This window comes from Lytechinus variegatus, chromosome 8 (genome assembly GCF_018143015.1).
Source record: "Lytechinus variegatus isolate NC3 chromosome 8, Lvar_3.0, whole genome shotgun sequence".
In the NCBI taxonomy this organism is placed as follows: Eukaryota; Metazoa; Echinodermata; class Echinoidea; order Temnopleuroida; family Toxopneustidae; genus Lytechinus; species Lytechinus variegatus.
Window position 1 is genome coordinate 2,111,384 of NC_054747.1, and position 62,704 is coordinate 2,174,087.

Below are 62,704 nucleotides of genomic sequence, written 5' to 3' on the forward strand. Positions count from 1 at the left end.
ATTAGTTGCTGCGGTAGGTCACACTAATTATAGACATTGCAGCTTAACGAAAGAGAACAGGACGTTTATACTCCTCTTTAAAATGTAACAATTAATATCATTCTACACTCTAAAAAATATTGGGCAAAATTTTAACCAGCACGAGGGTAGTTATGTATCCAACCAATTTTGGGCGGTATTTTACCCAATGCGGGAAGCATATTGTCCAGTAAGGTTAAAAAATAAGCAGAAATTACTTAAGAATGAGCAAAATTTTCATCACACTGGATAAATAATAATGCCCAAAAGAAATGCCCAATGTTGGTTGGATACATAATTACCATCATGGAGCATTTTTACCCAATATTTTAAGAGTGTAGGAAACGTTCAGAGCAAAAATATGTTGTTTTTTTTCTTTCTTTTTGAATTGGGATGCTGTCAGGAAAGAAATTTAATTATACATTTGAAGAGTTCAAACATGTGTTTAAAAATTTACTGTTTTGAATGTTTTAAAAGCAAGCATTGGAAACGCTTGATTCCCCCCCCCCCCCCTTTGTACCAGGTTGATGTCATATTTTATGCTATGTAAGAATTTTCATACAGGTGTCATACATAGCAAAAAGTGCTCTAGCATTGAATGTATAGAATGCACAGGAAGTCTTTTTAAGAATGTGTTGCTTTATGCACTCATCTGCTATTGAAATTCCTTGGATTACTCTTTAGAAATTGTACAGTTATTCCTAGTAACCATGGTAACGGTAGTGTATATTAGGAGGTCAATTTTAGTAATTCAGAGAGAACCACCTAAGCCAGAATAGACTACAGATGTTCGTATAGGCAGTCTAAGTTATAACTGAGGGACTACGTCGGTGACGAGATAACGACCCCAGCTGCCGCCGGTTCTCCACCGACATGACTGGTCAAAATTCATGTCATCATTGGGGGCTCGATCTCGTCCACTAATTCGTTGAAGCCACATCTATCTTATCTGGGGGCTATACTCATCGAGGGGTAACACAGTCTGCGGAGGCCGAGGCCGAGTGGAGAAGAGACATCGCAACCTGCGGAGGCCAGGAACTGGACCGACCACCAGGGCCAAGTGGGGCGTGTCAGACCAGATATGATGATGGGGGCTCACATCAACGATATTACCGTTTAAGTTAAGTTATATTTTGTTATCCATAATCCATATCCATGTATATTTTCATGTAACTCATTGTAAAAGAAATCAAAGGAAACCACAGAATGATTTAAGAGCTTTGATTAAATCTTTCATAACTGTAAACCTCAGTTTTTACGTGTTCATTATTTTGGTGTCGAGCAGCAGTAGTTAAATAATAAAAAAAAAAAAGTCACTTCCCACGTGACAATTTGGAGGTCCCACCGAGATACTGCTGCTTGAAATATTTAAAATTATTCTGGAAAAGAATTAATTACTGCTATGGTTCCCTTTCCATGTTTAGGAAATAATTAATGAAGTAGTCTATTGACATTGATACAATGTTTAGTGGTTTCTCCCCAAGGTTACGTCCTTGGTAATGCCCGGTGTTTAGGCAATTTGTGATTGTTGGTGCAAGTTTACGTGCTTGAATAGATTCCGGTGTTGAATTTGACTAGGCTTTGAATCCTCTTGTGTGAAGTGGATTAGTGTGGTTCCGCATGGTTTAATTGTATGCTCATTGGGAGATACATTCTAGTGTGCTTGTTGAAAGGCACTAGGGGTTTGGCATTTGTTGCCAGGTGTTAAAGCTTTTGCTTTGTTTATGCGGATGGTTAAAGCCTGTTAGGATATTTGAATTTGTTGGAATCTATAGTTAATAGTCGCTATGGCTAGCATTGAACAAATGAAAGAATTTTCCACGTTAGGTAGGGAAATGGGCCTTAGTGGGGGCGAGTTGAGTAGGTTTGTGTCTGAGCGTTGCCAGGCGATAGAACGAGAGAAAGAAATTGAAGCTCGAGAAAAGGAGCGTGAGCATGAACTGAAGTTAGCGCATATGCGTAAGGAAGAGGTGAATGATGTACCTCAGTTAGGTGGGATAAAGCTTGAAGTAGGTCGTTTTGACGATGCCCACGATAAGTTCGATGCTTACATAACCAAATTTGAGATGTTAATGAAAAGCCAAAAAGTTTTTGATAACTTGTGGGTAATATATCTAATCTCTAATCTGACAGGGAAAGCGTTAGATGTAGTGAATAGGATGAATGTAGATGATCGCCAGAAATATACCGCGGTAAAAGATGAGCTGATGCAATACTATCATCTCACTGAGGAAGGGTATAGGCGAAATTTCAGATTAAGTAGGCCGTTAAACTCTGAACGTCCCAAACAATTTGCTACTAGGATGAAGGCTCATTTTGATAAGTGGGTAGAGGCGGCTAAGATAGATAGTAGTAGAGGGGCTCTTGAGGATCTGATATTGCGAGAGCAATTTTTGACTGATTGTCCAAAGGAGGTTGCTAGGTTCATTAAGGAACGAAAATGCATGAATTTTGAAGAGGCGGTTAATTGTGCGGAAGTTTATGTTAGTGCGCATGGGCCTCACGTGTTCTCTAGTGGGCAGAAATCCGAACGGTTCCGATCAGATCCGAAGTCGGGTAGTAAGAATCCTATGTCAAAACCATTTGGAAGGACTAATCAGAAATCAAATGAAATTCAGTCTAGAATAAGGAAGAATGAAGGTAATAAGCCTTTTCAAGCGAGAGGGTGTTACATGTGTGGGAATCCTAATCACATAAGGAGGGCGTGTCCCATGTTGTCCCGGCCTGCGGCGGCTCAGGGTATGATGTTTGTAGGGGAAGGAGGCCCTAAGTCAGACATGGGTGAGGGGAGTCCTCAGGTAAATGAAATAGAGTCTGAAGTTGTAGACATGACGGCTTGTTGTGTGTCTGTCGGGTCTGTGGTCGATGATTTCAGTAGTGAAGACGAAGTCGTTGAAAAGGTTGGAGTGGCTTATGATGATATAGATTCAATGGACGATGGTTTGCCTGTCGATTCTGGGAGATTGATGCCTGGGAATGTTCCCGTATCAGTGTTGCGTGACACAGGTTGCACTACCTGTGTAGTAAAGGAAGCTTTGGTTATGAAAGATCAGTTTATAGGTAAATGTCGAGCAGTCAGGTTAATAGATACTACAATCAGGCGTTTTCCATTGGCTAGGATAGTTGTAGATTCGCCGTATTTCGAAGGAGAGATTGTGGCTGTGTGTATGCCCAATTGCTTGTATGATCTAGTCATTGGTAATGTAAAAGGGGCTCGTAAAGCGAGTGACCCCAATTTACATTGGGTCCCAAAGAATGATGTTGAGGTCATTGATGTGGTAAGACAAAAGGAAGAAATAGATAAGGAGTGTTCAAGTGACTTGAAGTCTGAAGCTGAGAGCGTGATTTCGGAGGAAGTCGATGTTGAATTACAGGCGGTTCAGACTCGTTCACAAAAATTGAGAGACTCTAAGCCAACTAAAGGCTTGACTGTAGCTGATCCCGTAGTTAACATAGAATCCAATGAGTTTTTGAAAGAACAGAAAGATGATGTATCGTTAGGCCCTCTATGGCAGAAAGTTGATAAGGTTAACAATTCACGGTACTTGTATTTGTGTGAGCGTGAGTTTCTGTTCCAACAGAAAAAGGATGGAAATAATCAAGGTGTAGGTCCTAAATTCCTTGTAGTTCCCAAGACTCGTAGAGAAGAGATAATGCGAGTTGCGCATGAATCATTACTTAGTGGACATTTAGGAATCAATAATACTTTGGCTAAGATTAAGGCGCAGTTTTATTGGCCTGGGATGTGTGAAGATGTCGCGAATTTCTGTAGGTCATGCGATATATGTCAGAAAACTGTCGATAAAGGTCGTGTGCCGAAGGCTAGTCTTGGTCAAATCCCACTTATTGGTGTTCCTTTTCAGCGTATCGCTATCGATCTTATGGGTCCATTCATGCCTTCAGCTCGTAAACACACACACATATTAACCATTGTTGATTATGCTACGAGATATGTGGAGGCGATACCTCTTAAGTCGATATCGACTGTTGATGTGGCAGAGGCCCTTGTTTCAGTATATAGCAGAGTTGGTATTCCCACGGAAGTTATGTCGGACTTGGGTACTCAGTTTGTATCGGATTTGATGCATGAAGTATGTAGGTTGTTGTCGGTCAGACAACTGACAAGTTCTCGGTACCATCCCATGTGTAACGGGTTAGTCGAGCGTTACAATGCGGTTGTGAAATCGGCTTTGAAACGGTTATGCTCCGAAGAACCGTCTCAGTGGGATAGATACCTCCCGGCTCTATTGTTTGCTTTACGAGAAGCGCCGAGTTCGAGCTTGGGGTTTTCCCCGTTTGAACTATTATATGGGAGATATGTTCGTGGCCCATTGGACTGCCTGAAAGAATTGTGGACGGCAGATAAGTTAGAGCCTGAACTTAAGAGTGAATATGAATATGTCATAGAATTGAGAGATAGGTTAATCAAGTCTTGGCAAATTGCGCAAGAAACACTGAAGTCTTCTGCGAAACGGTACAAGGGGTACTATGATAGGAAAGCTAGGACTAGAAAGTTGAATGTAGGTGACGACGTGCTCATTCTCCTTCCGACTGAGCACAATAAATTGTTGGTGAGATGGCAAGGTCCCTACAAAATCAGAGGAGTCAAATTTGACTATGATTATATAGTAGATGTTGAGGGTGTAGCTAAGACGTATCACATCAATTTATTGAAGAAATATCATAGTCGTCCAGTGAACACACCCGTTGTTGGTTGCTTTGAAGTTGATGATGATGATGATGATGATGAGGTCATTCAGCTCATGGATGAGGTCATGGAAGTTGAAGAGATGACCGAACTTAATTCTGAGTTGGGTAATGAAATGCCTAAAATGCCTAGTTCAACTCAAAAGGAGTTTGTAGATAGAGTTGAGATAGATTCAGCTTTGGGTGAAAATGAGAAGATGCAAGTTCAAAAGATCCTTTGTGAATATCAAGACGTATTCACTGATATCCCTAAAAAGACAAACGTATCTAGTTGTGAAATCTTGCTAACCACCAATCAACCCATACGATCTCCACCTCACAGAGTACCCCAATCAATGGAGAAGGAGATTGATAATGAAATTGATTCCATGCTTGAGTTAGGAATAATTGAACCATCTAACTCCCCGTATGGTAATCCGATAGTGATAGTTAAGAAACCAGACGGTTCAAATCGCTTCTGCGTCGATTTTAGGCGTTTGAATAAAGTAACAGTCTTCGATCCAGAACCAATGACAAACCCACAAGAATTGTTTGCGTCACTGACCAAGAGTAGATATTTCACAAAACTAGACCTAACAAAAGGCTACTGGCAAATTCCAATGCGTGATGAGGATAAGGCAAAAACTGCTTTTCTTACTCCCAAGGGACAATATCAGTTCAAATACATGCCGTTTGGGCTTGTAACCGCCAGTGCCCAATTCACAAGAATGATGAGAAAAGTACTAGAGGGAATGTCACATGTCGTGAATTACATAGATGACATTTTAATTCACACAAGTACCTGGGCAGAACATGTAGATGTGCTGAATGAGGTCTTGATTAGATTGCGCAAAGCCAATCTGGCTGCTAAGCCATCCAAGTGCACCATAGGTTCTCGAAACATAGAATTTCTCGGTCATAGGATAGGCGATGGGGCAATCCTTACTAGTGATAGGTTAACTGACAAAGTGCTTAAAGCTCCAAGACCCCAAACTAAGAAGCAGGTTAGGTCATTTCTTGGGCTCTGTGGCTACTATCGGGACTATATACCCAATTATGCAAACGTGGCCCTGCCTTTAACTAATCTGACTCGTAAAGGTACTCCTAATAATGTTGAATGGGGAACAAGAGAGGAAGATGCTTTTGTCAGTTTGAAAGAGTCAATTGCTAAACCTCCTGTGTTGAGATTGCCAGACTTTGAAAAGACTTTCATGTTAAAGGTTGATGCGTCTGATGTTGGTATCGGGGCGGTGCTCATGCAAGAGCATGGTGGGGAAGAATTTCCCTTGGCTTATGCAAGCAAGAAACTCCTCCCTAGAGAACAGAGATATTCTACAGTAGAGAAAGAGTGTCTTGCCATTGTCTGGGCGGTCAAGAAATTTGACTATTATCTGTTTGGAGAGTATTTGAAATTCATACTGACCATAAGCCCCTCACGTATCTCCAAACAATGAAAATGACAAACAAGCGAATTATGAGATGGTGTATGTGCCTACAAGAATACAGGTTTCGCATGATCTCAATAAAAGGATCAGAAAACAAAGCTGCTGATTTAATGAGCAGATTATTGTAAATATTATAATAAGTCTTAAAGTTTCATTTATTTAATGATGTATTTAATGTCAAATGAATTGTTTCATATTATATTTTTATGATTATTACATGACAGATACTTCATGAAGGTTTTCTCATTTCTTTCAGGAACCCTGGAACCAGCACACAGCGTTCACGTTTCAAAAGGCTCTGCAGTGTTCTGTTTTAGGTTAAGGAAACTTTGTTTGGTAGGGCTTAGTTATACATAGTATAGGTTAGTTTAGGACAGAGGTTTTATTAAGTTGATTAAGATTGTAATCGTAGTTTTAAGAAAAGAGAAATCTTGTTATTTTACCAAATTAAGCCATTTTTTTAATCACTCTAAAAGAAAGCAAAATCTTCAGTCATTTTAAATGACACTATTGTGAAATGTTTTTATGATTCATGTCAGTAAAAAGAAAAAGAAAGGAATAATTAAATCTTATTCATTGTCGATTTTGAAATAATGTTGAATATAGAGTTGAAATTTGAATTGACACTTTTCGAAATTATACACTGCATTTAACTGAACCAGTCAGAACTAACATAAAATTTTCAATCAATGATGTATTTCAAAATAAATCATTATATTGAACCAGGATTTGAAAAATATAAAACTTATCTTGCATTTCGTATTATACATACACCAGTATCAAAGGTATTTTCTCTCAGTATTAAGACATCTTGTTTTCATATATTAAGTGTCATTTTGAATTTTCAATCTTAAAAGAAAAAGAAGTGATTTCTCAGTAATTTCTGATAAGATAATTGATTTTCAATTAGCAAAGCAATGTGTAAAATCGTAAAAAGACTTCATTTTTGAAGCAGTTTGGAAGGTATATCGCCGTATTCGTAAAGTGGAATTTTTAACCATAACAATGATACAAATACCTTTACTTTGTTAAGAAAATACAACTTTAGGACAGTTTAATGATTTTTGATTAATATCAATGCAGTTTTATAGCACTGTATTTAAAAAAAGTGCATTCAAGAAGTTTGCTGAATTCGATAATTCTTATTGGTCTTTTACAAGACTTTCATATATTGTAGAATTCAACGCAGTTTGCAAAACACATTGATATAGACAGTAAAGGTTACATTGTTATCTAAAAATATATATATATATTGTTTAAACTGAGATGGCTAATTGAAAATGAGCTCTTGTAAATGTCTTTGCATTTATACATATACCACTGTATATAGTTAATGAAATATTCGTTTTATGATATATTAACGTTTTCATGGAAAATGATAGAGATTTGACCTTATTAAAGAAGACTCTGTTTTAAATTTCTTTTAATGGATATAATTCAGGTTCCCTTAATTTTATCTTAAGGTGGGGGATATTGTCAGGAAAGAAATTTAATTATACATTTGAAGAGTTCAAACATGTGTTTAAAATATTTACTGTTTTGAATGTTTTAAAAGCAAGCATTGGAAACGCTTGATGCCCCCCCCCCCCCCTTTGTACCAGGTTGATGTCATATTTTATGCTATGTAAGAATTTTCATACAGGTGTCATACATAGCAAAAAGTGCTCTAGCATTGAATGTATAGAATGCACAGGAAGTCTTTTTAAGAATGTGTTGCTTTATGCACTCATCTGCTATTGAAATTCCTTGGATTACTCTTTAGAAATTGTACAGTTATTCCTAGTAACGGTAGTGTATATTAGGAGGTCAATTTTAGTAATTCAGAGAGAACCACCTAAGCCAGAATAGACTACAGATGTTCGTATAGGCAGTCTAAGTTATAACTGAGGGACTACGTCGGTGACGAGATAACGACCCCAGCTGCCGCCGGTTCTCCACCGACATGACTGGTCAAAATTCATGTCATCATTGGGGGCTCGATCTCGTCCACTAATTCGTTGAAGCCACATCTATCTTATCTGGGGGCTATACTCATCGAGGGGTAACACAGTCTGCGGAGGCCGAGGCCGAGTGGAGAAGAGACATCGCAACCTGCGGAGGCCAGGAACTGGACCGACCACCAGGGCCAAGTGGGGCGTGTCAGACCAGATATGATGATGGGGGCTCACATCAACGATATTACCGTTTAAGTTAAGTTATATTTTGTTATCCATAATCCATATCCATGTATATTTTCATGTAACTCATTGTAAAAGAAATCAAAGGAAACCACAGAATGATTTAAGAGCTTTGATTAAATCTTTCATAACTGTAAACCTCAGTTTTTACGTGTTCATTATTTTGGTGTCGAGCAGCAGTAGTTAAATAATAAAAAAAAAAGTCACTTCCCACGTGACAGATGCTGATGTAAATTTGAGAAGTAAAAAAATCACTACAAAATGAAGGAAATTTTGGTTACATTTCTCCATTTTCCACACCTTCCACACTCTTGAAAAAGGTATGAAAAATGACTATAGTTAATAGTATCGGCTGGGTGCAACTGTTATTCTAGTTACAGATGACTATTTCCAGTCGTGTTTTACTAGAAAATAGTTATTTCTGACTAGACTATACGTCAGAAATGTGACTAGACAATTAGTTGCACACAACTGTCTACTGATCTGGTCAATTTGACTGATTTGTTTATTGAGTGCAGAATTCCAGGGGGGTCACTATAGACACCAATTGGTCTTACCTTATGGATTTTGGATTCAATTTATTATGAAACGTTTAGCCCTTCATAGCCGGCATGTTTCGTAATTTCCAATGCTTTGTTGAGAAATTCATTTCATAACCGGTGCCACGCAGCTGGTGATATCATAGCCGAAATTAGTAAAACGTTGCAAACTATGAAATTTAAGACCGTGTTTACATTTCAAGGATCAAAACAAAAATACAGTATCTTATTTAAAAAGTGTCTGTTGTGGGGCGTTTTAATTGCACTTGATCCTGCGAAGTGGTGTACCTGCATCTTTGCTGGAGAAGTTTCGGAAGGAAAAATAAAAGGACGTCCTTCCATATACATTACACGCAGGAGGTCACGAATAAGGCGGTGATACACTTTTAACAACTTTTTTCCCCAGGGACACTTTTAACGCTATCCACACAAAACTACATTTCATTAATTTGATTTTCTCCATCTACATGATGGAAGATGGGTTCTCAAATCTTGTGCATTCGTTTTTATCTTTTAATCACGCATTGTAGACTGCTATGAAAGGATTTAAACATATTCAGAAAGCGTGCCAAATATGTTTTATTCTCTTTTCTTGACCTTTTTCGAGAGTGTTACGTCCCCGGCATCATATTTCATCATAGCAGCAAAACATCAAAAAGTGCATTTTTTTCTTATCAACATCATCCTCGCCCCACCCCCATAATGGGTTGTCTTTAAAGCATTATTCTATCCCGTCCGGATCCGCCCACAATATTCTATAATTAGGAAGACATGACGTCAGGATGTAGTCCAGCCTTATTTTCAATAAATAATCATTACAAAATTTACTCTATTATTTGTTTATATTAAAACGGGAACGACGGAATAGAACAGATAAACTTGTACAATTTTGCGTGAAATCGCTTCATAATTTACGAACAACTTGGATGGCAGAAAAACCGAAGTTGTGATTGGTGTTTTGGGTACACCCACATGCCCCCCCCCCCCCTGAAAACACTCCCTCCTATGATGAAATTCACCTTCAAGTCTACGGACCCAAGAAAGATATACATTATTGGTGAAGATAATGATGATATCCATGCAAGCCTGCATGGTTAGTATAAGAAAAAAATTTAAGCCCCTAAATCCACCCCTCTAGTGATATGATTTACCCCTAATGATTTACCCCAACCCAAAGTCGAAGAAGAGAGTTAATACAAAAGTGATCTATGTCTGGTACGCATCCGGCAAATCTCCCCATTGCCTTTTGTTTTAAAATCAAAGAATTTACATTAATAGGCCTAATTATGAACAGGTTTGTCAATTATTTTTTCTAGTTGCTTCCTATACGTTCGCAGTTTAAGCGTTGCCGATTGTTAATCTGTTGTTTCCTTCCTGTTTTGTTTCGATTTGAATTGAAAAGAAACTGATTTAAATTGTGTGTGAGCTTGTGTTGGTGAGGATGCCCGTGTGTATGTGTGTGTGTGGTCAAGAAGGATGTGTGTGTGTGTGTGTGTGTGTGAGTGAGGGTGGCAGGTTGCGTGTGTTTAATGGGTATAGCTGCGTGCATGTCGATGAGGGTGTGCGTGTGTGTGTGAGTGAGTGCGAGAGTGGAGGGTGTGTGCGAGTTTGAGGGTGGGAGGGTTGGATCGGTGCATGAGGGTGATTCGGTGTGAGTGAGTGTGTGATAACGGAAGAGACAGGTTTGCAACCAGTACATTCCCCGGGCAGTAAAAAGAGCATATCATATATCAATGTTCAACGTATTGTGATCAGAGGGTATAAAGAAGATTAAAGTGGTTTATTGAAAAGGACTTTCACCTTTCTCCTAGAATTTAGGTGATCTGCTTTACTTTATTATTTGTATCGCTCATCACTAGCGTATTAGGGCCCCCCCAAAATAATAATAAAAATAGTATATAAAAAATAAATGAAAAAAAATAAATTTAAATAAATCGTTACACTATATATGTTACCCCTGACCGATGATAGAACAAAAAAAAAGTTGAAATAAAAGTGATGTCTTGTACACATCCAGTATTAACGTGTTTGTATTTATCGTTCAAATTCACTTTCGCAAATTAAAAAAACGTGTGACAAGCTCTGAAGGGTCGCTCTAGCTCGTTTAGTGAGCTTCTTATTATTTTGGGGAAAAGATAATTCGAGATGGGGGGGGGGGCAGAATCTACAATTAGAAATATGCATTTTAATATTACGCCGAGAATTTTAATTCAAATTTTATGATAAAATTACAAGAATAATGAAATTAATCATATTTCATGTAGGTCTTAGGAGACACAAAATAAATAGCGAGTGCGTGACGTCATCGGCTCCTCATTTATTAACCGACAATTATATTGCTGTTCAAAGAGTCTAGGCAAAAGTATAAGAAAAAAATCCTAACCCGTTTTCCTATCGTGCATTAATTTTAATAGCCGTGGTGATAAAAACACTATCATGGTATGCTGGGCCCGCAGGAAGAAATGTTTTCAGAACTGAAGTGGCTACCCTGGATAAAAAATGACGTTATTGCTATCATCATCATTGGTATTATTTTTATTTTCTTTTTCATCACCATCACCATCATTATTATTATTACCATTATGATCATTCATTTTCATTATTATTATCATTATTTTCAGTAGTAACACCTTTTTCTTAATTATTCTCCGTTTGATCAAATGAGGGATGGACATCCTCTCTGCGTAAATCAGGGGAACTTTTCATGAAAGGACGTGTCGGAATTTTCATCCAACTATTCTCATTTTATCTGACAGTGATAGTGTGTGTCTAGTGTTTTCGGCAAAGCAGAGTCGAGGAAAGATCTCAGATCTGACATCTTGGCAGACAAAAAATGTTGATATAATGGTCCCTTTTACTATCTATTTGAATGGAGGTAAGGGGAGCATGGGCACTGATTTAAAATGATAATATATACATATATGCCTCCCTTTTGTCCCCCCCCCCCCCTCTCTCTCTCTCTCTCTCTCTCGATTTTATAACAAAATCATGCATTATTATATATGAAGCATTGGTTGCGATGTTCTTATTATTGCTGTCATTTCCCTACAAATGACCCTTATCCAACCTATGTGGACATACAACTTGTTAGAATTGGTTATCACTTTCCGAATTTTATACATCATTGTGTGTTATAATCAAGAAGTGCATGGACACTCATCTGTTGGGTAATGCTAAATGAGTATTATCTTGGCACGTTTAATCCGAATCGGAATTATATCCATCGGCCTAGATATTACTTTCAGGGAAGGGAGGAAAAGAGAAATATCTTTCCTTTATGAATTTATAGATCGTGATAGATTTCTGAAATTTCAGAAATACTTCCGCTGAATCGTCATGGGGGGGGGGGGGTGTTTGAAGTCTTCTGACCTACATTTTGTTGGGTTTATGATAATATTGTGCAAAAAATGTAGGCAATGTGAGCTCTGTAACGAAACAGGAGGTGTGTTTTTTTCAGGCCTGGGCGAAAATGAAATAATTCGGAAGCATTGGAAAATGGGCGATTCGGTCGTCGGGTGGTTTTTCAACTTGTTTGCATGTTAAAGGGGTAGTGTTCTCTGACAGGAAATTGGTTTCAGTAAAGGGAGATCAACAAAATAAGCATATTGTTAATGAAGATCCATCAAAATATTAAAGATGTATATCCATGAACTGACTTCTTGCCTTCTTGTTAGGCACTCAGCCTTTAGGTTGGTAAAGGGTAATATTACTTTGTAATATTACTAATATGAAGGGCCCGCTGCAAAAACAGCTTAAAGGGAAAGTTCACCCTGAAGAAAACTTTGAAGGTTTGAGGAAAATCTGTTAAAGAGTAAGAAAGTTATTAGAGTTCAAAATTTTGGATTTGTGACGTCATAAACGAGCAGCTGCCCCATGTGTTATGTAATATAAAATGTATGAATTTCAAATTTTGTATGGTTCCTGATGACTTAATTTTGTTTTCTTTTCATGATCTGGTGTGAAATCATTTGTCTATTGATATACAAAAGTTACAGTAAAAACCATTTTCAATTTTCTGAGAAAATGACATTTCATTGATTTTTTACCGTTCGCTATGTAGGAATGCTGCTCGCATATGACTTCACAAATCAAATAATTGAAATTTTAATAACTTTTTAATTATTAAGTGATTTTTTCTCAAATCTTCGGCAATATTTTTTTTTATTTTTTCTGCTATTTTTACAATAAACTTTTTGTCAGGGTGAACTTCCCCTTTAAGGCTGATGTGGCTACCCTGGGTAAATATTCTAATTGTCACTTGTGGTGACGATTTTAAAATGAGTTCTTACCAGATTAGATAAAATGAACTCTCAAAAATTGTATATATGATTAAAATTTATATGCCAAATAATTTGGTATTAAATAAATTATTCAATTGCTGAGAAAAACTATAAAAACAAGCATGGAATTCGAGCAGGATGGTCGGGTCTCTAACAGTGGCGTACCTAGGATTTTCCACGGGGGGGGGGTAAACCGTCCGCCAAAAAAAATGACAAGCAAAAAAAAGGGTCTTCAAGCTCGGGCAGGGATACTCATTTGCATGGGTTGTGAATGGGTACGGTAGTGGTCTCTAAGTAATATCACTAAACTGTTCCACGTTTATTTTTTTCGTTTTTTTTCGTTTTTTTTAATTGAAAAGAGTGATGGATTCTAAAACTGTAGTTTAGTGACGTAACAAGTGTTTTTTCTTCGATACTATATCAATCAATCAACCAATCAATCAACCAATCAATCTAGCAATCAATCAATCAATCAATCAATCAATCAACCATTCAATCAATTAGTTCAAAAACCGAAAAAAGCCAATCAATAACTTATCAATCATAATAAAATCAACATATAAGTCAGGATCAGGCTCATAACCAATCAATCAGTAAACACTTTGTGAAAGTTCAAGACCACCTGAAAATTTGTATGTTTAGCACATATTTATAATTGCAGAGGCCGAAGAAAAAAAAATTAAAGGAAGGCCGAGCCAAAAATAGTGGGAGCTGACCATAAAAAAAACTTACAACCAGATGGTCATTTTTGCGTTTTCCCACACGGTTTTGTAAAAAAGTTTTTGGGAGGGGGCTGAAACACACCCCCCCCCATCCTTCCTTGTATCAGCTGCCCTAAAGTTTAATATACTTATATACTAGTTTCATTACAAGCCGGCCTATTATGATGTGTTGGAATGGATTTGTATATGATTTGAATGGATAAAGGAAAACTAGTTTTAAAAATTGTCCAATAGCTAGACTTATTAATTTGTTTTCAAAAGTATCTTTACTTCAAAATGTGGTTTAAGAAAACCCAAAAAGATTAGTCAAGGTACTTGATAATTTCTTTTAACAAATGATAAACATGTGCAACCCCAATTTTTTTTCAGGTGGTTATAATAAGCTTTCGCCCATGATGGTATTATTGAATCAAGTATGTATTTCTATCATTAAATCAATCCACGCTTCCAATCATATCAGGGGTCAGTTTCCCCCCCAAAAATTGGTAGCTTTGCAATTATGACAAATAGCATGGTAATATAGCAAACATTCACAATTAAAGTATTAATATTATAAATAGTTATAAATGTTTATGAAACGGACCCCTCATCAAATGCGCTGGTACCCCCCAAAAAGCATGCGTTCTCTGCGTCCGTACTTAGCATAATATCATAAAATATTTTATTCATAAATAAACACAGAATGATCTGCTTCCTGGCCTTTGCGTCTACCCATTCTTCTTGAGGTGTCATTGCCAGTGGCGTACCTAGGATTTTCTACAGGGGGAGAGGGCAAAACCGTCCGCCCTAAAATTTGACAAGTAAAAAAAAAAGGTCTTCAGTCACAAATAAAGGATTTCGTACCACCAAAAAAAATTGGCAAGCTAAAAAAAAAGTTTTCAAGCTCGTCAGGGGGGCAATAAAGGTCTTCAAGCTCGTCAGGGGAGGGAGGGGGGCAAAAAAAAGGTCTTTCAGGTTCGTCTGCGGGGCAGGGATATGTCCTTTGCATGGGTTGTGGCTCGACAGGGGGGGCAGAGCCCCCCCGTAGGTACGCTTGTGGTCACTGCTGACATGTAAACATCACTGTTGTTATATTACTTCTGCGTCTCTAGGCCCTGTTACCATGGTAACACACGTTATTCCCGTTTATGAATTGAGAATATTCAATAATTGCAGGAAGGAATCTAAATGTCTAATATTTGATTTGAACAGCAATTTTTAAGTGCTTGGGTGCTGAACCTAGCATGTATTTTTCGCGTTACGTTATTCAAGCATCTTACATATCATATCCAACAATGTCCTACACTTTTTGAATACGTTAATTACATCTGATTTTAAAAGAGGAAACCGTTTTTTTTAAACTAGAATCACTGATTGAAATATTTTGGCGATATCTTTTGAGAAAGTAATATTACTAATAGACGATGCTGAAATCAGACCATGTGAGTATTATACCAATAATACTCACATGTCCTGTGAGTAGAGTGCACCAAACAACAATTAGACAAGACCTATCTGTGAAGCGGCCCATCTGATGGAAAGAAAATAGACCATTAAAAAAACCAATTCGACTCCCCAAAAAATTTCGAATCAATAGAAAAAAAATTAAACAAAAATAACGCTGAAAATTTCCTAAAAATCGGATATAGGATAAGAAAATAATGGCATTTTAAAATTTCGCTTATTGTTTGATGAATTATACAATGATTATGTTTTTTTATTGATTTGACAACAGGGTCCAGCTTGCCTGAAACATGAAATTATAAAACAATGGTAATTTCACATGTTCAGTGAGGAAGAAAACTTTGTTTCACAGTGAATGAGGAGACTATTAGAAATAATATAATTTAATACAAAATAATTAGTGAGTGGATGACCTCATCTGTCCCCTCATTTGCATTCCGAATATAATGTGCATTTAACTGTTTTTTGTAAAATTTTCTGAAAGTTAGAAATGTCATATATGTAACTTTCTTATTTATATACGATTGATATGAAATTTTGCAGTGTTGTGTTAGATTTTTCTCTTTTTATTAAAATCCACTTTTAGTGGGCTTGTCCTTAAGAAAACCCAAATATAGAGCTTGTTTTGGAACCATTTACCATTTTTACGAATCGATAACAGAATCTACTGACACACAAACTTTATTTTCTAGAGTTTAATGAAATCAACCTGTTTGAAACTAAGAGGACGATTGTATTTAACAACATTTAGGAAAATACCTACGGTTGGAGTTCGAATAGTAAAAAGAGGATTTTAAATAAATTTATATGCTATCATTGTATCTCATACACAGCAAGAACTGTGGTGTTTAACCGGTGTACATAGAGGACCACACCACTTACTTTACACCGGTGTTAAATTGGTGTGTGTTAGTTTGACACCTATAGGTGTTATTACAACACCTTTTGTTGTTACATTGACACTCTTTGGTGTTATGTATAATCTCTAGGGTGTAATTTTAACACCTCATGGCGTGGTCCTCTATTAACACCAAAACACCGCAGTTATACGGCAGTGTGTTAAGACTTATAAGCGTGTAAAGCCCCCTATCCTATCTGAAACTGTAACTTATGTGGGTTAAAATGATTGAACTGAATATAGCCATATTTCCGTCTACAGAAAAGTAAATGTCAGAATGAAATCCTTAGAATTGTAATGGGTTTTATACCGAAAGGATGAGAGTAAAATTACTCCTCGAAATTTCTGACTTAATGAGCGAAATATACATGAACACACAACCAGTTTACACAGCTAAGAAGAGCAACTTCTCCCAAATAATGTGATACCCTTTGTACATAGGCCTTGTATAATTATCATCACGCCTGGATAATCAGGAGTATTGTTTGCTGTGATGAAACAAAAATATGCCAAAGTAATTTCTGACTGTGGAGAATAATTGGACTTGTCAGTTTGTGATATTTCCCTACAAGAATTGCAGTCACAGTTTATTGAAAGATATCTTTGCTTTGTCCCATTATCGTACAGAATTCTATTTTATTATTTCGTTTTCATCGATACTATTCAATATCAACTCAATCTAATAGTAGTTCTTCCTCTCGCAGATGAAAGGTTTAGTTACTGTAGTACAAGATGCGGTCTTCCATTTCATCTTTTCTTCGTCAGTAGCGCCCTCATTGGCCACATACGCACAGTTGTCGGATGGCTCTCCTTCTTGCCAGTCTTGGCGATTGTTCCTCACCCTTGAGTAGTCTGTCCACCTCCCAGTTTGTCCGGTGATGTCGCCTCGATTTAGACCAATCCAATAGCCCTATTGAGATGAAATTTACCAGAAAAATCATATACTGCAGATGATAAAATAAACAAGAACAAAAGAGAAATTACAGTAGTTGCAGTAAACACTGATTTCATGAGAAAGTCTGTAAAACGAGGCTTAATTGTCAGTATATCATCGAGGATCTACATCTGGTACAGTTACATAAACTGAACTTTGTGAAATCTTGAAATCTACGCTGAAAAGTGTATATAAGAACATGTCTATAGGAGCAAAGGTACAACAAGGGAAAGATCGGACACTTCTGCTATTTTTTTGAAACGCTCCCAAACGCCAATAAATGCTCATGTGAAAGGACACCCACTAGCGTTGAGTAAGTAAACCTTCGCACATCGCTGCTGTGTATAAAACATATTGGGAAGATGAGAGAGGGTAATAAGGAGAGGGCTCAAGGGTGGTGCATGGGAATAATTCTGCCATTTATTACCCAGAAACCTTTGAAATATATTCATCTTCAATTAAGGAAAAGAAAAATAATCTAAAAAAAATCAAAATGTAAAAATCGTTTAGTCCTTTACCCCTTCAACATTTATGCCATATGTTTTGTACACAATCATCTGGCGATAAGCAAAGTTGAAAAAAATAAAAAGTTGCTACTTACTCAACGCTGTGTGGCGCTCTTCCCGATCGTTTCATTACGCGCTTTATAATTATGTAGGGGAAGGCGGGGTAAGTTGCGACACTTTTGCATTTTGCATGTTAGAATTGATATGACTAGTAATATTGTAGAAATAAGTACCTTGCCTTTAAATTTGATTCTTGGGAAATCTTTTTCACCTATAGATAACTTTCTACCCCCACACTGAAAGTCATCGTGACCTTTGAAAAAAAACGATGTCAAATGGCTCAACTTGCCCCATCTATGGGGTAGGTTGTGCCACCGTCTGGGGTAAGTTGAGCCACAAAAATTATGTACAAAATGTATGCAGGAAGAACCAGGATTTCAATTTTTCATTTAAAGTCTTTTCACTTGCTGGTTCTCTATAAATACTACATCTTCTAAAAGTAAAAGAACTTTCATGTGAATTTGCCCCTTTCTGCCTGCATATCAATGGCTTTTTACATTTTTTAACATTTTTTTTATACATCACCATAAGAATTACTATGGCTCAACTTGCCCCATGTTGATTTGGCTTAAATTACCCCAGTCCAAACTTATTGCGATATTTTCAAATCCACACATTTCTCATGTATTCATCGTGTAAAAGACTATGACAAAAATGAGAATCCATACCTCGACTAACAATATTGTTCATATTTCTATGATATATTTAAAGACGTGTGTGGGTAAAAAACACTTTTACACCTTTTTTTTAACTTTTTTGGCTGAAATTTGTATTTTTCCTTCTAAAAAAGCACTTTTAAGGGAAACAAAATGGTGGGGTTAAGGGTTATGCTATGGGTCATCAATACATGACACCACCATAATGTCTGACTCATTCATTATTTGCCTGGAGGTGGTGGCTCAACTTGTCCCTATGCTCAACCCCCCCCCCCCCCCCTTCCTCTACTGTCCGACCTCCCCATTGTAATAGGAGCCACATGCCTACAGTGAGTTCTCAAACCTATTCCCATAGGGACAGACTGCATGTATAAGAATCTTTCTAAAGCAGCCACCTGCGTATCGTGACCACTTACAAATTGAAAGAAAATTATTGTACATGTATCATGTTTATACGGGTTAAAAAAATAAGCAAATGTAATAACAATTTAATAATGAGGAAATCAAGAATCAAACATCCTAAACGCCTTGACTTGTAAATATGTTATCTCTTATTTTCACATGTACATTTTTTTATACAAGCCTACAATTGCACCCCTCCCCCATTTGTTTAAACGCCATCTGCTTGATCAGCCCGTCTCTGTTGCACATGCTAATGGCTACGGGTTTGGCGGTGGCCACGATAGGATCAAAGATTTAAAAAAAAAAGCTTCAGTTTCGTATTATTATGCAACTGTGTCCAAAAAATGACAGGGAGAATCAAAAGCACTTGACATATGCAAAAAATACCTGCTGCGAGAATTAGGTTCCATACATAGAAAGACAAGTCACGGACCGATAGCACCAGTTAGCATCTCTCTGCTAAGAGCTGCTGACTACCATGGGTGATATCAAAATAAATAACAACAGGAACAACAGCAACAAAAAATGATAATTATAATAACAATAATTATGATGATAATAATAATAATTATTATTACTATTGCTACTATTATTATTTTAATTTCTAATAGATAATATTTGTGATGATTATTCGTATATCTTTATTATTATTACTATTTTTATAAGTATGTGGGAAATGTTTTAATTTCCTCTATTTCCTGAAAAAATACTATACACTTGTTAATAGGCACCATCTTCCCTCAAATGGCGTTTGACCACCCCCCCCCCCCCTGCTCCTCCGTTAGATATGTGTGTATATATATATATATATATATATATATAGTAAAGAAATGGATGAAGAGAACAAAGGTAGGCGTAGCTTAAATCAAGGTTCCCCAGAGCTATCTACTCTTTGGAAAAAATGTCTCTGCCGGGAATCGAACCCGGGCCCCCAGCTTTGAACGCCGGTGCCTTAACCACTAGACCACAGAGACGGGTTAATGGCTAAGGCAACCCTGATTCAATTGACCGTCAGAAAGACAGATTTTCGACACCATATCAATTATAATTTCCTTTGTTGGGTGAAGGTGAGTTTCGAACAATGACAAGCCGCCATGCCTCAGCTGGATCAAAGCTATTGCTTTGATACAGTACACGTATGGGAGAAGAAATACAAATGTGTAAAGCTTTACATGTACAACAGCTTTTTGGCAACTCTTTTTAATTTAAATATTGTAAAGAAATGGATGAAGAGAACAAAGGTAGGCGTAGCTTAAATCAAGGTTCCCCAGAGCTATCTACCCTTTGGAAAAATTGGTGATGCCGAAAAAATGTCTCTGCCGGGAATCGAACCCGGGCCAAAAGCTGTTGTACATGTATAACTTTACACATTTGTATTTCTTCTCCCATATGTGTACTGTATCGAAGCAATAGCTTTGATCCAGCTGAGGCATGGCGGCTTGTCATTGTTCAAAACTCACCTTCACCCGACAAAGGAATTGGTATAGTGTCGAAAATCTGTCTATCTGACGGTCAATCGGATCGGGCTCGCCCTAGCTACTAACCGTCTCTGTGGTCTAGTGGTTAAGGCACCGGCGTTCAAAGCTGGGGGCCCGGGTTCGATTCCCGGCAGAGACATTTTTTCGGCATCACCAATTTTTCCAAAGGGTATAGCTCTGGGGAACCTTGATTTAAGCTACGCCTACCATTGTTCTCTTCATCCATTCCTTTACAATATATATACAGTATATATATTAGAACGCTCGCTGCTTCTCAGCCCTTGAGAGAAGTATTTCCACACCAGACGCAAGTACTCTCCATCAGTCTCTATACGTTATTTGATTAAACAACGAATAGCCTGGAAAAAAACCCGAACCTTGATTTCGTTGGTTTCGTTTTGGCTTTTTTGTCCCTATAGAATTACCATATTGCTTTCCTGACTCCCATCAATCATTGTGGAATGGGTAAAAAAGTTTATCTTACCGATTCTAGATTGGTTCCCGCACTGCTCCAATAGTTGAATATGGCAGATGCTTCTTCGTTATTGTCCAGTGATGTCAGATCACCTTCTTCATTACCCGGACTACTAAGACTCTTACAGAGCTGATTGGCCTCCTCCCAAGTGGAAGGTGTACTGCCATAAGAATAGCAGAATCTGCTTACACCGGGTATGGTAACCCACGGGTTGGTCCCCTCGACACGGATGTCCTCGCATCGTCTGGCGTTGGTAGAGACTGCCATCAGGGATATCAGACCAACCTGGCCTAAGATGAGGGAGTGGAGCAAAAGCTTCATCATGGTGATGTCGGGTTTATTGTCGACTTGCGTTCGGTGAGCAAACTCTCGTTAGATGGCTAGTTAGATGTGATCGGATGACCAGAGTACACGGGCATTTATACATTAGGTTTATCAAAGATAAGTTAAGTTTTCGTGTCAGCTTATTTACTATTTCATAAAGTCACGGTATGGAATAATACTTGTATATAGTGACGTGTTAGTTTTTGATTTGCTGCATGCCGCCAGTTCATAAGCATTGTCATTGGAGCATCAATAAGCATAAGGAGGATTTGCTCGTGCAGAATCGAGGTTCGTTCATAATTCTAAGTGGAATTTGATATATTTTTTAAATGGTAATAACCATATGGCGCCGCATAATTTATATATTATTTGATTAAGGATATTTCCATATCTATGTTCATATTCATTTATCTAGTTTAATACCCATTAAACTTCTCTCCATGAAGAAGTTTTGTAGTAAATTATGCACGAACGATGTATAATGGATTTAAAATCACTGAGCAGAACTTATTACAAATTATTACATATACTGGTACTTTTTCCCCAGTAAATTGTTAATGCATTTCTTCAAAGCCGTTGAGGACGTTGATGTAACTAAATAGTTGATTGACAACTTGGTTAGATCTGCCGTGGGTAATTCAAATTCTCTTAGTTCACATCTCTTTAAAAAAACAGGATACATTCCATTGTGAATTAATGCAATAAAATAAAAACAACAAAAACAGTTGTGCAAATTAGACACAAAGAAACAAAGTAATATTGGATTTGAGGGAGTAACAAAAAGCCAGTTGCCTGCACTATCTATGCTACTCCCTTTTTGCATTCATTGCTGATGACAAAACAAAACAATGTCTTCCAATCATTTGAAAAAGAGATCGCAAAATCAAACCAAATCAGCAAACTGGTAGAACAAAACACCAATGATGATTAAAAGCATTAATTATTTGAGCACCATATTCGAATAACTAAAGACTTGTCCACAGATTTAATCAATTGATTTTTGTTTTCATGTCATGGTCTTTCATTTGTTGCTATTGTTATAATTACCATCTGGTGTCGCGTCATTTTGGAGAAAGACGCCAGGTTACAGATTTTAATAATTCATTATACCAGCTTCATAAATCTAAACGGCAATCATCTGAATCACACTCCTTAATTAAGTGAGAAAACATGTGACCATTGCAACCACCCACAACCAACAATAAATCGCCCAGAATTAATTTTGAGAATTTTCATTAAGATTGGAAAACAGATCCAATACTTTAAGGCGATATATACCTTGTCAAAATTGATGAAAAAACATAATCCAAAACCCAAGTCATTCAATTGATATAATCATATACCTGTGTACCGTGCGAGTAAAAAACTTGACATCCCACAAATCCCCAATTTAAAGAAAAAAATGATATCATGAAACACATAATTACTATCCATTGCCTGAAAGAGTACATTCTCACAAATAATTTGAGATCATATCTACATGGTATGTGTTAATGCTAAGATGATCAGCAGGTATTCTTGGCAGTGATTAAAGTTTGTGTTCTGTCAAGGTAAGACATGACTGCATGACATGACTGGAATGAATCCAGATGTCATTGAAATAATAATCCCACAACGGTTGCATTAAAATCTATTTCATACATTCGGTTCGATAATTTACATCACAATTGTTTAATAAACAATTTTAGCAGCAATTCTCGACTTAGTTTCATTGGAAAGGGATTTGAAAATATGTTTACTAACTAATGCAGGATTATGACATCGTTAGCATCTGGGGTTCGTGTCTTATTTTGGCGCAAATTAAAATTGACACCACTGCAAAGAATGCATACTGATTATCCAAAGGTCGAGGGTTCAGATCCCAACGCAGCACTCGCGTCCTTTGGCAAGACGTTTATCTACATTTGCCACTATCCATCCATGTGTAATAAATGGGTACCCGGTTGAAAGGAATTCCTTGATTGCTCGAGCGTCCGATCGGGGTAGCCGTGATAAAGCCGGGGAATGTTGGGCTATGCAGGGCTTAGAAACATTGGTATTAAGCGCTATATTTTAATGTTGCATGTCATTATTATTGTTGTTATTAGAGGGAGGTAAAATTAGCTTATATTAACATCCAGTGGCGTCATGAGCCGAAAATGCTGACGGGGGCAGATATGGCGTATCGGGCAAAATCTATTTCAAAGTTGCGAGCGAGCAACGATGTATGCATTTTGATTTTCTTGGATAGATTTTGATACAATAGTCAGAAAAGAACATATATAACGTCTCACCATCTAGTCTTTCCCTTTCTTCCCTTTTCTGATTTTTCTTGGTCGTAACATTCTCAAGTTCAAGTTCAAGTTCATTTATTTCTTTCCACAACCAAAATACAATGCATACATGTACGATATCAATAAGGTTAAAAAAAAAAACACAACAGGAATAAAAGCTTATGGACAATGAGCTAAAAAAAGATATCGAAAATATGGGAAAGAGGTGGTCTGTATAGAAGCAACGCTTGTTAAGCACAGATCAGAGTACGTGAAACAGTAGGGGGGGGGGGGGTTACAATAAACGTGAACAAAAGCGTTAGAATCATTTGAGTATGATTTTATATGTGGTTAGCACACCCAATCACCCCCCCCCCCACACACACACTCACATATACTCACCACGTCCGCTGAAATTGTAGTGCGCAGAAACTTGTTGGTATTTATCCGAGGTCTCACTATTAGTCCAGGATAGGCCCCATAGAAACTTGACCTAACCTTGTTTTTTTATATATACAATATTTTTTTATGGTTTCTTGTCAATTCGAGGGTGCTGATCACGAATCTGGATGATGCCACTCGTGTAACCTTGAGCATTTTCCGCAAATTGGCAAAATCCAATATGGCCGCCAAAATATGCAAATTACCCATAAAAATCCTAAAATTGTCCGCACATTGGCTATGAAATGCATGGAAGCGTGTGGCAGGAGTAAAAACACTCTGAAAAAATAATTTTTGACAAAATATTTATTTTCCTGACATTCAAAATGGCCGCCATAGTCCATTGAATACTCTATTATGTACAATATGAATAGGGAAAACTATTTTTTTACAAAAATGAGCACTAAACCGCAAAAAATCACGATATATGAACGAAGTAATATTATGCAAATCATCATTACTAACGAGATATATCATTTATTATGTCATAAATGGGAACATTTCTGCATTTTGATGTCTAAAATGGCCGCCACTGGCCCAAACAGTATTGCGTACAATGGCAATGGGGGCCAAAAAATTCACAAGAGTGATCACTAAAATGCATATTATTGAGATTAAACGAGTGGAATACTGACTAAAAACATAATTGTTAACGAAATATATTATTAATATGCCATGTATGTGATGAATGTTGTATTTAGATATTCAAAATGGCTGCAAAAGGCCCTAAAAGCATTATGCACAATGAGAAAGAGGGGCAAAAAAAGTCACAAGAGTGATCACTAAAATGCATATATATGTGATAAATTAATGGGATACTGTTTAAAACACATATTTTCTAACGAAATATATTATTCAGGTTTAAAGTTTGCGTTAAATACTGTATTTTACTTTCAAAATGGCCGCCAGAGACATGAACAGTATTATGCACAATGCAAAATGGGAAACCAATATTAGCACCATAAATGCAAGTATTAGTGATCTATGAGTAAAATCTTGTCTGAAAGCATGATTTCTATTAAGAGATATCATTTATTCTGCCAGTTAGGTGATAAATACTGTTATTGGAAAATCAAAATGGCCGCTACAGGCCCTTAAGATATATATGCACAATGTGAATGGGAATAAATTATTTCATCAGAATTTGGCTTTGCTTGGCCAAATGGTGATGTATGAGTGAAATATCGTCTGAAAACATGATTTATGACAAAATATATCATCTCTTATGTAATCTATGTGATAAATACTGCATTTCAACATACAAAATGGCTGCCATATGCCCTTTTTGTGAACATTATTTGTCTGCACTCAAATTGTATATTATACGATAAGGGCTTATTTTGGCCATTTTCAATTTAAAAATGCAGTGTTTATCACCTACAACATTATGATATATCTCGTTAGAAACCATGGTGTTAGACAATATTTCACCCTTGCATCAGAATTCACAATTATAGGCAATATTTAGAGTCAAACAAAGCCATATTCTGTCAAAATTATATGTCTAATGTTAAAATGTACATAATACTTTTAGGACCTATGGCAGCCATTTTGGATTTCAAAGTACAGCATTTATAACCTCCACAACCAATATGTGATGTATTTAGTTAGAAATCATGTTTAAGACAATATTTGTACTCGTATATCACAGTCATATGCATTTCATGATTCTCACTCTTGTGAAAATTAGTTTCTCCATTCGCATTGTACATGATAAATATAGGGATTATGGCGGCCATTTTGAATGTCAAAATACAGCATTTATCACATAAATTACATAAGATATCATATATTTTGTTATAAATCATGTTTTCAGACGATATTTCACTCATACATCCCCAATATTGGCCAAGCATAGCCAAATTATGCTGAAATAATTTGTTCCCATTCACATTGTGCATAATATCGTAGGGCCTGTAGCGGCCATTTTGACTTTCCAATAACAGTATCTATCACCTACAGTATCTGGCATAATAAATGATATCTCTTAATAGAAATTTTGCTTTCAGACAATATTTTACTCATAGATCACTATTACCTGCATTTATGGTGCTCACTCCAGTGAATATTGGTTTCCCACTTTGCATTGTGCATAACTCTGTTAATGTCTCTGGCGGCCATTTTGAAAGTAAAAATACAGTATTTAACACAAACTTTTAACCTGAATGATGTATTTCATTAGAAAATACGTTTTTAAACAGTATCCCATGAATTTATCACATATAATATGCATTTTAGTGATCACTCTTGTGATTTCTTTGCCCCACTTTCTCATTGTGGATAATGCTTTTAGGGCCTTTGGCAGCCATTTTGAATATCTAAATACAACATTCATCACATACATGGCATATTAATAATATATTTCGTTAACAATTATGTTTTTAGTCAGTATTCCACTCGTTTAATCTTAATAATATGCATTTTAGTGCTCACTTTTGTGAAAGCTAGTTTTCCCTATTTATATTGTACATAATATAGTATACAATGAACTATGGCGGCCATTTTAAATATGAGGAAAATAATATTTTGTCAAAAATTGTTTTTTCCGGGAGTATCTCACTCCTGCCACACAATTTCATGCATTTCGTAGCTAATGTGCGGACAATTTTAGGATTTTTGTGGGTAATTTGCATATTTTGGCGGCCATATTGGATTTTGCCAATTTGCGGAAAATGCTCAAGGTTACACGAGTGGCATCATTCAGATTCGTAATCAGCACCCTCGAATTGACAAGAAACCATCAAAAAATATTGTATATATAAAAAAACAAGGTTACGCCTCTTCTATCCTGGACTATATTTCCTGATTCATCCAGGCAAGTTATCAATTATTGATACTGGTACTCTTTCTTACAGAACACTTTTCATAAATCAATCATATCAAACCAACTAAAATGACAGAAAGAAAACTCGTAGAGCCGTAATCCATGACTTCAAATTTTTGACCTTTTATTTCAGATAAAAACCGCCAGATAAAAGACTATTATAAGTCAGTATATATCCACTATCCAAACATTATGTCGAACGTCTCGAATCACACTTATTTTTTTTTTTACTACACTACAAATCGGACGCATCGGAAAATGGAGTAACAATAGTACACCAGGATTTGCGACATGACATAAAAGTTGGTAAATCGTGTATCAAATTATGTGTACCCCGATAGTAAGGGTCTCCGTCCTCTTGGTTTATGGGGGGGGGGTGGGAAATAAAATTATATCAGAAAAATTCCTTCTCATTACGGAAACAGAGACCAGCAAATCTCATTGAACGTTTAATTACCATGGTGAAGATAGGTGGAAGAATTCCATAAATTTCATTTTTGGGGTTCGTGATCTCTCCAACTAATATTTTGTACCCTCATTAAAAGTAGAATGTATGGGACATCTAGACTTTAATTTTAGGGACTTATTGATTTTCCGTGTTTCTGAGCCCATGGACCTACACATGCCAAACACAGGAAGAGTTTTGTTGACATAGAAATATTAGATTCCCGAATCAAATGCAGCTTATCACATGCATTCCATGCACGAGCTTTCCTAGATTGATTCGCATATGTATGAAAATATGAAGGCTGAAATTAATTCTGTTCCTATTTTTTATTTTTACTTTTAATTATTTCGTTTTTTTTTTTTGGGGGGGCTATATTAAATAATTCCAATTTTCCAATAAATTCCACTAAAACATACACATAACATGCAATTGCGTGAAAGCTTGAGCAGTAAAAGATTCAAATTATATAATTAAAATATGATATACAATATAAAAAGAACACTAGTTAAACTATTTATTTTGTTTATGCCAATCATCCTTCCGGTTTACGTTTATCTCCCACTTGCTACCGTTATAAAGCAGTGAGTCGGGAGGTCAGTCCCGGCAAGCAATAGCATGTCATTATTATCTCTATCATTTCCATCACTATCAGTATTGCCAAACTTTTGGCCTTGTTACGGGTCCTCATCAGGACCTTTGGGACATAAAAGAATAAACAATAATGGGTTAAAAAATAACGAAAAAAAAGGGATGCAACAAAAACGCAATCTAAACAAGCATGGGATAGACACATAACCAAAAGAACAAAGCTTCTTAAGGGGAATGAAACCTTTGGAACAAATAGGCCTGTGTAAAAACAGAAAAATCAAAGAATAAGAATAAAGAAAGTTTGAGAAAAATCGGACAAATAATGAGAAAGTTATGAGCATTTGAATATTGCAATCACTAATGCCATGGAGATCCTCCCATTGGCAATGCGTCAAGGATGTGTGATGTCACAGATGAACAACTTTCCCTTTGGTGGACTATAAAATACCCTCAAAATGTCTCTTTTTGCTTTTTCTTATGATGATACAAACTATTTATCCATGATGTATTCTTTAAAAATATGTATTACATGCCCTCATGTAGAAAGAACACATGATCTATGGATAGATGTGATAAAAGAGGCAATTCAAGTGAAATATATTCTAAAGTAATAGGGAGAGTTGTTCACAAGTGACATCACACACCTTTGTCGTATTGTCAATTTGCTATCTCCATAGCATTAGTGATCGCAATATTCAAATGCTCTTAACTTTCTCATTATTTGTCAGATTTTTCTCAAACTTTTGTTGATCTGTTTCTTTGATATTTCTGTTTTCACAAAAGCTATCTTGTTCCAATGGTTTCATTCTCCTTTAACATCGAATCAAATGTCATTAATAGGAAACAGTCATCTCTGCTGCAATATGAAAAATAGAGTAAAACATGAAAATAAAAATAAATTTGAAAGTAACCTTGAATAGGCGGGAAGAGGGGAAAGACTAACCACTTAATCCACACACCAACATCCTATCCCTCCTCTTGCCTATGCAAGGTAACTTTCAAATATTACTTTCAATTTCCGTTGTACATGTTCACGTATATCCTGCCGGGTACACATCTGCCTTACCTGTGTTGAGGATACAGCTGAATGAAAACACGCCATAGCTAACAAGGAAAAGCGCCGTGGTGTAGCGGTTCTTACTCTCGCCTTGTAATCAGAGGGTCGTGTGTTCGAATCCCACCATGGCCTAGCGTCCTTTGGCAAGGCGTCAGTCCACAAGTTGCCACTCTCCACCAAGGTGTTTAATGGGTACCCGGTAGGATACGAAAGCCTATGTAGTATGCCTTGCAATTGCGTCTTGGAACTCTTGTTGGAATGCTCCCAAGGGAGTGGAGAAGGGACATACATTGTATGCGGGCATGCAAGGATCCGATGACAGGGGTAATAATATCTGTAAAGCATTTAGAGACGTCGTCCGATGTGTTATGGGCTATATAGATGCGGAATATTATTATTATTATTATTGTTGTTATTTATTATTATTATTATTATTACTACTACTACACCACTTTGCGTAGCTCACCATTGCTATTGTGTTAAAGGGCTTCAGATTCGAATGGATCTTTAAGGTGTCAAAACATATGCATATTTTCCCTTATCCCTATTAAGTTAAAACAATAAAGAGGTTTGTTTTATCGAGTTCCACACTCTTATGAAATTGTCGGTAATAATTCATCTCATTTGCGGTAACGATGAAAAGTAAACACATGTTGCCCAAAATATCTAGATAAAAATGATGCTTCATGATGGTTCATGATTATGGTTCAAAGAAAAATGATTAGTATTCCCATAAGCAATTTACAGACTGCTTCATATCCAACTTTAATAATGATAATAATACCAACATGCTTATATAGCGCATATCATTGCCAAATGCGTCCCTATGCGCTTAATTGGATATTATTACCCTGGCTTTAGCTTCGCAGCCTTTTACAGCGCGATGGCATTTCAAGGAGTAAATTCCTGCCAGGTACCCATTTACCTCCCTGGGTCGAGTGCAGCACAATGTGGATCAATTTCTTGCTGAAGGAAATTACACCATGGCTGGGATTCGAACCCACGACCCTCTGTTTCAAAGTCCGAAGACTAATCCACTGGGCCACAACGCTCCACTAAACTTTGTTTGTTCGTTAATTATTTTGATACCCTTTCAACATGTCTCCACGCCATATCTATCGGTGAGAATAAAGGATATTTGAAATGTAATATATATGTACATATTAAAAAGAATAGATATGATTACACACTTGACTGCAAAAAATTAGAACAAGATACTATATACGTGTATATCCTGGTACTGTTTTTTACCCCCAAATTAGCAATGCATTGATTTCAAATCTGTGTAGGAGTTAATTATTAATTTATATCTAAACAGACAGTGACCTCAGTATGGAATATCCCATTAAATATATCTATCGTCTAATATGACAATCTTTCTGAAGCGTAGAGACCATTAGATATTTTTCCAACTGCACTCCTCTGAGAAAATTTCAAATATTCAAATCTTGGATATATATATATATAGCGCCCTCTATCGGCGATGCTTGTTTTAAATAAAAAAAATGGGCATTCAAGCACTTATCTTATAAATTTAGTGATTAGATATCCAAAAGTTACAGACAAAGAACATATCTTAAAAGTGTCAGCCCATTCCATGATTTGGAATAGGATTTAATTGAAAGACAAAAACACACTGATATTTTAATTTGATCGGGTGACCCGATCAAGTTAAATTTCCATGTAAAATCGCAAAATTTATCATGTAAAACACATTTTCATTTCATATTCTCCACATCATAACTGTTATAGGGCATATCCATTCATATTAGCTAGCAATGAATTGGAATAGTGATAGGTGCATTTTGGTGGATTTACCAAAACTATACACATGCTTTAAAAAAAATTAACAATCTTTTGCCTCCCGTTGTTAATCACGTAAATAGGCCCGTGCAAGTCGAGGTTAATACAAGTCATGTAGACCTCTATCATGTATATACTTACTTACTTACTTACTTACAGATGTCCTTTTTTCCAAAATAATATTCTTAAAGTGAATGATTTATATCATTTCCAACTCGCCCAATTTATGTATAAACTAAGTAAAAATGATCTCCCCACAATTTTTTCAAATATGTTTTGTAAAAACTCCTCCATACATGATTACCCAACGAGACAACGTAATTGTTATCATTTACCCCCAACCCGTACTCTTTTAGCAAAAAACTCTTTCGTCTTTTTTGGACCAGTGTATTGGAATTCACTGCCCAATGACTTTAAAGAATCACCAAGCATCAATATTTTCAAGCGCAAACTTAAAAAGATATTAATTTGTCAATACTCTACACCAACAAGTCAAGCTAATATATAACCGTTACTAAACGTATTTACAATTAGCATTTAATTATAAACAAATTTGTCTAATATTATATATTCTAAATAATGTCACTACAGTGCCCTATGACCTGTGCACCTGTCATGTTCCTCTTTTCATTTTCAGTTTATTTGCACCACCCTTTTCTCCTCTCTCTTTCCTCTGCCTCCCTTTTCCACTCTTATAATTTCTATCAAAAAATTATCATTGTTATCGTTATCATGCCAATTATTATCCAAATTATTTTCCACTTTTTGTTGTCGCTTATACGCTCTATTTTGGTATTTTGTAGATTATGTATTTTAATATTTTAATATATATGTAGATATTAAAAAGAATAGATATGATTACACACTTGACTGCAAAAAATTAGAACAAGATACTATATACGTGTATATCCTGGTACTGTTTTTTACCCCCAAATTAGCAATGCATTGATTTCAAATCTGTGTAGAAGTTAATTATTAATTTATATCTAAACAGACAGTGACCTCAGTATGGAATATCCCATTAAATATATCTATCGAGTTTAAGAAATTTGTATGCCTATTACTAAAAGTGAATTCACCGGATTCTGTTTTATTCATGACTCAGGACTGGTGACTTCTTTCCAATTTCGCAAAATGAAATAATAATGGTGATAATAATGATATTAAATATAACCATAACAATATGATATTAATAATAATGATAGTAATAAGAATGAAAATAATAAAAATAGTGATAATAATAATAAAATAACAATATTATTATTAATAATAATAATAATTTAAATAGCAATTATAACACTGATAATAATGATGATAATAATAATTTACTTGCATTGCGACATAAGACATTTTACACAGAATTTTGTGTGTAAGTGACACTTTTAAAATGATTATTAAAAATAAGGATGAAAATCGAAGGTCGAATGTTCACTATTATCTAACACCTAGATAGATCCTTGTGACTTGATTGGTTGTTTGGTATCGTTCAAGCAGCCCATTTTGCAATGACGTCATCAACCGTGCAATTTTGGATACATACGATTTTGTACATTGCACTCGCGCACCGAGACTGCAGCTGCAGGCACCATGTTGGAATGACGTAACAATCAACAGACCGAACTCGCACTGCATGAGCATGTTTTGTATTGAAATTCATTAATTTCATGTGAAAAAATATTTTTAGGTGTTTTATAAACCAGACATTTTTTTTCGTTCGTGCAATGGACAGAATAGTTTATTTGGTGAAAGATGAAATAATGATCCATTCACCTCATGAAGTATTATGTCCATTGCACTCATAAACATTCATTATTTGTACATGTATACCAGTGGATATAACATGATATCTGACAATCCATATCTGACCAGAAAAGGGTCACTCTAACTGCTCACTTTATGAAGACATCTCATGACGGATCAAATTCACCAACAGTAAAATAGCCATAATACTTCTGCCAGTCAAATATAGTTCTAAAATTTGTGATATTTCTTCCCGATTTGGGAAAGGGGAGTTGAGAAGTTACCCTCCATTGATTCAGTGTTAGATAGACAATCATTTATTTAAATTAAAGCCTGTGTATAGCTTTGGTAAAGGGTCAATAATGTAATTGATAATCGAATATCATCTAATATGACAATCTTTCTGAAGCGTAGAGACCATTAGATATTTTTCCAACTGCACTCCTCTGAGAAAATTTCAAATATTCAAATCTTGGATATATATATATATACAGAGTTATCAATAGACAGAGTGGCGACACGCGCACTGAAAACATGATACGCGCGGTCAAAGGTCAGTCATGGGGGGCTGATTAGTTCCCTCTGCGCACATGCAATTATTTGGCAATCATCACTATTTTTATTCCCGTTTTTATTATTCCTGATTGATTAATTTTCGGCAAACTAGGCTAGGTCCGGAAAAAATAATAATCCGAGTCTAAAAGTAATTTCTCCTCTTTGGTTTAAAGCTTGATGATGAACCCCCTTTAACATTTTGGTTTGTCTGGCAATATTCATTAAAGCTCAATTCCGGTGTTTTTTTTCTTAATTTTAATTTGAAGAATTATACAAGTTTGATTCACTCAATTTATAAATAAAAAATGGAAATATAGAAAAAAATAGGCAACAATATGGGAATACCAAAAATTAACAAGGTGATATGCGGAAGACATAATTGAGTGGGCAACTTGGGGGAAGGGGGGGGGGGCAGTTTTCTACTTCTGAAACGCTACACTGAAATTTGTAATCACAACGCCGGTATCGTACGGGGATGATAAAAAACATATAGGCCTAAGTGATCACACAAAATATATAGGAAAAGCATATATTTTGATGATATATGTTTTTATTTAAAGTTAGAATTTAATATAGTCCCCTGGCCTGAAAAATGTGGGCTATATAATTTGCGCTGATTTAGGGGTCGGGTCCATACAGGTGGCAACTCCTAGCTACAATATTTTCACGGACTGTCAATCAATTAGAAATAGGAGCATTGTACTCATATCGAATTTCATGTCTTAAAATGATTTCGAATAATTTAAACAGTATGAATATTAGAATTTAATCAACCTGTCAAAGGCTTTGTAATCGGATGGGCCGGCAAACTTGTCCATTTTTATGTCACCTAAAAATAAACCATTTATCTTTCTGTTTTGTATAACAAAAAGGGGGATCTTACTGATGAATCATTTCTTAATTTATTGTTGTTTTCCTTAGTATTACCATTATTATGACTATCATCATTGTCATATTAAAAATTATCATTGAAATCATTATTTTTTGTTATGATCATCATTGCCATCGTTATAATTACTATTATCAGGGCGGCGATTATCATACTTTCTTTCTCTTTTCTTTTTTAACCAAAAAAAGTTGATGCGGTTTTTGCAACCCCCCCCCCCTCCCCCACTCCTGGCGATGACCTTGATGAGCAACATCATCTTTTTAATACGGGGCAAAGGATCTAAGCGATATGTACACTTTTTATCAACCGAAAATAGGGGAATAATGAGAGTGACAATACCCATACAATCGTACAAATTCCCTTCGATTTTCTCTTCTTTGTTTCAACTATTTAAAAAAAAAAATGTAGATGGTGATCGCCTTTCAACCCGTTGCGCCCGATCATCATTTTCATAACATCTTGTACATATCTGAAGAAATGTGATTTATAGTTGTTTCCATCTTAACTTTCATCACCGGCCGCACTTTACAGTTTTCATTTTCAGTGCTTGTAAGAACCGTTTTTTTTTTATTAAAACCCTCGATTAATTGTTAATAAAATATTAACTCATGCATCCTATTCATAATTACTAAAGTGCATAAAATATCAAGTTTTCAAGCCTTGATATCAACAAATTTCGCACTCTCATTGGTATATATGTTAATGTTTCATCTTTATTAATCAAAAGAAGTTATACATTCAACCCAGGTCCATGGCATAGGACTATAACAATATAATCGTTATGCCATCGGCAGGGTGTAATACATAGACAATAAATACATGACATACATACAATAATAAAGATGCATACATGAAATATAAAATGAAACTTTTAAACATCTAATTTGAATAAGAGAGTATGCATTACTTCTATAACAATAACGGTATATAATGATATTTCAACATACTAAGAATTATGTATGAGTTCTTCGCTAAATGATGATAATGATAATAAATAAAACGATAAAATTTTCGAAAATTCCTGATAATTCAATGATTTTTTTATAATGGAATATTGACACATTTTATTTGGCGTTTAGGAAGAGGAACAGAAAGATGACCATTTTCATATAATGACAAGATGTCCTTAGAATGTCCCAGTCCTAGGTTAAAATAATTCCAGAAATATCAGCTCTCGCTTCACTTTCGCATCATATGTTACATGCAATCCATATCCACTTTACAATTTTCATTTTCAGTGCTTGTAAAAGAGCTTCAATTAACATTTTTCATATCAGAATATCAAAATTTTTAATGTAGGAAGATACCTAATTAACCATCTTCATGGTTTACAAAACATGAATAGAGAGTCCCGTCTTCAGGTCTACATGTAAGTCTAAATTTTTTTCCACTCGCATTGTTTAATTATTCTGTTCATGACTACAAGAATTAGAATTTCCTTTTTTAGGTCGGAATGTCAAAAATTTTCAGCACGCGCTTCTTGCTTGCATTATTTGATTGATCTAATATGTATTGTCTTCATGGCTATTAACTGCAAACAGTCCTTAACAGGTCCCTTTTCGATCAAGCCAGAACAAATTAAAAATTTACTATTTATTCATGAATTATTTAGCTACATACGCATTTTGTTCAGGATCACAAATTACAAGAAAAAATCATTTTTCAGGAAAATCTATATGAATTTTTTGAAAATTTTAGATCGAGCTTAGCGCTCGCAATAGTTTAAATAGGGCCTTTATATGTTCATGTTGTTTTGTAAGAATGAAGTGACTGTTAAGTCTACCCCTTCAAAGAAACAAACAAAAATAAACTTCGAGCAATTTATTGGGGAAAATGTTGGTGAAAAAATTCTGCCCCCACCCCCTCCCCCCTCTTGGCAAAAGCTGGATCCTTTCCTGAAAACAATAATAAGATATAAGTGATTTCCATGTACGAAATACATTTCTCTATGCACGATAAGATGGATTCAAACAATACTTTGTTTTTAATCTTGCGTTATGTCACTCAATTCTTCAAATCCAATGAAGCTCATAAAAACTTAAATTGCGCATGCATATCCTATATCTAAGTCTATCGAGAATGACAATAAGAATGAAATTAATCTCAATCGGAAAATCATATCTTGGTAAAAAGAATAATGGTGAACAATTTTTTTTTTATTTTCCCATTACATTATCATATGCATTAGATAAAAAAAAACTGGCTGTTGAATCAATTTTAATTAAACTAGATTTTTTGATAATGAATTTCAAATTTGAATAACAGACAATTCTTCTTCTTGTTCTTCCTCCACTTTTATCGGAGATCAGCATCAAAATGCAATATGTCGTAATCCATCCATCCAGTACATTGCATTTGAAGGTTAATTTACATAATCAATTCATGGAGGACAGGAAAGAGATACGTTTCATATGAATTTTATATAAAAATAGCATATTTGGAAATAAATTTTGATATAAGATAAAAAAGATGGGTATACATGGTAATATAAATGTACATCCTAACACAAGGATAATGAGGGAATTTTATTGAACATGTAATACATTGATTAGTCCCAGTGACATGATGCATTTGTAAACAAAAAAGAAAAAATACCCTAACAATACATTTATGAGAATAAACAACCAATCATACATAAAAATTATATCAATATAAGTTGTTCATTCTTTCCAAATTGCAAAATTATAAGAGGGAATGAAAACATATTTTACTTTCAATCTTGCATTATTTCCTGATTGTGTTAACATTCATTCCATGATAAATTATATATGTTTATTAGATTATGACTTACCAGAAACCTTTTTTGAAATAAGTAAATTCTGTTCAGCTTGTTGTTTCCAAATTTGATGCTTAAAACTTGTAGTCACTGAGGTCATTACCTTAATTGCATGATATTTGAAAACACATGCAATTATGATAACAAAATTAGTGATCAAGTACAATTACCAGCAGATAATCTATTATGAAGATATGAGGTGCTAAATGTGGCTACACATTAGACCTGTGCCATTTCCATGCAGTCCAAGCAAGCATTGTTGTCACAGTCATATTATGGTCAAAGCACATGTTAACACATTTTGAATACTACACCAACATACACTAGGAGTGAATCAAATGACAGTACTGTCAATCTAGCAGCATTACTGCTATTGTGGACATAGACAAAAGCACTTTGTGTCATCATTCCTTCTGTATGTATTAACTAGAATCTAGATTGATTCACCTGCTGTCTTGAGAGGTAGATTTAAGCTCTTTTATTGGATTTTAGCCTCTAAATATCGATAAGTTAGAATCGATCTTGGCCTAACTTAGTCTTAGACTAGGTCTACATCTACTTTAGATATTCACCAACATTAGACCCTAGTCCAGAGTATAGACTTGAGCACTGTCTGTAGTTTAGTTGTTAGATTACAAATTTTAATCTAACAACTACATGCAGTGCTTAAGTCTTATTAACCTTACTACTTAGGCCTAAAGTTAAGTTTTCTATAAAAAATTAACACATTTCCTTTATAAAATGTAACAAAAATGGAGTCTAGAGTAAAATATTTAGGGATATACTTTCCTCTATATATTAGTAGATTTAAGATTAAGACTAGTAACTTAGAACTAGGCCTAGGCTAGACTAAAGTTAAAAAGTGCCTCCACCCATTGATGGCGTCATACCTGCAATTAACCGCCTACGGCCTATAGGGTGGGCTATGGTTTCCGCCGCCGAAAGCTACGGCGGCGTAGCTCCTTATCTTTGGCTAGGGTCTTGTGAAGGGTAGTCCCATATGCTATATTTTATGAACTGTTTTTGGTACAAATTGAATGGATTTCCCGAAAAATAACATGAAACAACTTGTTAAAAAATCATTCAACCTTGACAGTAATAGTAAAACACTATTTTCAACACGTTGAGGTAATTTGTGCAAAACATGATTAAACAAAACTTGAAAAAATGCAATTTTTCTCTCTTACCAAACACTTTTTTTGACATTATTTTGGAAGCCGATTTATGCAAAATAAAACCAGATGTATCTACAAAAAGGCAACTTTATATGTTAAAATACTCACATTGGCGTCTAGAAAATACATCCATGAGTTGAAAGTGTCGAGGTATTAATCACTAAATGGGAGAAAACGTGTAGTTTATTGATATTTCCGGGGGCATGCACCCAGTAGAAGATCACAAGTGCAGAAAATATGCCAGAGGGAACTAATTGGGGCTCCATGAAATATCGGACCAATCAGAACACACTTCCGGTTTCGCCACTCTGTCTATTGATAACTCTGTATATATATATATAGCGCCCTCTATCGGCGATGCTTGTTTTAAATAAAAAAAATGGGCATTCAAGCACTTATCTTATAAATTTAGTGATTAGATATCCAAAAGTTACAGACAAAGAACATATCTTAAAAGTGTCAGCCCATTCCATGATTTGGAATAGGATTTAATTGAAAGACAAAAACACACAGATATTTTAATTTGATCGGGTGACCCGATCAAGTTAAATTTCCATGTAAAATCGCAAAATTTATCATGTAAAACACATTTTCATTTCATATTCTCCACATCATAACTGTTATAGGGCATATCCATTCATATTAGCTAGCAATGAATTGGAATAGTGATAGGTGCATTTTGGTGGATTTACCAAAACTATACACATGCTTTCTTTAAAAAAAATTAACAATCTTTTGCCTCCCCGTTGTTAATCACGTAAATAGGCCCGTGCAAGTCGAGGTTAATACAAGTCATGTAGACCTCTATCATGTATATACTTACTTACTTACTTACTTACAGATGTCCTTTTTTCCAAAATAATATTCTTAAAGTGAATGATTTATATCATTTCCAACTCGCCCAATTTATGTATAAACTAAGTAAAAATGATCTCCCCACAATTTTTTCAAATATGTTTTGTAAAAACTCCTCCATACATGATTACCCAACGAGACAACGTAATTGTTATCATTTACCCCCAACCCGTACTCTTTTAGCAAAAAACTCTTTCGTCTTTTTTGGACCAGTGTATTGGAATTCACTGCCCAATGACTTTAAAGAATCACCAAGCATCAATATTTTCAAGCGCAAACTTAAAAAGATATTAATTTGTCAATACTCTACACCAACAAGTCAAGCTAATATATAACCGTTACTAAACGTATTTACAATTAGCATTTAATTATAAACAAATTTGTCTAATATTATATATTCTAAATAATGTCACTACAGTGCCCTATGACCTGTGCACCTGTCATGTTCCTCTTTTCATTTTCAGTTTATTTGCACCACCCTTTTCTCCTCTCTCTTTCCTCTGCCTCCCTTTTCCACTCTTATAATTTCTATCAAAAAATTATCATTGTTATCGTTATCATGCCAATTATTATCCAAATTATTTTCCACTTTTTGTTGTCGCTTATACGCTCTATTTTGGTATTTTGTAGATTATGTATTTTAATTTCGTTTTCCACCCGTCTCTTTTGTATAGGTTATGTTAATTAGTATTGGAACTATGTTTGGGGACTTGCCTATTTTACAAGCTCTGCTTTTCTTGGCAAGTCCCTCCGTTCAGATAATTTTATCTTCAATTTTTTAAATGAAATGTTATAGAACTGTATTATTTTGAGTATGTATTATTTTGAACATGTATTACACTGTACTTGGATTATATCTTTTGTTTGAACGGAAATAAATAAATAAATGACTGCCCGCTATGCCTCCATTGGCATGTAGGGCAGCAACGAATGTCCTACACTTCTGTCGGTCCTGTGCCAAGATCTGTATAGTTCTCCATGTGTGCCTCAAGTGTTTTAGTTCTCCCTCTACTGTTCTGCGCCATGTGGTCTTTGGCCGCCCCTTCTTTCTTCTCCCTTCAGGGGTCCAGTGGAGAGCTACACGGGTGATGTTCTGGGCATCCATTCTAAGGATATGTCCAATCCATTTCCATCGTCTTGTGAGGATTATGGTTCCCATCGCGATGTAAACACGAGAACATGGGAATCATATCATGTATATAGTGTGCTATTTAATAAGCAATGCTAAGCTATATAGGCATGATAGGTGTATATGTATTACCCCTTACACGTATATATATATATATATATACATTTAACAGAATTTTTCATAACCCTACTGAAATTTCAATATTTCGTGTTTTTTCTGGAAAACTACAGATAGACACAGAATATTTTGACCGTTGGAGTTGGATACCTTAACCTGAAAAGTAAAAATTCTGAATGGGTTTTGTATAACCTCATTTGCATAACAAAAAGTAAATTACTTTATTTGTATTTTGACTAGCTCAAAATTATTCGTACCCTTTGTTAAAGCATGGCATTTGGCCATATCAATTTGATATGCACATGCTCCAGACCTTCTGCATGTTTCTGCATGTTGTTTTGTTCACATGCAAAGATGTATTGGCCTGTCTGAATAATTTCCAAGGTAGTAAGTGAGTTATGGAATGCCATTGTTCTAGAGTAGAAAATCAAGTGCAATTATGGAATCTTCCTCAGTTGTTATGATCATGGCGAAAACTTAGGAACTCAGCAATGACCTCCACGTGAGTATTGTGAATGCCCACAAAGATGGAAAAGGCTATAAGCCATTTTCAAACTCTTCAGATTACCGGTACCCCATTGTACAGTCCGTTGTCCAAAAGTACAATAAGTTCAAAATAGTGTAAAACGTTGACACTCATGGACGGCAGTCAAAGATATCTCCTCGTGTGGCCAGAAAAGTATGACGTGAGGCCCTTTGCAATCCTAGAACAACAGTTAAGGCTCTTCAGGACAACTTCGATGAGGTGGGCACCTAGGTCTCACTGCAGACCATACACCACAAACTCACATGGAAGGACTTACACGGGTGTCGCCCAAGGAAGACCCTCTCCTGACTCAGAAACATCGTACAGCTCGACTCGCATGGATCAACATTTCTGGTCATCAGGTCTATGGTCAGATAAGACAAAGATGGAACTTTTGGGCCACAGAGATGTTTTCTTCGTTTGGCGCAAGAAAGGCGAGGCATTTAACCCAAGAAGACTGTGCCAACCGTTAAGTTTTGCAGTGGATGCATCATGCTATGGGGCTGTTTCTCTACAAGTGGGCTTGGCAATCTTGTAAAATAGAATGTATCATGAATGAGGAGAAGTAGCCTACATCAAACTTTTGGAAGACAACATCAGGCAGTCTGCAGAAAATCTTCATCTCGACCCCAACTGGACATTCTAACAGGCCAATGATCCTAAACATACTGCAAAGCAGGTCCAAAATGGTTCAAGGATAACAGTGTGGATGTGCTACAATGGCCAAGCCAAAGCCCAGACCCGAATCCCATTGAAATCCGTGGAAAACCCTCAAGACTAGGGTGCTGTCAGAGCATTTTTTCTAACACGGTAGTCTATGGGGGAAATTAGTATCGTGGTTCTGTGTCATTCTGGCCACTTGTCCATTTTCACTCTTTTGAAGCACTTAATGATGCTTTTTATAAAGTACATTTTTCAGTGCTCAATTTCTGCACCTTACCACAGACACCGGTACCATTTAGGACCATGCACTTCAGATTAATTTTACATGAAACAGTATTAACCAATGCCTTTACAGTTTTATTGACAAAGAGTATGAATAATTTTGAGCAAAGTAAAATACAAATAAAGCAGTGTACTCTTTGTTATGCAAATGAGATTATACAAAACCCATACAGAATTTTTACCTTTCAAGTAAAGGTATCCAACTACAGCCAAAATATTCTGTATCCACTTGGCATTTTCCAGAAAAACATGAAACATTGAAATTTCAGTAGGGGTATGAATAATTGTTGTTAACTGTATATGTATATATAAATGTATATATGTATGTATATATATATATATATATATATATATATATATATATATATATATATATATATATATATATATACACTTATATGTAATTATATACTTATATTCTTTTATTTGCAAGAAAGTTATACATTCCGGGGTAAAAGAGGGCGCTATAAGATGGTTTTATCAGGGGGGTGAAACTCCGCTTCTGCATCCGGTCAGACATGGGGAAATTTTGGAAGGTCAAAAGTGCACACTGCTCCCATTTTTTGCGTACAAGGCTATGGACACCGCAACTTCATGGCACACCAGCGAAACAGAGGCGTGGTCATAAATTGGCCTGCGCGCACAGCGTAAAAATATGCAAATAAGCAAATTGTCACAAATTAGCATAATACGCGACGTGATTGAATATGAAATGTATAGAGCTGCGTCTTTGGTAAATTCATCTCATTGATCATTCCCCCCCCTCAAGGTATTCAGTTGTTTATTCATCTTTTCTTGTTTACATATTTTTAATTCTTTCGCGATTACTATTACTACATCAATTAAGATATTTCCCTGGAAGACATTTTGGAAGCTTACAAGAGATCCATTAGTAGGATTGAACTTAGGGGTCTGCTTGCTCTATTCATCAGGTGTTCATCACTGCCCATTATTTTCATTACACATCATGAATAGCCACAAATATTTGTTTATTATTTTTGGGGGTGGGGTACATACTTAAAATGATCTGAGCAAGAGAGCAATCAGGTCATTTTGTCTTTATTTTGATATTGAAATGAACAATCTGGTGCAAATCTTGTGAAGATTTTTTTTTAAAGTCTGAGTTTGGAATGGGAGCCAGAGAGCCCAGTACCCCCCCCCCCATGTATTTGCTCTCATCAACGCTATCTTAAAGGTCACTTCCAAATAAAATAAAAATTTTGTACCTGCCCACCCCCTATATTTCTCTATCAATTCCACCTCCCCCTCTCTCTCTTCCACACACACACATTCCACATAATCATGCGAGCAAACAATTATTCTCATTTCATTTTTATTTCTATCCCACTTTTAAATCAAACTCATTCATGTCTTTAATTCGGCTGCACCTGAATGTCACAGTATGCCATGTTGCAATGGCTTTTATGGGCTATCTTGCCACGCATGTTATTTTGATACTAAATACCTGTTGTACTAGTATTATACCCATGGATACCCGACATACAGAATCAATCAATCAGTAGCACCATCATATTCCAGTCATATAGAAGTGATCTTCAGTGCCATTTCATCACAACACAGTTTGGTAGCAATAACATCATCATCACATATCTTTCACGCAATATAAATTGGTGGATTAAGTAAATCACGAATATCAAGATTAGAAAGTAATATTTCAAATTAAAATGTTTATTAGTTAATAAATTTTTGAATACATGATAAAAATATTTTTTTCTCACCAAAGCATCAAATTACATCAGCAAAATGCCTATAATGAGTGCAACAGAAATTGCAAGGATATTACAAGAGAGGGGATGTATTTTTTTGGTAAAATCTAGAGAAAAAAATATGAAAAAATAAGTATGTATATTCACTTACATAGTTATTGATAAGCCTTACATAGTCAATATAAGGGGGCATCAAGGATGCCATTAATAAAAAGATTATCAATATACCTCTCTCTCAAAGTCAGTTACTAAATATCAAATTATTTTTTCAGCATTTGCTGACAAGAAATAGCATGCTAATCTAATCGGTGACACTTCATAAAAAAAGGGGAGCACATTTCTCTAAAGAGTGCCTTCCCAAATCTGCACATTGGTAAATCAGTAACAAAGTTGCTTATTGTCTATTGTTGTGAAGTGCTGCTAGAGCTGTGTTCTATTTCCAACAAATTCTTTTATTTGCAGAGCTAATCTAGTTCATTATACGGGACATCGACAATACAGTGTTACAAAAACAAAGAGATTTAAAAAAAAATAGTGCAACTTTTCACTTCCCCCAGAAAATGAATTCAACAGCTTAATGTCCAGCAATACATACAGGTTCTTGTTTCATAAGGACTTCAATTATGGTAAATTGGCCCCAAACGTAACTAGCAACTAGCATGGGAACCCCAATGTTGATCTGTTGCTTTAATGTTTCCATGGTAATTACCAGAATGGCAAAGCTAGAATAGTGGTTGGTCTTAATGAATTGGGGTCCAGGACTGAGAGTGATTTCTTCGCCCTCTGTTCTGTCACCTTGTTTTATTATGCACATTTTTTCAATGAAAATCCATTATTTCTTATCACCTTTGATATGTCTGTAGCCTGTAGGCATGTATGTTACACAGCCAAGACCTCAGTAAAGGCCCATTCTGCATTGTTTAGATTACCAGAATACAACCTATCCCTTTCAAACTACTAATATTCAAAGTGCTTTCACTACTATAAGTACTACATGTAGATGATTAGAACATTAATAAAGGGGGGGGGGGGATAAGTGTGCCCTTTCGAAAAAATATTTTAATCTTGTGTGAAACCTATGGACCTAAATATCTATACTCCAAATAATCTTTTTTTGTTCAACAGATGTGTAGTTTAAGCAACATTCAATATGTATCGACACATTTATTTAAATTCATTAAATTTTTAAATCTGTAATTGCAATGAAGCAACTGCTTGTTATGAACCTGGCCTTCATATTTCTTCTTGATCTGCCCTGGTGATACTCAAACAGCCTGTGAAACCTGCATAGTAAACAAAAGGAAAAGGGAACAAAATGAGCTGCTGATATGAATTATTCTTACTCATCTAGTCCAGTTTATTTAGAAGTTTTAAACTTTTTATGAGCCCTTACTCTTCCATGCAATATTATTTAAAAAATGCACATGTAGTAACTTATGTTGGCAGATAAAAATCATAGATCACTATTATAGATCATTATTCATATAACTTTTTTTTTATTAAGTGTGAAAACCCATTCAAATATATATCGAAAGATTAATCTCAATATTTTGTCCTTTTTTATTTCTGTCTTCAGAGTAACTGAGTTTTAAAGTGATTTTATGTATGATTAAGATAGCTAAGATACATGGACAATAAGTATGCATTGATGATAATGGAAATACTGGTGAATCTGAATCCAAAGAATATTGTCTCATCATGGAGCTTTACTTTATGGGATACAACATGATTCAGAAAAATAGGTTTTTTATATTTTTATGAAAACAAGCATACCTGGCAAGCTTTTAGATCAGATATCCTGTTACTCATCAGATTGTACCTCTTGGTGATGTGCAAATGGTATTTGACTTTGTACTTCTGAATAGGCTGGGACTGCTAAGAACTGGATCCCATTGGATCTGCAATTCAATATACATACAATACTTTACAGTTAAAAATTTCAAAAGTGATAAACAAAATTCCTCTCTAAAAACAATTTTTCAGAGTTTCCAGCTTTCACAATTCCCAACTAGAAAAAAGCAGGTCTTGACCAAAAACTAAATGGTTCAAGCATACGTGGCCTACTCTAGTGAGGTCTTTTGTCAATCTTCAATATATATACACACCAAGCCAGCTTTGACAGATGTAAGATAATTATCATTTGTGTGATAATATGGCTCTCGCTCATTCATCAGTGCGAGTCAATCATTAAATTTTTTGCACTCGTCAATAAACATGTCTGATTTGAATCTCTACGTTAAGTGAGTTCCTCTTTAAGTTTAAGTTTGATTTTTATTTTAAAAAAGGGTTAGCTCACTTGCTGGCAGGTTTAAATGACCCTTTGCCTTTCACCACAAATAACATCAAGTGAGGACAATAAAGATAAATCAATCGGATCAGCCGCTCTCTCTGCTTAGCCTTATACTTAAACAATTCAAAATAGGGCACTATAAATTTTCTCAACCCTTCCAAAAAAACAATTGAGCAGTTTGAACCCTGACATAGAAATGTTGCCCCCCCGAAAAAAAAAGAATCATTAAACTCCTTTGCTAGGCTAATCATATTTTAGTCCAACGGTCCAGCCAGGAACTAAAATGAAATTAAAGTTAACTTAAAAAATCTTTGTAGAAAAAAAAGTCAAACCAGACAGATCTAGATTTTTTTTAAATCTATATCTACGATAGACCTATCCTAGGGGCTTACTTTTATTAAAAAAAAGAAAAACGTTAACATCTGTCTCAAATCATTCCACGAGTGACCATGGGCATGGCAAAATCTACCAATATCAACAGATTCATCATTCAGTTCATTTAGATTTAATTTCATTTCATTTTCAATGCTGATAATTATATTGAAATAGCGGTGTCGAAAAATCAGTACTCGGCCCATGGCCTATAACTTCAAATTTCAATTCGAGCTTGTTTGACACTTAATTTCCAAAACCTAATGACCTAGCCTACATCGGCAATTTCGCAGCCGGCTGGCACCGGCGATATCAAAGTCCGCATCCCGCTCTGGCTATATATTTGGCTTAATTTTGATGCAGCTTTGCCGTTAAACAAGTCCACATCTAACCCTGATATTTGACAATAAGAACTGAAATACAGATTTAATAAGGGCGGACATGAAGCATCCCAATTAACCAACTTAGTTCTACGAAAAACTATATTATTTTCTGACAAAATATGTCAGTCAGATTTCAGACTTATTTGGGATCAGGACAGGAAAAAGAAATGGAAATATGGAAATTGTGGTTCGCGTTGTAAACTGCACATAAAGCCATGCATGCGACGCCGAACCCCAGCAAACACATTACAATTTCAACTAAGATCAAAGTAAGGAATTGAACTTAACTTACTTTTATTCCTATGGAATGTCATTAGATTGATATCAATGTTTCCTCCAAGATTTTCTGCTCCATTGAAGTTCACTCAGAAATCATGATTTCGAACACCAATTCTAAAAACAGATAATTAGACTTGCTATTGTATTTCAAAAAGTTGAATTTCGCAGAATCAAAAAGAACGACACTTCGCACAGATATCGTAGGGAATTGTGGGACGGAAAAAAATGTTTAATGCATGAGGACATGAATAAAACATTAGCGTTTTATCCAATCATACAAGTGCATTGTGCGTATTTTGACGTCATTACTCATGAATTAAACATTGACCTTCCAAAATCAACCTTCAAATTGGACAAATGGCAGCCATGTTTGTTATGTACAAAACCTATGGAAAATCAAAAACGCGCAAAAAGAGTTGCCTCTCTAGCTCCCTTCGGGAGCTTACGTATACGTAAGATCGTATCTCTGTGGTTTTATCACGTGCAGCTATTATACTCCCCTATATTCTTTACAAAGATCGTCGAACTAATTTGCATGCAGCTGTCAATCATCAGCAGATAATGACCTGGGGCGGTATTCTGAGGTCATTTTATCTCCGAGAAAAAAATTTCAATTTTATCTTGCGTATAAATTTTATCTTGCGTAACAATAGATGATACGCAACAGAACAGTGCTTGCATAGACATACCCATCGCATATCTGGGTACTGAAACGCGGATGATGTGCTTGCGTTCATGTTACTTTGAGGAAAAAATAAAATAAACTTAAAAGAGAGTAGGGGCTAGTTTATCTCCGCGACGTTGATTTCACCAATATTTCTAGGTGAATTAACCCCAAATTTTGACATGAAAATGAAGAAAAAAAATACATTTATTGAGAATAACACTTTAACGTTATTCCTGTACAATAAGAAAGTATTTCATGGGATATATCTTGACTAATATTGTCTTTGAAGTGATGCTTGAAAAGATGCGATGGAGACTTCGAAAAAAGATGAGAGTTTTGTCCTTTTTGTTAAAAAGAAATCTCTGTAAACATGGCAAAGACGCGCAAGCGTATAGTGCAAGTGTATTTTAAGTCAATGAATTGACGCAATCTGTCCCTTTGACACACCTCCTGGCGAAATGGATTTCAATTGGTTGAGTGACACGAGAGAGCTATAAAAGCGCGTTTCTAATTGGATATTGATTAAAAAGTAGGTGTGTCTTACAGAGATAAAATGAAGATACAATTGTTCTCAGAATACCAATTCGGAGAGATTTTAAGGGTATTTTATCTCACTGATTTTAACGGAGATGAAATATTTTATTTCATCTGAAATAAAATGGATCTCAGAATACCACCCCAGCAAATGTACTCTTACTTACACAGTACACATACGCTGAATTGCCTTTGGCCCCATCCTTGCTCACCCATTCATCTGCTTACTGACGTCACGGTTGATTTGACAGTCCCATAGGCTCAATACACCAACCTACAAATGTTCTTACCGATGAAGTTTTTTTCTTGATTCGTGTTCCTGTGGGGACCTAGAACAATATTCATCTTGGTTGCCCAAAGTTGCCGTTTGGGCAATTTTGTTAATTTGCATGAATCCAAAATGGCCGCCAGATGCTGTAAAACGTAACATTTGACCCCCTTGCCCCAAAATGATGAGTAATGACCCTTTTTAGGGGTTTTGGGGTGTGTAGAATCGTACATGTGTAAATGCTATTATCTTTATTGCAATATAAGATCATCTTCAGGTCAAATACAAGATGGCCGCCAAATGCCATCTTGAAATATTGACTTTTGATCCCCTTACCCCAGAATGGCGAGTAATACCTCTGTTTAGTGGTTTTGGTTGTGTAGAATCTCTGTCTGCTATTTTGCAATAGAATCTCATCTTCAGGTCAAATCCAAGAAAGCCGTCCGATGATGGTATATTGAAAAATTGACTTCTGAACCCTTTGTCCCAGAATCATGAATAATATTTCTTTTCGTGAGTTATTTGGTGTGATTCCTTTTCTGTTAATGATTTTGCAATATTGGATTATTCTCAGATCAAAAAAGGGTGGCCGTTAATCGCCATATCAAAAAGAAAACTAGTTCCTGAGACATTTGAACCTTGAACATTAAAGAAGTGTTCTCCCCCCCAAAAAACGTACACGCTGTCCTTAAAAGGGTTACTAATATGTAAGAGCTCATGTAGGGTACTGTATTTTAGTAAGAATGATTCATTTCTTTCAATCTCTCCATTTTCAGTGGTCAAGTCAGGTCTCAGATGGTTAATATATTTCGTCATTAACCGCTCAACTTAGAATGAAACCATTTGAGGTTTGGGCTATGGCCTATTTTTATGTCCAGCCATACATTTCTATTGGAAGGACTTCAAAGTATTATTTTTTAATTAAAAAAGGTAATCTCTCGGTATTTTTCGGAAAATGTGTGACCTTATTACCTTACTTTATAATCATCATTGGACTTTTTGTCCTGACAAAAGCCTTTGACTTGGTCACCACGAGTGCACTTTCTAGCCTCCTGTAGAAGATAGGCTCCCGGAGACTGATCCATGGTCATATAATTCAATGAGCACCGTTTGCTACAACGCTGGAACATCTGGAAGCTTCCCTCAGTTCATGTGAGCAGGGGCGTGAAGCAATTATAGGCTGCACCTGGCCCTGACACTCGTAGTCCAGGATAGGCCCCATAGAAAATTGACCAAACCTTGTTTTTTTTATATATACAATATTTTTTGATGGTTTCTTGTCAATTCGAGGGTGCTGATTACGAATCTGGATGATGCCACTCGTGTAACCTTGAGCATTTTCCGCAAATTGGCAAAATCCAATATGGCCGCCAAAATATGCAAATTACCCATGAAAATCATAAAATTGTCCACACATTGGCTGTGAAATGCATGAAATTGCATGGCAGGAGTGAAATGCAATCTTAAGAAATAATTTTTGAAGAAATATTTATTTTCCTGATATTCAAAATGGCCGCCATAGGCCATTGTATACACTATCATGTACAATACGAATAGGAAAAACTAATTTTCACAAAAATTAACACTAAACTGCAAAAATCGCGATGTATGAACGAAGTAATATATGCAAATCATCATTACTAATGAGATATATTATTTATTATGTCAAATATTGGAACATTGCTGTATTTTTATATCTAAAATAGCCGCCACTGGCCCAAAGACTATTATGTACAATGGCAATGGCCGGGGCCAAAAAAATGACAAGATTGAGCATTAAAATGCATATTATTAAGATAAACGAGTGGAATACTGACTAAAAACATTATTGTAAATATGGCATTCATGTGATAAATGGTGTATTTTGAAATTCAAAATGGCCGCCATAGCCCCTATATTCATCATGTACAATGCGAATGGAGAAACTAATTTTCACACGAGTAAGAAACATAAAATGCATGTAATTGTGATCTATGAGTAAAATATTGCCTGCCAACATGTTTTATAGCAAGATATATCATTTCTTTAGTCATACATGTGATAAATACTGTATTATGAAATTCAAAATGGCCCATATATGCCCTAACAGTATAATTTAAAATGTGAATTGGGACATATAATTTGGATTATGCTAGACTATGACATCCATATAATCGTGTTGTATGAGTAACACGTTATTTGAAAACCTTTTTTTTTAATCATCGCATTTCTTCTTCCATATAGATGATAAATACTTTTTTTGACATTCAAAATAACCTCTACTAGCCCTAACTAAATTACGTAACATGCGAACAGGGAAACTAATTTTCACAAGAGTGAGTGAGAATCATTAAATGCATATAACTGTGATGTACGAGTAAAGATATTGTCTTAAACATTATTTCTAACTAAAACATCACATATGGGTCATGGACATGGTGGAGGTATGATAAATGCTGTACTTTGAAATCCAAAATGACTGCCATAGGTCCTAAAATATTATTGTGTACATTGTAACATGGGACATATAATTTTGACAGAATTTGGCTTTGCTCGACTCTAAATATTGCATATAATTGTTAATTGTGATGTAAGGGTGAATTATTGTCTAAAACCATGGTTTCTAACGAGATATATCATAATGTTGTGTAATTAAGGTGATAAATGCTGCATTTTTTAAATTGAAAATGGCCACCATAGGCACTTATCGTATAATATACAATTTGGGTGGAGACAAATAATGTTCACAAAATATTATTATATATTTTGTTATAAATCATGTTTTCAGACAACATTCCAATCATACATCACCATTTGACCAAGCAAAGCTAAATTCTGTTGAAATGATTTGTTCCCATTCATATTGTGCATAATACCGTAAGGGACTGTAGCAGCCATTTTGACTTTAAAATAACCGTATTTATCAGCTAACTGGCAGAATAAATGATATATCTTAATAGAAATTATGCTTTCAGACAATATTTTACTCATAGATCACTGTTACGTGCATTATGGTGCTCACTCCTGTGAATATTGGTTTCCCACTTTGCATTGTACATAATAGAGTTAATGTTGATGGCGGCCATTTTGAAAGTCGAAATACAGTATTTTACACAAACTTGAAACCTGAATGATATATTTCGTTAGAAAATACGTTTTTAGACAGTATCCAATTAATTTATCACATATATATGCATTTTAGCGCTCACTCTTGTGATTTCCTTTCTACCATTTCTCATTGTGCATTATACTTTTAGGGTCTATGGCAGCCATTTTGAATATCAAAATACAACATTCACCACAAACATGGCATATAAATAATATATTTCGTTAATAATTATGTTTGTAGTCAGTATTCCACCTGTTTAATCTTTATAATAAGCATTTCTGTGATCACTATTGTGAATTTTTGGCCCCCATCGCCATTGTGCGCAATACTGTTTGGGCCAGTGGCGGCTATTTTAGATATCAAAATACAGCAATGTTCTCATATATGACATTATAAATGATATATCTCGTTAGTAATAATGATTTGCATATATTACTTCGTTCATACATCGCGATTTTTGCAGTTTAGTGCTAATTTTTGTGAAAATTAGTTTTCCCTATTCGTATTGTACATGATAGTGTATACAATGGCCTATGGCGGCCATTTTGAATATCAGGAAAATAAATATTTCTTCAAAAATTATTTCTTAAGATTGTATTTCAATTCAATTCAATTCAATTTTATTTATTTCACTTCCATCAAACAAAAACAAATTGTATACCATATATATAAAAATAAGTATTTGTATCCATTGCAAAGAAACAAAAATAATAATACTTATGTTGTGGAAAAAACTTACACGATTTGGGCAACACATTGGAGGTTTTAACTATTTTTCAATAGAAATTAAATTAAGATGGAAATGGAGGGACCCACTAAAAAGCAATGCTTGTACAATGTGGGCCCCTCAAAAATAGATAACAAAACCATTAACAGAGTACAAATGCAGACATATGTAATCAAATGAGAAAAAAAAATAATAATAAATGAGAGAGAAATAATACTTACAAAATATAAAATACGAAGATATCAAAAAATATAGTTTGTATAGGATAAAACAAACCGTCCTGAAATATATCCAAAAATATATCCACCCTTCCCACCCCCCCCCCCAAAAAAAGAAAAGAGAAAGGGGAGAATGCCCTGAGAAGATGGATGGGTGCTGCTAAACGTAGGTAGAACACATGCCATCGTGGACTCAAGCAAACTGGATTCAATGTGTATAAAAGGAGAAAAAAAATATATAAAATGACCTGGAAAGAATAAAATGCGCGAAAAATGTGATTGATGCCGTAAATAAATAAAGCGGTAGGAAAGCGGATAAGCGGACAGGAAAGAGAAAAAAGATGAGAGGATAGACACAAATAATATATGAGGTTAAAAACCGAGCACAATTGGGAAGGACTTGTGTCAGATTTTTTTTCAATTAAAAAAAGGGATGATTTATGTTTTAATTATAGTCTTAGTAAAAATGATGACTAACCTCTTGACAGAGATGATGAATAAGATTTAATTTGAGGATACATTATAAGATTTTAATAGAGATAATTTGAATTTAGTCTTAAAAGAGTTCAAAGATTTTGCAGTTCTTATATCATTATGAAGTGAGTTCCATAACTTCGGTCCCTCATATATAAATGTGTTCTGAGCCAGCAAAGTTCTTAGAAGTGGTAAATGGAATTCACCCAATCGCCTTGTTGGATAGTTATGAATGGATTGATTTTTTGGAAACATTGAATGAAATACATTTGGGAGGTTGTTATTGTTATAATTGTACATAAACTGACCGAGATTGAACAAATACAAGTCTTTAATTTTCAATATTTTATGTTCCAAAAATAATGGGTCAGTATGAGACAAATATGCTTTGTGACATATGACACGAAGAGACTTCTTTTGTAATAGGAGTAATTTGTCTAAGAGTGTTTGATGTGTGTTGCCCCACGCTAAAATTCCATAATTTAAGTAAGGTAATATAAGGGATGAATATAATGTAAGCAGGGACGATAATGGCAAACAAAATTTAAGCTTGTTAATTATACCAATGTTGCGTGAAATAGTTTTACATATGTTATCTATGTGGAATTTCCATGAGAGCTTATTATCGACTGTTATTCCAAGAAACTTGATATGGGATACATTTTCCAAGGGAGTTCCATCCAAAATAATATCAACAGGAAGTGTATTAATAGAGTTGCTAAACAACATATATTTTGTTTTTTGTAAATTTATTGACAATTTATTTGCTCTTATCCATTGGGTGACATTTTTTAGTTCAGAGTTGATTGTATTAGCAAGGTGAAGAGGATTTTTATGTGAAAAAAATAAGTTAGAGTCGTCCGCAAAGAGAATGAAAGAAAGAACATCTGATGATCTACAAAAATCATTAATATAAACTATAAACAAAATCGGGCCTAAAAGACTACCCTGTGGAACTCCACAATTATTTTTTTTCATTTGAGAATTGCATCCGTTTAAAAAGACATATTGCTTCCTATTCAAGAGGTAGCTCCTGAACCACTCCAAGGCCTTCCCACGCACTCCATAATGATGTAATTTGTTTAGTAAAATATCATGATTATTGGTGTCGAAGGCCTTGGAGAAGTCCAGGAACAAACCAATTAAATGAGAAGATTTATCGATTGAATGTGCCGCTTTTTCAATGAAACTCAATAATGCATGTGTAGTGCTATGCTTTTCCCTAAATCCAAATTGGGAATTTGAAAGTATATTATTTGATTTGAGAAAATTAATAGTTCTTTTATAAATAATCTTTTCTAGTATTTTCGACAATGTAGATAACAAAGAAATTGGGCGGTAATTATTAACATCTAATTTGTCACCCCTTTTAAACAAAGGAATGACTTTTGCTATTTTCATGCTCTCGGGAACAATGCCGTTAAGAAGTGACAAATTGAATATATGAGTTAGGGGATCCGCAATTGACGATATTACCCCCTTAAGAAGAAAATTATTGATGTCATCATGTCCTGTACTTTTTTTAGAACTGAAATCAGAAACAATATTAATTATCTCCTGATTATAAGTTGGAGCGAGAAACATTGAACTAGAATTTGGTGGTCCTAAAACATGTAAAAATTCAGAAAAGTGTTTTGCTGCGGGAGGAATATTACTTGCAAGATTTTCCCCAATTGAAGAAAAGTGATTATTCAGCATATTGCAAATTTGGCAAGAATCTTCAAAAATGACATCGCCAGATCTAATTTTTGTAATATTGGATTTATTATTTGATATATTCATTGCTTGTTTTTAAAATCTTCCATGTATTTTGCATATCACGCTTGTAAAGTTGTAACTGAGTAGTAAAATATCTTTTCTTTTCTAAACGTATAATCTTTGTCAGTGTATTTTTATAATAAGTATATTTAAGTTTGGATTGCTCAGACCGTTTCATTTTGTATTTATAATATAAGTTATTTTTTCTATTTATCGAACGCAAGAGCGATTTAGAAATCCATGGAAGCTTCGGTGATTTTTTGTAGTTAGATGGCTTATCTCTAAGTTTCGGAATATAAGTGTCAAAGTGTAGATTAAAAATATTCATAAAATTTTCAAAGGACAAGTTAACGTCGTTACTATCAAAAACACAAGACCAATCAGCATCGTCAAAACTAGCACCCAGACGAGCTATATTTTCGTGTGTTATTCTTCGTTTTAGTGGACGGCTATTGTTATTGAATCTGTCTTTTAAAGAGAAATTAGTCGAAACAGGGAAGTGATCTGTGATATCAGAGAGTAATATGAAGGAATCGGGTGGGGGAAGAATATTACAGAAAATATTATCAATAAGAGAAGCGGATTCATTGACTATGCGTGTTGGTTTAGATATTAAAGGTAAGTAAGAAGCGGATAGAAATATTTCCAAAAAATCTTGTGTAACATTATTTTGTTTTAATAAATCAATATTAAAATCGCCCATTATAAAGCAATTTTTACTATCAAAAATTGGATTTTTAACCAAGTCAGAGAGATGATCTAGAAATGATTTGATGTTCGAACTCGGAGGCCTGTATATAACACCTATGATAATTTTTTTGCTGTTGGGGATAGTAATTTCAATAAAAAGAGATTCAATTGTATCAGTCATGCTGTTAAGCTCGTCTCGAACTACATAATCATATGATTGTGAAACATATAACGCAACGCCCCCACCCACCCTATTTTGTCTGTTGTTAACTAAAAGATCATATCCATCGAGAGCTAATGGAAGGCTTGTATCATGAGAAAGCCATGTTTCGGTTAAACCTACTACTGAGAATGTTTGCATGGTGGGATTATTTAAAAGTAACCGTAATTCATCAAAGTGTTTGTTAATGCTCCTAATATTAAGGTGTATAAGAGAAAAAGATGAGTTATCATAATCCTTAACAACATTATTAAATTGGTTATGGGTGATGTATTCAGAATATGGACTTTGAAATTCGTTATCAGTGTCAAAATCATAATTCAACTCTTGTGACGAAGAATTAAATTTGTCTTTAACATGGTTTTCAAAGGAGGTAATATGAGGACTTATGTCTGATTCACTTTCTACTAAGGATGGCCTAAACAAGTCAAGAAAGTCATCATCATTAACTGAATTGAATGGTGTATCTACCGAATTTGCCATATTAAAGAAAAATCAGAAAACACAATTTTTTTAGTTGACATTAAAATTTCTATATCAGGAAGAGTGAAATCTGAAATACAAGTCCCGGTCAGTAACAGATATACAATAGTCACGTGCATGAATGAGAAGAGGTACTGAAGCAGAAACGAAAAGAAAGGGAACTTACAACATACAAAGCACGATACAGAAAGGCGGTTCAGGGAACCTGTGAGCATGATGAGAGAAGAGGCAAAGGAAGTCCGCTTATTGTGTATTGAAGGGTGAACAAGCCGCAGTTTTGAGCATGTGTATTGTCCGTTGCTTGAGCCCACGAAGGCACCTGTAGAGGGCAGTAGAGAACAAAATAATGGTAAATGAAAATGACGTATCATGTAAGGGAGGTTCAAGCGAGAACCCGATTTCACAAAAACGAAAGTGTATACTTTTTTGAAATTACACCCTATTATAAGTATGGAGCAGAAAGTAATTAATATAAATCATACGCATTCAATAGCAAAGTGTTTAATCATATCTTAAGAAAATGGAAAAAATAAGAACTCTGACTATTGATAACAAATAGTTAAGGTCAGATGTAAATGGATAAAGTGGGAAAAGGTTTTGCATTTAAATAATCAAAATGTATCTCCTTGAAATTAAAGTAACATTTGTGTATGTTTTGGTTCTAGCATTACTAAAACAGAGCATAGAGCTATTATGGAATCATGTGTGAAAAGGCTTACCCACACTGATAAGATGCTGTTTTGTTGGGTACTGTATACATAATCGGGTGTAAGCGGAGGTCGGAATACTTCCAACTGGATGAGCGATTTGAATAATCGTTGAAGACTTCATTGAGAAGGAATTAGCAGATTTGATAGAACAATAAACTATAGGTCACGACCCAACAGGGTCGGCTAGTTCTCAATATCTAAATTATTTGGAAAGCGAGAACCAAACGACCATGATGGGTCATGACCCAGAGTGAATGTATGAAGTACTGTGCGTAATAGGTTGCAGGGATCGTATGGAGGCTACCCTCTATTATAAGGAGGATTAAAGTCTTCTGCGCATTGCCATTGGGCTCGAAATCAATACCTCATGATAGGAGCGTTTAGAAAGAATAGTTTCAAAAGGAAGGATCATAAAATAACCAGTGAATGTGAAATGTAATGGTGTTAATCTCTTGGACCCGTCCCTAATATATTGTAAAAGAATAATCCTGAACGAATTCCAGATTGGTATGAGCCTGAGGGCAAAATATGTGGGAAGGAAAGAAGAGTTAATACAAATAATGTGAATACAGCAATGATACTAACTGCCTGAAGACCCTGGTTCACAATGGTCATGGTGTGCACTCACTGATCTATTTAGCGTTAATTGAAATATTTGGGTGGGAGAGAGTCCCTCCTTTATCATGTAGACAAATGACTTATCTAACCAAATGGTGCCAGTTTGAGGCGTGAATCGAAGCAAATTCTTCAAAGGAATATCGGGACAGTGTATTTGCATAAACAGAAAGGAAAAGATCGACATTTTAGGTTAATCACGAGAAAATATTTGTATCGTAACTAATCGGTGCAAGGTGGTACCATTATTGACACAATAATACACTTTTGAATTACTCAGTGACTGTTTTAAATCAGGCCGTGCAAGCGTGACAGGAGACTGACGCCTGCAAGGTGATTAATTTGGCTAATTTTGCGCGGGAAAATTAGCGCGGGAAATCCTCTAACATTGATACCCATATATCGGAGACAGCAGTGACGTCTGCAATACACAATATAATCACGTGTGACGTAGTCTCCAGTCCCGCACCTGTTCGGCCTGGGTAGCTAGAAGAAATGTCAAACTGAATGTAAAAAAAAAAAAAAAAAAAAAAAATTAGGAGCGTTGAACTATCTGTGCCATTCAGGACTTACAGCAATGGAATTTTCTTCATTGTTGTATTTATCTAACAATGCATGAAACAGATAGGTGACCAAAATCACCAAGAGATTACTTTTTAAAAAAGAGATTCAATTATATTTGGTGAGCGAGACTTTATAATGATCAAAATATTATAAAATAGCCCAGAAGATGAATGAACCATGCTATATCAAATAATCAATATAGAAACGATGAATTATTACTAAACATGAGTTCAATTTTATGTAAAAAGGGGAGAAAAAAAAATCATATATCTTGTACATTTAAGATTTACGACGAGTTTCCATTATATAAAGTGTAAAGAATAATGTCGTGAAGTCTATTAAAGCCAAAATCTATGTTCAAGGCTTACCAAACCAATGTGTTGCAATAAAGACAAAAGTCATAAGCACAATTAAAATTTTGCTTTACAAGTGATTATACGTACATGTATCTAGCTGTTCATAAAAATATATCAAAATTTGTCGCACTCAGAAGTACAACTATATACGTACAAGATATCAATGTGAAAGTACAGTGAAAGGTGGAATTTACACTCTAAAAAACAGAAATGCTAACTCAACCTCTGAAAGGCAGGAGGAGCAACAACATTTTCCAAATGTTGCATTTACCACTTTGAATGGTTCTACCCAACATTTAAAATGTTGGATTTAGCTTTATACAAGGTTGGATGTAACTTCTGGAAGAGGCCGCTACTCCCCCAACCTTCCAAATGTTGATCCAACATTCGAATTATTAGTGTGTAGTCATGTTAGAGATACTAGTAGTTATAATTATATAGCATTAACCTCGCAGCAGATCAGAAATTGCCACCCGTAGCCAAAATTTCTTGCCTGGTTTAGTGCAAAATATGGGCCATTCAGGACTCACAGCATTGGAACTTCCTTAATTGTTGTATTTATCTACCAAAGCATGAAGCAGATAGGTGACAAAAATCACCAAGAGATAGTAAATTATTAACAATGGAAATTGAATTAACTTTGGTGAGCAAGACTTTATAATGATCAATATAGTATAAAACAGCCCAGAAGATGAATGAATCAGGCTATACCAAATAATCAAAATAGAAACGATGAATTATTACTAAAAATAAGTTGAATTTTATGTAAAAGGGGGAAAAATCATATATCTTGTTTTCACCCTATAAGATGGAAAGAATAGTGTCGTGAAGTCTATTAACGCCAAAATTTATGTTCAAGGCTCACCAAACCAATGTGTTGCCATATAAATAAAAGTAATGAGCACAATTCAAAATTTTGTTTTACAAGTGATTATCGTATCTAGCTGTCCATACAAAATATATCATAATTTGTCACACTCCAGAGCAAGTAAACCTATGTACAAGATACCAATGTACAAGTACAGTGAAAGGTGGAATTTATCCATGATAGAGATAATAGTAGTTAAAAATTATATAGCAGTATACGTCGCAGGAGATCAGTGATTGTCACCCGCAGCCAACATTTCTTGTCTGGTTTAGTGCGTAATATTGAGAACCATATATTAACTTTGAACAGTAACTTGTGGTCAAAATAGAAGTTAACCACAGACAATGTGAGTGCATGAATATCATGGCATGCACAAAATAGCATTTTGGTGAAGTATGGTGTTGTGAATATTTTTTTATTTGCAGAACATTAAAAATACAAAAGAGTTCAAAATTATGAAAGAACAATTAAAACTTGCAAAACAACCACTTGGCTTGACTGTCAAGATAAGATGTGAGTGTATACACGAGTCCAACGTTATATAGGATAAATCAATAATATAAACAAAACTTTCGGGTTTAAATAAGAGTTCAAATGTAAATTTGCAGAAAACTGTAAAATGCCAGATATAATACTTAGTATTAACGTTCACTGCTGTATGATTCTGATCAGTTATGAATGAGACCTATATTATAGTCCAAATAAACATCAGGAGAGTTTCTAATAACGATTAACTTGCTAGTAACTATTCAGTCCAGTTCACCCAATTTGGCTGAACACTGCTATTTGCCGTGCCTTGCCTAGTTTGTAAGAATATCTTGGTTCCAATCTGTCTTATTCTCGTTGCTAGTTTCTTTTCATGGCGGAGTTTGTATGCCAATGAAGCTAATCGGCCTCTTTCTTTTTTCATTTTAGCAGGTAAATCAGTACGGATAGTCACCCGATTGAAGCGTTGATTGGCGTTGGGCAAAGATTCCGATGCCACCTCGACGTAGCTCTGTTGGGCGGGTTGTCCGGGCTGGGCGGGCTGTCCGGATTGGCCGTGCTGTCCAGGCTGTCTGGGCTGGGCGGGTACGGCGGGCTGTCCGGGCTGGGCGGGAACGGCGGGCTGTCCGGGTTGGGCGGGAACGGCGGGCTGTCCGGGTTGGGCGGGTACGGCGGGCTGTCCGGGTCGGGCGGGCCTTCCGGGCTGGGCGGGTCTGGCGGGCTGGGCGGCTTGTCCGGGCTGGGCAGGCTGGGCTGACTGACCGGGCTGGGAGGCCTCGCCTGGCCGGGCGGGCTGGACTAACTGACTGGGATGGGCGGGCTGGGCTGACTGGCCAGGTAAGGCAGGGTGTTGATTTCCCGGAAGACGCCGAGGCTGCTCGAAAGCTTGCAATAAGCGGTCTCTGTCAGCCATGCGAGAAAATCGTACGATGATGGGGCAGGGGCTGGCGGGCTGGTTACCGCGCTGTGCAGGTGCAGGTAACCGGTGGGCGTTAATTATCGGGATCATACTGGCCTTCTCACGATTAATGCCCCAAAAATGACAGAAAATATCACACACAGTGGAATAAATGTTTTCGTTTTTTACATCCGGGACTCCGTAGATTAGTAAATTTTGTTTCCTTTGATGAAGTTCAAGCGACAAAATCTTTTCTTCTAGTTCGTTATTCTTGTCATCAATTGATTCATTCATTTTGGGCAAAATTTCTTTCTCCATGTTCAGTATTTTTTCCGAATTGAAATTGACTGCAGTTTCCACTTCTGTGACATACCTTTTTGTTTCAGCAATGTCCCGCTTAATGGCATTCATTTCCTCTATGACACGATCCAGCTTGGTGTTAACTTGTTGTGACAGTTTAGAAACCATCGCCTTCATCTCGCTGATATCACTGTCCACCTGCAGTGAATGTGGGTCCGGGCTCGGAAACGGCGGAACTAACAGGGGGCTATCAACGGGCACACCTGGAGAAGCAGCGCCGGGTTGGAGGCGCCCTGAGACACCCGATCCCGGTGCCGATATCTGACGACTTGATCTGGTCGCTGTGGCCGAAGATTTGGCAGAACTCGTTGACATTTTTGGTGGATTTTTCACAGATTTGTTGAGTTTGTTGAATTTGGATGTTGATGTATGTCTCCTTAGGTTATATTCCTTGGGCTCATCTGACATGGCTTCATAGGTGGTTTGTCATCATGGGTGTAATTCTCACAAGAATGAAAAAATATCGGGAGCACGCCAAAAACGCGTCCGGTCACTACGATGTCATAATGGCTAAATTTCACTCCTGCCATGCAATTTCATGCATTTCACAGTCAATGTGTGTACAATTTTATGATTTTCATGGGTAATTTGCATATTTTGGCGGCCATATTGGATTTTGCCAATTTGCGGAAAATGCTCAAGGTTAAACGAGTGGCATCATCCAGATTCGTAATCAGCACCCTCGAATTGACAAGAAACCATCAAAAAATATTGTAGGCCTATATATGGCAAGGTTATGCCTCTTCTATCCTGGACTATCGGTGGGATCTTCTTCTCCATGCTTCCCCAGTATGCTTTACGCGAATGCACTGAAAGCATCTACGTGTATATCGGTACCAGATCAGATGGAAACTAGTTCTTCAACAAGGACCGGCTACATGCCAAAACAATGGTCAGGATAGTACTCATTCGTGAGATGTTGTACGTGAGGTGTTGAATAGGTAGAAAGAAAATCAAACTACATGTTAGAATAACGCTGAAAATTTCATCAAAATTTGATGTAAAATAAGAAAGTTATGACATTTTGAAGTTTCACTTATTGTTCACAAACAGTGATATGCACAACTCAGTGACGTGTAAATGAGAGAGTCAATGCTGTTTGTCACTCACTATTTGTTTCTTATTGTTTGAATTATACAGTATTTCATTTTTAACAGATCTGACAATAGGGTCCAACTTGACTGAATCATATAGTTTCAGTCAACGCTAGTTCCACATGTTCATGGAGGAATCAATCATTGTTTCAGTTGACAATGAGGAGAAAATTAGAATGTTTCATATTTCATGTAATAGAATACAAAGGAAATAGTGAGTGGGTGACGTCATCAGTCTCCTCATTTGCATACCGACCAGGATGTGCGTATAACTGTTTCGTGAAATCAAGCAAAAACTTTAAAATTTCATAACTTTCTTATTTAACATCCGATGTTTATAAAGTGTTAGATATTTACTTTTTCCAGTTACGGCTACGGTCAATCATTAAAATAATTAGTATGCTATCATTTGCACCCGTTGCTGGTATGCTCCATTCTGTCATTTTCTTATCTGCTTTACAATTGTTGTTTTTTTTCTTTTATAGAACTTCTAACATGTTTTGTAAATTTTGAAACCAATTAGTAGCGATATCATTGTTATTATGACATGTGCTTTGTTTCGCTCTTTTATGTGACTTAAAGAGGCGAAATTAAGTCAAAATATAATGCGATATAATTTTCTTAAGACATTATTTTGATGGTCTTTCAAGTATCCCCCTAATATTCAATGTTGTGACGATGATTTGAGGATCAAGACTTTCAACCCCATTTTGCGAGTAATCGGTAGAAATTTGCTTCAACCCCCCCCCCAAACCCAAAAAAAAAAAAAATCTTTGGTAAATTATAATTTTTTTTTTTACAAACCCATCCTTTTTCACGAATTCAAGTACATGTTTTGTATGCTAAAAGATAAAAATTAAGGAGGCGGTGGCACCTCATTTTGGAAAAGGGGGAGGGAGGCGATCCTTATCAATCCCCAATCAACAATGCTCAAAGAGTTTGTGTCAATTTTAAAATAATCAGTAGTTTAAATTTCCTATACTGCAAACCGGACTGAGCTTATAACCGTGATAATGCCACTAGAAATATTTGAGGCACCCCCCCCCCCCCCCCTGCATCTTTAGGCTTGGCAAATTAAGACGTTAGACACACTTTTGTGTGCCAGTAACAGTACACTGTAAAAACCCCGGTGTTGATTTAACACCAGCCCGGAATCTATATCTGTCCACACCGGAGAAGTGTTAAACAACACCAGTTTGGTTTTGGTCTAACACAAGGGCCCCGTCTTACAAAGAGTTGCGATTGATCTGATCAATCGTAACTCTATGGAAGTCCATCAGTGTCATATTTTTTTCTCCAGGAAATTTGCACAATGCCTTTTGTAAACAAAGAGATCGAAGCACAGCGAATTTTCAAGAAAACGTTGAATGCATGAATATACATCATAGCTAGAAAATATTTTGAAAAAACAT

At 35.7% G+C, this 62,704-nt stretch overlaps 1 protein-coding gene and 1 long non-coding RNA gene across 2 annotated transcripts; both read right to left on the reverse strand.

The window, feature by feature from the left end:
* Positions 1 to 16,381: 16,381 nt before the first annotated feature.
* On the reverse strand, positions 16,382 to 21,245 carry LOC121420696 (C-type mannose receptor 2-like). Its single transcript, XM_041615356.1, has 2 exons — positions 20,729 to 21,245; positions 16,382 to 17,118 (listed from the first exon to the last, which is right to left on the reverse strand). The coding sequence occupies exons 1-2, from the start codon at positions 21,041 to 21,043 to the stop codon at positions 16,888 to 16,890; spliced, it is 546 nt and encodes a 181-aa protein (XP_041471290.1). The 5' UTR covers positions 21,044 to 21,245; the 3' UTR covers positions 16,382 to 16,887.
* A 22,757-nt stretch (positions 21,246 to 44,002) lies between these two features.
* LOC121420719 lies at positions 44,003 to 46,267 on the reverse strand. The gene is made up of 3 exons (XR_005970807.1): positions 46,228 to 46,267; positions 44,664 to 44,788; positions 44,003 to 44,173 (listed from the first exon to the last, which is right to left on the reverse strand). It is a non-coding gene; the product is annotated as an uncharacterized LOC121420719 (long non-coding RNA).
* Between the last annotated feature and the right edge of the window lie 16,437 nt (positions 46,268 to 62,704).

Excerpts from the sequence above, each read along its gene's own strand:
- LOC121420696 (XM_041615356.1), bottom strand. The coding sequence starts at position 21,043 with ATGATGAAGCTTTTGCTCCACTCCCTCATCTTAGGCCAGGTTGGTCTG. Across the intron at positions 17,119-20,728 it reads CGGGAACCAATCTAGAATCG|GGCTATTGGATTGGTCTAAA; the intron begins GTAAGATAAACT and ends TCATCTCAATAG.